We start from the raw sequence: 61,277 nt of genomic DNA, 5'->3' as shown, positions 1-61,277 counted from the left end.
TCAGCGGTTTAGGCGTCAGTGATTTGAAATTGGAGTTGTGGACCAGTGTTTGGCTCATCAACAGCCATTATAAAGAAATTGGAGGAAATTCAGCAGACAATGTCAAAAGACTGGTTCCAGAACATGTTCCAGGACTGACAGACATGGTGGGCCAAGTGCATAAAATGCGATGGAGACTGGTTTAAAACAGACCATATTAACTTGGACCCTGTCTAATATATTTCATAAATAATAAATTCATTCTCATTAATTTTTCACTTATTCTTGTATAATGCTTAATTCATTACACCATAAATTGGCTAATTAAATGTATAAAGCAATTTAGATTGAAGGTATGTGATTAAATGAGCTGTTGATTTTGAAAGTGGGACAAGTCCATTTTGTGTAAAAAAATAGTTAATGCTAATTCTTATTAGAAATTTACATAAATTTTATTTTTTTGATCAATTCACAATAAATATCTTATAATATCAGTATAAATTTGTTACTATTAATTTATATCATCAACAATATTTATTGAGAGTTGATTTTGAAAGTGAGGCAAGTTCATTGGCACCTACCAAATCATGATTTTTTTTCACCTAACATGAATAATCATTATTGCCTATTAAATTTACATGAAATGAGACCAAAAAATCATAAAATAAGTCTATTACTGCTTACGAATATTTATAAATCCATTCAAATACAAACCATTAAATATCTAGCAACAACATGAAATGTACTTGACCCACTTTCAAGATCAACCGCTCAAATATTGAATTTAATAATTAGAATTAAATTAATTAATTTAGAATATTCTGGAAGAAATAATGAGTGTGACTTAAACCTACACTTCTGCTTACTGTATGGATTGATTGCCAATTGTACTTCATCCAATTATTTCTTCCAGACCAAGTGGGAGTTGTGGGTTCAAATTCTGCCATGGTTTGATTCTTTTTCTCCCTTCCAGAATATTCTAAATTATTAATTGTATTAAAATTTAATAATTAGAATTAAAAATGGCAACTTAATCACTTAGAGGAAAAGGTGGTATTATGGAACCCCTCCATTTCAAACTGATAATAAAGGCGGATTGTGGCTGAACTGCAATAGGCAGACATCCGTAGCAAGAGGAAAACCCATTTCATTTCAGTTAAACGGTTGTCCGTAATGAATCAGCATATTTGTGTTTTTCTAAATTCGCAAGTTTTGAATGGTAAGTGATTTAATTATTTCTAAAATATAAATCGTGTAGTTGCAGGTTTACTGGTGCATGTATTCCACTCCAGAGACTTAGGGATACATATTAATCTGTGTGACATGTCATGTTTTTTAAAGTTTGGTCTTGACAGACATTAGTTAATTCAAGATGGCAATGCGTGAAATACGGACCCCATTGGTGCTTTTAATATGGAACCCAACTCCTCCGAACTCTCTCTTTGCAAGCAGACATTCGTCCAGAGCAATTTCTGAAAAAGACATTAGGTAGAAAGCCAATTCTTCCTAAGAATATGGAAAAAGAGCTGCTGGAATACATATTGTTAATGGAGGTCATATTTTTCTATTATAAAAGCATTTTTTTGATAAAATACATTGGAGTAAATGATTTTGTAATTACTTATCATTCTTTGTACTTTCCTATTTGTTTTTGGATACATTAAAGCATTTTTTGAAAATATACAGTAAGATTCCATAATACCACCCAGTTTTCCCTAAGCCTACTTTCTGACTTTTTGTACAGAAGCCTTCAAAAATCATACTTATAGTTATCTAGTGAAAAATCCAATTAGGAACATTTAGTTTAATAGTTACCAGTACTTTTTGCACAAAAAATGTGGGTGTAGTTATGATACCTTGTTTACAATTCACTATAATGAAAATGGGGTTCCATAATACCACCTTCTCCTCTATCATTAGTCCAAATGATTATAAATTTATAGCCATATTAATTATGAGAAATAATAGCATTTTTGTCTTTATCAATATTGCATTTTAAAAATAAATATTTTAATGAATTTTAATTCTGATCAGTTTGATCTTATCTTGCTAAAATAATTTCAGTATCCACATCTGTTTTCTTTTGGTAAGTTTAAAGAAGGGGGTCCTTCAAGACAAGAGGTAATGAATTTGATTTAATATATTATTTTTATTTGCAACGGCTTTCTAAATATCCTCTTATTGTATCAGATTAAGGAAGCATCCTTCACTACTGTGTTTTGGGCCGAAGGGTGGAAGGATAAACTGGATGCTGACAAACAACATACAGAACCACCCAATAAGAATATGAAAGTAATTTTAACTGCACCCGGTTAGTGTTTACTTTTGTTCCTTTGAAATTTAATGTTGAATTTCAATTAAATGGTTGTGTTTTTATAGATCCAGTATACATTACTACATCACTCTGTTTAGTCAATGCTGGTGTTGTGTGTTTGAAAGAAAATGAGAAAATGCCCGGAAGGTAAGAAGAAAATAAAATTTAAATTTACTTTGTATTTTTTTATGGATTAATCTAATTTCTACAATTTTATTTTCAGTGGTGGTGTCTTAACTCCGGCAGCTGCTTTTGAAGATACTTCGCTATTGGAACGGTTACAAAAATCGGGAATGGAGTTTAATATTATAGAGAAGTAATGACAGTCTGTTCCACTGTGCTATTCCAATTCAACAGAAAATATTAACAATTTACATATATCAAACTTTTGTCGATGGGAACAATATTTTTATGTTTGGTGTTTTGCCATTTGTACTAAGAAATCTATTAAGTCTTGATTTGTTACCATATGTTAAATCTAGAATTGCTTTTCAGTCAAGCAATATTAATTATTGATTTATGCACATAAGTAAAAATTACCTGTGGTGAAATAAAATGGTTTAATATTTTCATGAATGTTCTCTGATATATACATATATAGCATTTGTCAATTGTAAGAAATTTAAAGCGCAAGATATAAACTTAAGTTATGCAAATTAGTGAAAATCAGTTTTTGTATTTGCATAAAAAGTTGTGCCTTATTTTTGAGAGGTGCATGAGTGTTTCAGAGGGGGCAAACGGCACTTGCTCCCCTGGAACGGAATAAAAATTTCCACAATTTATAATCGTAAAAATGGTTGAGATGTGTAATCTTATATCCTTGACCATAGGACACTTTGTCTCACCTTTTGTATTGATGTAATACTGTATTCCAAGGGTGTCAAACTGGCGGTCCCCAATGTGATTTTACGTGGCCCACAGCTACAATGCTCTGAAATTAAATAAAACGGCTTGCAGATAAAGACTAACATAAACATATATCTGCCATAATGAAGATTGGATTCAAAGACTGAGAACAAACAAATATTGGAAAACGAGGAGGAAGAAGATAGTGCTGGCAAGTTTCTGGTGTAAACAATTGATTTTAGTTTTATAAATATGTACATTAAATAAAATAAATGTTTAAAATAAAAGTAATAGTATAGCAATTATATATTGTTGAGTTGCATTCACTGAACTACATAATGTTTAATTGCCCTCCTATCTATATTCTTGCATTCTCACTTTAAATTATAACTAAGAAAATTTGTTAATATGATGTGGCCCACATGAATCTTACCAGTCACATTAATGGCCAGTTGTTTAAATGAGTTTGACATAACTGCTGTATTCTATAATCTGAAAAAAACTCAAAATTTATTCATGCAATTTGTTTCAAAGCTTTGGAAAATTTTATGTGGATGATCATGCTCATGAACCATGGTTATTATGAGAGCAAATTATACAGTTTTGCAAAGAAAGGTATACTTATAGTTTTATGGTTACTTAAATCTTTCAGGAGTAGTGATATGTCTGTTGAACAGAGAAATTCTGTTACAGATTACAAAAGTAGTTCTAAATACTTTGCAATGTAGTGGCACGGTAGAGCTTATGGGGCCCAGGCAAATTCATTCATCCGAATTAGTATGTGCCATAGGGTCTGTAATCCAGATGAATTAATTCAGACATTTTTCTTTGCAGAAATTGTTTGGGTGACTCTTTTCTTTTAAAAAATTGGTTCCAGCCCCTATTGATGGAAGTCTCAGGCAATTGCCCTTTTTGCCCATAGAATAACGTGGCACTGTTGCAATGTTTAAGGTCAGAGAAAAAAAATTCTAGTTATATATTAATTTAATGAACATTGGAATGATAGCCTCAAAGTTAACATCCGGTGGTGTTACTAACAGATAAAACTTGGTTGACCAGTAAGCAGTAGCGGGGGTGGGATTTTCCACTCTGGGAAGAAGGAAGCAAGGATTTTCGCTAGATCTAGGGAATTTCAATTGCAGAAGAGAAAAAAGACACTTCCATAAATTATTGACAATTCTACAAGAATTTTACTGATACAGTTTTAGGCGACTTCTGTTAAAATATTTTACTGATCATGAGTTAATTTTGGTTTACTTAATGTGGATACACCATTATTAACACTAAAACTCCGTTAATTATTGCATTGCATACTTATGCTGCATTAATATCGAATACAATAATAACTGTTTTTCTTTCATATACAGTAGTAATAAAAAAATAAGCAACGAGTTACGAAACTTTCCTGGCAAAAAAGTTAATATTGTGTGTGGCGCCATCTGTTACGAGATTCTATTTTAAATTTTTATTATATCAATAAAATGTCAATAAGCTTACTTTTGAAGGTAGAAGTGAGTTTTATAAATAATGTTAAACTGCTTAAGAAGCTTATAGCACAATGTTAAATCTTCTAACTGCTCATAAAAGTAGAAGGAATTTAATCCATCCATCTAAAGAGTGTATATTTCATGTTTCTAAATGATGTGAATCCATGTTCAGAGTCGTAATACATAAAAAATGGTGGAGAAAAGTTGAGACAGAAATTTAGAATACCTGTTATCAGTTAATGATTACTAGATGCTTCATTTTTACTTTTCCAGCTTTTATACACAACAGATGGAAAGTATGCCGATGGGTTAGATAGTGACTCCCCAAGATTTTTACATTTTTGGACTTAGGTCACCTTGAAACGTCGAGAAATACATAAAACCCCCCCCCAGAATTTTTTTTGCATGTATAGATGTTAGCGTGTATGGGGGGGCACGATTTTGTTCATCCTGTCTGAAGCTTAACTCCTGTGTTTTTTTGTCGAAATGTCTTGAAACTTTGCAAGGAGGTTTGTGTATTAGGGCAAATGATGCTATTAAACTATGGTGATTAAAGGTCGAGGGAGTGGAGAGATAAAGGGGATCGTGCCATATCTCCAGTAGGGTCGGATTTAATGACGATTTTATTCGTTATTAGCATTTACAATTTTTTTTAAGAATAAAACCCATTCCTACCCTCAAAATTAAGTCTTGTTTTACCATTTTACAATACTGTAATTAAATATAAAAAGTTTTTTTAATAAAATATCGTAACAGATGGCGTCACTAAATGTTGCCGGGCAATTTAAGCAACTCATTGCTGGATTTTTATTTTGATAAACACAAAATTTTACATAAATGTCTTTTATATCTAGTAATAAAAATATTCTTTTTTTTTAGTCACTAATTAAAATGATAGATTTACGATAGACCCTTTTTATATAACTGAAAAAAAAATTTAAGGATTGGTGAGCTACGTGAATAGTTGAAACATGTGTTTTATAGCACTTTCCTATGGTCTCCACAATGTTTTGGATGTCACAATATGGCGGCTCGGATCAGATGTCACTGCACAGCAGCGCCAGTATTAAATGCAATTGCCATACCTGTCAAAGTTCGGAAGAGTATCCCACGTTCTTTCCTGGTCCCTGTCGTCAATGCCGATTTACCATTAAGCTAAATAAGCTAAAGCTTGGGGCCTCTAAATTTTAAGACAAAAGCTGAACAGAAAACAAATTATGCTATCCTGTAAAACAGCGATTGAAATTAACCTCTGACGATCAAGGTTTTGGTTTGGTTTGTTTGAGTTATGGAAACGCAACATTTGGGCGATCTGCCTAGGGGGATGTCTTTTAAGGGAAACTGGCCCCTATTTAGGCGTTACAGACGTGGAGAAAACTCGGAAGGCCCCACCAGTGGGCGAGTGGTCTCCGTTGCCGCTCATAGCGATGACAAGACCTAAACACTGGGAAGTTCGGTCGTGGGTTCGCGCCGCGATCGGACAGGCTGGCTGCTTGGAGTTTTCCGGGTTTTCTCCTTGCCAATAACGACTGAATAGGAGGCCAGTTCCTCATAAAAGTCCTCCCGGAAGGCATTATTTCCCGCGCGCGCGTATAGGCCGTTCGGATACGGCTGGCTCTTCGGTCGCATAGCGATCATAACTACATGTCTGTCGGAGAAAGAGCCTATATGAGCTAAAATCTCCATATCAACATCTGAGAAGAAAGAAGAAGAAAACCCGGAAAATTCCACGTGGCCAGCCCCTCCGAACGAGGCGCGAACCCACGACCGAACTCTCAGTGTTCAGGGTACGAAGACCGCTTGGCCACTGGTGGGTCCCTGGCGATCAAGGTGTGAGATTAGCTGATTGGGGTGAGGAGTTTTCCGACAGCCGAGCAATCAACTCCGTCGTGTGGGGAGTGTTAGGATTCACTGAGACAGGTTTCCATGGTAAACCGTTTACTAAACATAGAAATTTCCTAACAAATTCCTTGATTGACGAGGTAGTACCACAAAACGCGCGGATAAAGTTCGAAAAGTTCTGGCTTCGTTACTGGTAAATGGACACTGAAGGTGAAATACTCCGTAGGCCCCGGGGCATTTATCACGGCTTTCGGCGGATTCTCGTTGGACGAACTGACGAACCTGTAGATCGCTAGGAGGCACCCAGAGAACGATGTTTCCACAAGTTCCGAAATGTTCTTTTGTTTTCCAAAGATCTGGAGCACGCACGTCCAGTAGAAGAAACCAAGAACCAAGAACTTTTTATGTCCTTGAAAACGCAGTTTTATAGATTTCTTAACCTCAGTCGCCTCTCCATTGGTCTCTCCTTGTCACCTGGTGAACATTCGAAACCTAATGGAGGGCGCCGGGAAGGTCAACGTTGCGACTGAATATGATTCCTCTCTCTCGTCGAGTTTTCCTCGACTTTATTCCGCTTCCATTGTTTAACTAATTTACAAAAAAAAAAAAAAAAAAAGTGCATTGTTCAATTGAGACACTTAATCCTTTCCATTAGTGTCTGAAAAGGAGCTCTTTATTTTAAATCGACACCCCTCATTCGGACCTCTTAGTCGACCCCTGTTCGGGTCCTCACGAAGATTTCCGGTTTTCATAGCCTATTTACTTTTTTAATTGTTTGAAAGCGATAAGGAAATTTTTATCATTTACTAACGAGAGTATCTATGATTTTAATCGCTATTAGACGATTACTACGACGCCATGATTATCTTGAGTATTTGGATCGCTTTCAGTGGCGTAGCGTGGGTGTCAGCCGCCCCCTTATTTAGGTATCTCAATTTAAAACACTAAATTTCAGTTTCGTCACTGAAGAAGTAATGAAAAATTCCGTGCTCATTTCAATCGGTCCGAATCGTAGCTGCGACAAAAATATGAAATGGTTCAAATTTTTACAATATATTATTATTATTTATTGTGAAATTTTGCCGCCCCTGTCACCCCCACTACGCTACGCCACTGGGCGGTAAATTATTTAAGTTGACACGTAACAATCGAATAATTTTTCCTTGGATGACGTCGTGTACACGTGTTATAATTTATATTAATATAAATTATAACATACAATATACAATAGTAAAACACTATAAATTAGAAATATAGTATATTGTATAATAGTAGAATTTTGTTTACCTTATACTGTACACATCTTAAAAGTTAAATAAAGACTTTGCTATGTATTAATAATCTGTGTAAATTGACGTATGTACCTTTTTTATACAATTAATGTAAGATATTTTCTCGCAGTAAAATGTAGCCTACGTCCATGTCCAACATGTAAGCTATCTCTGTGCCAAATTTTATTAAAATCTGTTCAGCGGTTTAGGCGTGAAAAGATAACAGACAGACAGAATTACCTTCAAATTTATAATATTGGTACAGAATATAGATTAATATAAATTTCTGCTATAAGGGGTACGCGAGTTTGAACTCTTTCTTGAAGTGGTACGCGGGAAAAACTAATTGGGAACCACTGGACTATTACGATAAAATCGGGCCGTACAAAAACTGTACTTCGTAGTGTCTACACTAAAAAGTAGAGTTCGTAATTAAGAATGGAAAACAATAAAATATAGGAAAACATACCAACAGAACATCTGTTCAGGCTAATGCCGATTACAAATAAATTATCATTATTTGTAATCGGGTTATAAAAGAAGCTTAACACCTGAAAGAGATTATAAAACAGGTTATAAAAGAAGCTTAACAATTGAAAGAGAATAGTTCTCGACCGCATTGTTCATATTAACTAGTTTAACTTTCGGCGAATTACCTGTAAAACTTGGAAATAATGTAACTAGTAGCTTTGATGCCATATTGTCAACGAACGTAACTGAAGGAACTAGAATAGAACTTGCTGCTAAATTTCGGTTTATCCCCTATAGCACCTATAGTTGTTCGCACGAACCTAGCTTATGGTATGTATTTTCTATTATTTAAATTATATCGAAATGAAAAAAGTAAATATATGTAATTTTTTGTTTTTAGTTTCGATGTATGTAAACTGGTGAAAGAAAACTCTATTGTTTGTTCGATTGACGGTCAACCTTGCAAGCAATGTCCTATTGGTCTTGGATTCTTACGGATTCGAAACTTAGTAACTCAGACTAAAAAAATAGTGAATACATTTTTTGCTTTGTTTTTTTTAATTGTACCGTATTGTTTATAAATTGAATTTAAAACATAAGTAAATAAGTCTAAATAGATGATTTATTTGTTTTTAGAAATGGTTTAGTAGTAGAATACACGTTGGCTGTCCGGATAAGACGTTGGTCTGTCGCTCTGGGGTACCCCAAAGCGGCAAGACCAATGCCTTATCTCGCAGGAATCGAATCCCGACCTGTCCAAAAATACCAGGAATATCTTTTGTGTGGTCTGTTCTTGATATCGTGTCCGTCGTTCCCGTTCGGTCTCATCATCTTAGGACTGACCCAAACCCACAAATTTATTTTTAAACTTAAAAGTTGTTTATTTTACAAACAATTTGACGATATTCTTTAATTCGTGATAAATCTGTTATTGGCAAAATATAAAATATCACAAAATCATTTTGGACTTATGGGTTTTCAATACAACGAAATGCAAGCATTTGAATTCTTAGAACGTTCGGAGTGTTCGGGAATTCGAGATCATCATTGCGACTACACAGAACTCTGATTTGTAAACGTTCTGACAGAAAACATTCGTTCTGTCTATTGTTAAATAACGATTTTTAATTAAAGGTTGTTATTTTTGTTACAGTTCTGTTTATTGGTATATAAAACGTCTTTGCCAAAATAAATTCTTTTATCTTAAACTGTTACATTTTATTATAAAGATTTCTCTGCATATTTATGTGTAATGTGCGTAGTATTATATTCTTTTGTTATTTGGCTGTCGATTTTCAATATTTCTCGTTTCGTTTAAACTACGAATTTGTAGTAAGAGTTAAATTGTAACACGAGTTTTCGTTTAATTTAGTTTCTCTTTAGTGTATGTCTTTAATCCTAATTTTTGTATTGATCTCTACATATAACTTCAATACAATTATTTATTCTGATGTTAGTTAAATTTTATTTTATTTTATTTCAGAACCTTCGTGGAAGTCTATCACTGACCTTTAGAATCTATGATGCACAGAGAAGTTTATTAGGATGCTATGAAACAGTCGTCGAGATACAGTAATAAAATATTTGTCCAAAACACTGAATTTTGTGAAATAAAATAAATAAAGTGAAATAAATAAATAAATAATTACTCACGTCGACGGTTCTTTTGTCCCCTTTTCGATCCTAAATATTTTTCCTCTGACTTCGTAGATTCGTTGGCGTTCGTTGTGGGTCTTTTCTCCCCCGTTGGGTCGATTCTGCCGCTCTTTTAGAGGTTGTCGTTTCGCTATTCCCCGTATTCGATTCGATTCTCGGCTTTTCCTTTTCGTCGCATTTCTCTTTCTGTTTTCCTTCTTTTTCGTATTCGTCACTGGCGCCGACGGAACGGTTTCCGGTTCGAGCCATTTCGGTTTTTTTCCCCCCGTTCCGATCCTTTCCGAATAAATGACAAAATACAACCCCAAGAAACGTGGCCGAATTTACTTTTAAAAAAGTTCCTTCGTAAGCAGAATACTTCGTTCCGCATCTACTACGTCTTAAGAAACGGCATTTTCTATCGTTTTTATAATACAATCTGAATTTAGAATCGCACGAATTGCAAACGGACTCGGTTTGGCAAGATTCTAGGACAAATGTAGCAAATTTTCGTCCCCCCAAATTGTAGAGGCCCCCTGTGCGAGCATAAAAGTCAAAAGGACCATGCCCGTACGGGCGACCCTTCGCGAGATATAGCCCTCCAAAGATGCGCCTACGTCATATCCGGTCACGTGACTCCGCGCCCAAAAGGGTCGGCGTCACGTGGCCGAAAATTTTTTTTTTTCGGTTTTTCCCCATCTGTGTCGAAAAAAGCGCGCTTCCTTTACTTAGCCCCAGTCGCGTCTCCCCATCCTGTCCACGTCGCCGTCGCCCCCTTCGCACGCGGCCGGCGGCCCCAGTCTCCCGCCTGCAGCCTTCCGGAGTCGCCATCTGTTGCCTGTAAATACTAACATCTATTATTTTATTACACCTCTTACCTCAGCCTATGCTCGAGCCCCGGTCCCGGCCGGCGCCGATCCACTTCTCTCCACACCGGCCCGCTAGGTCGCTCCTCTGCCAGAAACACTTCGGAACTCATACTTGAGCCATGCTAGGCCGAGGAGCGCACTGCGCATGACGGGCCTCCAGGCGGCCCCCTCGGCCGCACAGATGCAGCGGGCCTGTCGCACGGCCAATGGCCGATCGGGCGCGGGTCACGTGACCTCCTTTCATAAGCCTTCGGGCATTTTCGGCCGGTGTTTGTTACCGCAATAGTTAGGAGTACAACTCAGTAAATATTCAACAGTTGTGATATTCCAGTAAATATTCAATATTTGTGATATTTGAGGCAACGGAAGCGAACGCAACAGGTAATTTTCGAAATCCGAAAAGACTTCATTCACTTTACTTCTTCCCAATGGTAAAGTGTTTCTATAACGTACAGTAAAAGGTGTAGTGTGGAGAAAGTAAACGAATTGGACAATTGTCACGAAACAATGCCGAATGAAGAGATNAGTACCAATATAGAGAAGATCGGAGACTCCCAAGTTTACCCGGGTACCCCCACAAAATCTGTCCTTTATACTTATCTCTTCTCTTCATATCTCTTAATTTCTTTACCCTTCTTCCTTAGCATATAAGCTAGATTAAGGTAGATTTAAGTAGTCGTAGTATCTTAAACCATAATCTTTTTATTGTCGCGAGCACGTGTTCTATTTGTGAAAATATAGAATTTTGTCGGACGGATTCGAACTTGTGCACGTACTATAGTTTGGGATCAAGTGTGTTTAGTGTAAACGAACCAGGTGTACGAAGGACTAAGTAGCTGTAGTTGAATAAATATCCTGTTTAATTTTATGGTTACTTCTTTGTCATCCTTTCTTTGTCCTCCACACCACTTCCTCGCATCTCACTTGGTTTCTCACCCATTTCTAGGAGACATTAGAAACTAGGGTTTCTCAAACAGGATTCCGGGTTTTTTTTAACTCGAGAAATCCGCAAATTTCTTAAAATTCACGTTTTTCTTATTTTGTGTTAAGATTATACTTTCTATTTGCAAAATTTTTTCAATTAACTCAAACTGTCAGAATACATTTGTATTTATTAATTTTAAACCTACTGATTAGTTTTTTAAATTTTTGCTTGTTATGGCATGTCACAAATAATCAATAAGCAGCTTATTTCTCGCAGGACTCTGAAAATTCTTTACTTGTCAGAACCTGTAATATCTCAAATAATTGTACTTACACTGTCTTAATTTTTAACCATGCCCAGTAGCTTCAATAACTACATAACGCCAGGTTGCGCAAATTGGGCAAGGATACAAACGAGTACGAAGTCTGCGAGTATGAAGTTTTTCGTCATAAACCTGATTATTAAAGACAAACGAACTGCCAAATTATCGGTCTATAAGCTTGATGTTTCTATTAAAGCAGTCGCAGTAGACAAATCAAGAATACTAGAGAGCAAAAGAAGTATTACAATCTTGAAAATGAACTAGAAATCTTCCAGGCTACGGGTGAAAAAACACATAACATCCGTCTTCTCTTAAATGCATTAAAGACAATTCCACCCACATTAATTGAATTGGAAAGGGCATTATTGGTAGCAGGACTTTTCATTAGTTAAATAAGAACCAGATTGAGTGATTGGAGTATTGACCATCTTTGCTTTTTAAAATCTTACTAAAAAATTTACAATAATAATTTGTATTATGTTTTATTTTAACAAAAAACGAAAATTACCCTTTTAGTTAGAAGTTTGATCTAAGTTCATTTTTTTTTAATTAATTTGAATTTTCAACTCAATTCAAAGCATTTGTTGTTGTTGTATGCAGTTTCCAGCAAACTTTAATAAATTTTTTCTATTTCTGTTCTGTGAAAATTTCTACATAATTTAAAGGTAACTTTTAATATATATTTTACACAGCATTATTAATATGATTTTGAAAGTTGCAGAACCAGAATGTATTAAATTACTTTAAAAAATGAAAAATAATTATATCATTTGATTTGGGAATCCTGGGACAAGCAAAAAACCAGAAAATGAGAAAAGAAACCATATTAGAAAAAACTGATGTTGACAATCAATTTGATGCCAAATTCCATCCCAATTAGAGATATCTGTTGATTTTACAACACTCATTGTCTATATGGGTATATTTCTCCTCAGTTATTGTCATAAAGTTCAAAGACCCAAATAAAATTTTGTTTTACAATCCTTTGTAAAATTTTATTCATAGAAAGGTGCTAAAATGATTGTGAAGACACTCCACAGCACCAAGTTCAGTTACACCGTTCATCATACAACCCCACATAACTTTTAATTCACTTCCCAGGATTTACATAAGCATAGTAAATTGCAAATTCATATATTTATTGGCAGACAAATTGAATTTATGTGTAAATAACTGAATGCAGGTACAATTAAATATATCAATAGATGAGTTTAGGTTAGGATTCTTCTAAATTTTGTTATGTTATCCAAAAATTTAACTATTACAAAAGATTTAAACACATAACAAGATACTGTATATATAAATAAACTGCATATATAACTGTATATATAAATAAATGATTACAGTTGACATATGTCGGATGTGCGAAGAGTTTTCTTCGATTTGGTAGTATTAATAAATTGTACTACTTACAGAAAGATAGCTGACAATGGTATTTAACACCTATCCTGCTAGCCTCACAAAGAAAGAATTATGTGGATACACAGACCTTTCCTGTGTGCCAACTGATTTTCACTATTTTACTGAGCGTTAAAAAGAATTGACTAAAGCTAAACAAACAGTGAAAACACTTTCTGATTTCTAGGACATTAAGCAGTATTTCTGTCAGTTTTGAGAACTGTGCGCTTCAATTTGTATGGATTTTGTTTAATCTTATATGCATGTTTTACAGAGAGGATATAAAATGAAAAATATTGATTATCACTATCATCGTCACTGCATATGTTCAACTCTTTCAATATGTTTCACAATTTTTATTCATTATAATTTACGTGACACATCTGTAAGTTTACTCGCATATACTGCATAAATATGCTCAGAATCATCATGCAGAATACAGCTGCGAAACTCAAAATTGAATGCATCACATGGTTCTAAACAATTCATTGGACTTCAAATTTCTGATGACACAATTTGTTTATATCATGCAACAAATGTAATGTTATATTTTAAACCTAAGAATATTTTTATATATCGAGAAATGTAATAATACAGTTGCTTTAGGTTAAGTGTTAATCCCTTCTATTGTTACAGATTAATCTGTTAAATAAAAGCCAAATTTATGCAAACTCAAATTTTTGGCAGAAATATTTTATTCACATTTAAATTACAAAATCTGATAGAATCGTCTACATTTTTCCACAGGCAATACATCGGACATATCACAAGATAAGTATTCAGTATTATAGAATAGTGCATTATTTGTAACTTGCGCGGAACAAAATGTTGAAAATATACAAAAACAAATAACTATAACACAATTACTGAATTTAATGCTCACTTAACTACAACATTTGCAAATCTTTAACTAGTTCAACAGCTAATACTAATATTTTATTATATTAATAGAGAAAAACATTATATATATATATATTTTTATATACAAAAACTGCTTTGTATAAAAATATAACAAGCTTTCTTGTACTTGAAATTCTTTATACTTTTATATATATATAAAACAGCATATTTTTTATATTATCCACAATAATAAAACTTAATATATGCATAATGTAAATTTGTGCAAATTGCATACATTTGATTTTAATTGAGGTATAATTCTCATCACTGACTTTCAATGCTGTAAAAAGCACACTTGAACATCACTGATGTAATAAATTATCAGATGCAATTACTTATGCTATGATCCTCGAATTTTTATATTGATTACATTAGCTTTCAGTTACGTTACTTATGTCGCATTATAATATCAAGAAATAAAAATTTATTAATTATGATTGTTATAGTATGTAATTCTATAATTTATACTGATCTTAGATCATCATAGAAAATTATACTTTTGGAATAAATATCTGGTAAAACAGCAAACAGAAAACTTTTATATTTAACTTAACTCAAACATCACTTATAAATTAGTATTCTATTTTTATTAAATAAACATCTGGTCTTAAAATACTTTCAGTATATTTAAACAAATGCAATATTGCCATTCATAATTAAAATAAAATGCAGGCATTATGATTATGACATTTGCATTAAGTATAGGCTGACCGTATATACAATTTCCAATGGGACGGTCACGTTGTTTTAATAAAATTTTCATATTTGTCTAATTTTTTGAAAATCAAAAAATTCAGCTCTCCAGTTTGTAAATTAAATACATTTGTATATCATATTTCATGTTAATAATTAATAAATTTGAATGGATATTACTGAGGAAGGAATGACACAAAATATAGCTTACTGAATAGTTCTGACAAATTTGATGAATATATTACATGAAGAGAAACATGAAATTATATGATTTGATCAAGACAGTAATAAATAAGTACTTGAACAAAGCAAATTTATATGTATTGTATTATACAAAATGCAATGACAACAACATAAAATTTTTTGATTTTTATATTGCACCAATTTCTCTATGTAGCAAAGGACCCGCAAAAAGTTTTATCATCATTCACAGTTAGTTTACAATAGTATTCCTTTAATTGAGGAATAAATATTGGTATAGAGACTGTATAAAATGACTAGATTCTATGCTTCACAGCAGGAACCATTGAGATACATCAACTAGTAATTAATTAGAAAATATCACAGTATGGTACACATCACAATAAGCTCTTTAAGTATTCTTGACAAATAGTGAATAACAACAGGTTAAATAGGAATCTTATTATATAGTACTGGTCATATATGCAACAATAAAATTCTTTAGATATATATTTTTATTTGAGATCAAGTTCTATCTAGTCTAGTACAGTATAAGTAATTTTACTTAAACAATCATTTATGTTTCAAAATATAGGATTAGTTTTTTGCTACTTTCTATCAAAACTCACTCTTCACATATCTGGGAGTTCATTTATATGAAAATTCTTTTAATTAGCACAACTACCACAAAGAATTTGTTTTCTCTAATTTATACTCCTTTATGTAATGGGTCTGATTATTTACAGTAGATATAACTTTTAAGATAACACAATTGCCTTCTTTTTTTTCTTTCTAATTCTTTATACAAGGCAAAGGTCATTTAGATTGACAGTAAATGATTTTTTATGTAAAATATTTTAAAAAATCACTACTTATGGTATTGTCTTTATTGCTCTTATACATGCATTTCGATCTAAAGATCATCTTCAGTATAATATATTGATAGTTTAGAAAATATGGAAATGTTAATCAATAAATTAAGTAAAATATCAATAATGCCTCAATTTGAATTCATAGCACTAGACATAACTTCTATGTATCCTTCAATAATGAGAAAGATGATTTATGAAGCACTGAAACAAAATTGGAAAATGAACCTAGTAAAGTTGGTCTTAGAAAGTAATTATTTTCAAGATGGTTAGGGTAATTTCTAAATCCAAACAGATGGAATTAACATGGGCAGTATGATAGGATCAAAATTGGCAGAGATAGTTACGAAAGAGATTGATGAAGAAATAAATAAAATTAAAGGTGGTATCCATTGCTCCCACTACCTAGATGATGAAATAATACCGTACAATACTAAATTAAAGAGGTAAGTAAATAACCATATTAAATTTGAACTTGAAAAAGAAAAAGATGTTTCAATAAATTATTTGGGTATTAACATAAAAAGACAAGATTATAATTTAATATTTAAAGCATATAAAAAAGATTACAATACAGAAGAAACTACAAATTATTATTCATATTTTCCAAAATATGTTTAAATCAAGATATTGTACATTCTTTTTATCTTTTACTATAAGTATTTACTTAGTGATTATCCTAAAATTATTCTTAAAAAAAGGCACAAGGAATATGAAAGACAAAAAGAATAGTTTAAATGGGTAAGACTCTAGTACCAATATTAACTAATAAATTAAAATTTACAGCTAATAAAAAAGAAAAAGTAAAGAAGAAATGAATTTGATAGTAGTAATATGTAACAATAATAATAGATTTTACATAGGAGAAATGGGTCAACAACTGAAAACCAGAGTAAAGGAACATGTGACAGCATTAAAATTATAACATCAATAGTCACCATGGTTACGTCAACAAGAACATAACTGTGAAATATAATAAAAATTTAATATTATCCTTTTCAAAGAAAGAGATGATAAAAAAAACAAAAATAAGTTCTTTATAGTAAAATGTTTAATAATAATGTAAAATTTGGTTAATGTAAAAGTTTATCTTTGGAATGGTATTTGATTGTAGATGGAAGTGTTTGTGAAAGAGAAAGTAAGAAACTTTGAATGTGTAAAACTTTAGGCTGATAATTGTAAGTTTACTGTACATTGTTGGATTTTAATCTTAACTTACAAAAATAAAAACAATATTACTGTATTTTTTTTTAGAAAAATTGTTCTATTAAATGTGTTATGTGCATTTCAATCTCTTCAGTATAATAAGAGTAATAAAGACAATACTATAAATAATGATGTTTTTATATATTTTTTAAAACTTTACTGTTGATCTAAATAAGCTTAGCCTCAGGTAAAGAGTCAAAAAGCAAAAAAAAATAGATGATAATTGTTTTATCTTAAAAGTTATATGTAGTATTTATTTATATAAAGTGACTTGTATGTGACTAAATTTAGATTCCTTAATTAATTACTACATAATTAATTAATTGTGGTTATGATAAACGGAACAAAGATTATGGTTTAAACTATAAAAAGGTTTTATAATTAAACTTACTTATGAAGACAGGCTCTGATTTGCAAAAGGGATAAGTTTCATCAAAATATAAAACTAAAAATAAAAATATTTACTGCAAGTTTTATTACTTTTCAAACAATTACGTCAAGTTGGAGCCTTTATCAATCCAGTTTGATGGCAGTCGACCATCTACTAAGAGAAATATATGAGAGAGAAATGCATTTTTAGAATTTTGTTTTTGCAAACCACGGATGCCCATATAGGGTTGAAATATTATCTTAAGACTTCATAAGAATATTGCACTCATTTTAAAAAGAGCATTTCAATATTTCTGTTTGGTTCAAAATAAAAGTTTATTATTAGATTTTGGTTAATTTTTTGTTTCTATTCTGAATATCTGATGAAAAGCTCATTTTCAATATTACAGTTTGAAATATCAAAAAATACTGGTATAAATAACATGGTACAAATTGATAATTTGTCCGATTAAATTTACGTGAAAATATTTTTTACTGGTTTCGATCAATGACAATAAATTTAAAGTATAAAATTCTATTTTACAAAAAAAAAAAAAAAAAAAAATAATATATGTAACTTCATAAATAAATCTATCAAACTATTGTTTAATAGAGATAAATTATGGTAGATTCCCATTTTTTGTGGCCATGAAAGTAAATTTTTAATCGTTATATATTTTTCTATTGGTCATTTCTTATTTTTTTACTTAAACATAGCATTTCATGCAATTCTATAAAATTGAAACCAGTCATAATTTTGAGATTGTGAAATAAGTGGAAGTGTGAGAATCTACCATATAACGGAAAACTTTTTCCCAAAAGTTTTAATTGTAATATAAAAATATTTTGATTATACGAGAACATTCATTTTTTCCCGTGAAAAAATATGAAAATAAATTGGACAATTTTTCAAATTTATCATATGTTAAAATATAAAGTGATAGTAAAACTTTACAGTAGTGTCTCTGTAATCTGACATATATCAGATTACTGGATTTTGTATGTTTATACATACCGTGCAGTAAAAAAATGCACTTAGTTCATTGGATAGTTTATTGTATTAATCATGATTGTGACTGTTTTGCCAACTGGAGGTGCAATAAACAACTAGCAGCTGGCAGTATATGCATACATCAGTCTCTTTCTGTCACACACATCTACAAGGAGTGACACAAAAATGTCATGTGCACCGCCCTGCAGAGTGTTGGACCAGAGAGAGACTACTGTATTTTGAATGTAGTCTTTTTTTTTTTTTTTTTTTTCTGTTCTTTATATGCAATGTTGCTAATCCAAATGATCATATACAGTAATTAGTTTAGATTAGAAAGATTGCATCATATTTTAGCACCTTTAAACACTAACAATTTTGTTTTTATATATTGTGTGTGTAATTTTGCCAATACACAATTTTTTTTTTCTAAATATCACTTTTGGTAGCTGTTATTATGATCTATGTATGTATGTATGTCTCTTTAATCTGAAATGGGGCCAAAACTTGCTGAATTAGTTATGAAAAATATTTATGAAAAAATACAAAATATCCCTGGTGTTAAAATGGTGATGAGATATGTAGATGACTACTTATTAATCTATAATAATAAAATAACGAATGATACAATAATATTAAATACTATAAATAATATAAATGAAGATATAAAATTTGATATTGAATTAGAAAAATGCAACCAAATAAATTTTTTAGATATAACAATAATTAATGAAATAGACAAATTTTCTTTTAAAACATTTAAAAAAACCATGTAACGTCAATAAAACCATCAATTATCAATCCTGCATCCCTGAAACTATAAAAAAGAACACCTACATAATGGGTCTAAAAAATATATATACAAGAACTACTAATAATATAAATCGTAAAATTGAATTAAAAGAATTAGAGAATACGTTTATTTTGAATAATTACCCCAGTTACAAATTAAAAATGTGGCACAACCAGTATTATAAAAACAGATTTAATATCAAATATAAAAAAGATATGAATTATAAAGCTTTTCCTTATATCAATGATGTTTATAATAATTGTAGTAAGATTTTAAAAAAAGAAAATATTGTTTTGGCCCCCATCTTCGACCAATAAAATTTCACGTAATATTTACAATAATAATAATAAATATAAAATGAAAGTTGATAATTTAAAAAAAATCAGGAGTTGTATATAAAATTAATTGTAATTGCCAAAAACCAAAAAATTAGATAGGTGAAACTAGTAGAACGTTAGAATTAAGAATTAAAAGAACACGAAGCAGCAATTAGATTAAAATACAATAATTCTCTGTGGTTCAACCATATAAATAGTAATTGTCAAAGAGATAGAAATAACATAAAAATAATTCATTCAGAAAAAGATATGTATAAATGTAAATTTAAAGAACATATTGAGATTATAAAATGTAAAGATGATAATTTAATAAATATTTCAAATGATATGCAAATAGATCAAATGTGGTATAATATAATAGATGGCGCTAATAGATAAAATTGATTGTAATATATTGTGACATAAAATAATAAGTGAAATATATTGTAAAAGTGTATATGTATTCTCTTGAAAATGTTTTAATATTAATATACTTTGTATTATTAATCTGTAAAAAGATTATAATTGCTGCGACATTATATTGTAGAACANAATGTAAATTTAAAGAACATATTGAGATTATAAAATTTAATGATGATAATTTAATCAATATATCGAATGGTATGCAAATAGATCAACAGTGGTACAATATAATAGGTGGAGCTAATGGAAAAAAGTGATTGTAATATATTTATCATACAGTGTTGTGTCAGAAAATAATTGGAAATATATTGTGAAATTGTGTATGTATCCTCTTGAAAATGTTTGTAAAAATGTTTTTAATATTACTATGCTACATATAATTAACCTGTAAAATGATTATAATTACAGTTACTGCAACGTTATATTGTAGAATATATATAAGTACAACTTTTAAAGAATATGTAAGATTTTATGAGCACATGTTAAAAGTGAGTATTTTTATTAGAATATGTGATGTTATAAAGTAAAAAATTATAAAATTATTAATATATTAGGTTTTCCGTATTAATGTTTGGCAAATGTATTTGTGGTGTTTTTAATGGTGTTTTTCTGTATTAATTTTCTGTTTAATTTGTGGTGTTTTTCTGTGTTAAAAAATCTTTCCAATGTTACCTGTTATACACCATAGTTTTAGAATACAGAACCATAGGTATCGTATAAGTGTGACAATTTTTAAGTATGATAGTTTTATGTCAGTAAATATGACCTACACGTGAGGAATTTTGTCGTGTTACTAATTGTGGTTTTTTAATAATTTGTAGTATTGCACTAAAGAGGGACTTAGCATTTATATAAGTTCGAAATGCATATGTGGAAACAATAAAAGAAGTGTCTAACCTTAAAGCTGTAATGATAGTCTACCGAACTTAATTTCGGATTAAAGAGACATACATACATAGAACACAAAATTTTGTTCCAAAATATTCAAATATACAAATAAAATTATTGATAGTATAGTAGTTAAATTTAAGATAACAAACACTATAAATTACTGGCATTTTTAGCAAGTGCTAATCTTAAAATAAAAAATGATATTAATATTTATCAACTTATTGGAAGTTATTTAAAATGGATGAAAATTTTAATAATATAATAATTTTTGTTATAACTGGAAAAATCTATTTAATGATATTCTTAATTCATTTTTTAGGTCGCAAGTTTTTATAATTTCTTTATTAATGTATTTGCGTAATATAAATATTTTGTATATTATTATTAAACTTATTTTTGGAACATTGTATAATGTGGGAAAAGAAGTAATCATTAAGCAGTTTTGCAAGTTTTTTACGATATATTAATTGGAAAATCATTAACTTATAGGAAATTAATGTACAACAAGCAATTATTTATTGTGATGTCATCACAATGCCGGGCTGCAATTTTTAATCGTCTTTTAATTTAAAAAAAAAATCACTTGGCTTCCAGTCTGGACTGGAAGTTTACATATAGTTAATTGGGGGGTCTGGCTCCTAAGCTTTCCATGTCTGGTCTTGAGATTAACAAAGGACAGATAGTCAGACAGATGGATGACAGTGAGAATGTATTGATAAAGTCTGCAGTTTCAAAATTGCAGCCCAACAATTCAAAAATAATCCTTAATTTTGTGTTTTTGGCAATTAGAAAGTGACATAATATTATCTCATTTATTAATTAATTAATAATAGCCTATATAAACAGTAGATTCAAATTTTGACTTATGAATCTTCAACTTTTTGAATTAGTTTGTTAAAACTGATAACAATATTATTATTCATTAAGGCTTTTTATATATAAGAATTTGCATCAGATATATCTAATTTACATGGCAATGATATAAGGCGATAAAAATAATTATGTTGACAGAAAAATATGTGAGTATACTCTTACCGAGTCAATTGTTTGATAGATTGTCAATACCGATTCACTAGATTTAATATTTTTAATTACAAGGAATTTTTGAAAGTATAAAACCAAAGCTATGTACTTTATGTATATGATTTCAATATATTAATATTTAAAAATTACTTTTTGATCCCTTTTTTAATTTATTCGGTCATGTTCTGTGTTTCCATTTGCGTTCTTGCAAATGCCAAAAAGATCTGCTCTAATGTTGTATCACTAATAAGATAATCTTCGACTGGTAACGTTTGTTTTGCTTCTTCCATCTTAAAAAACATTTTGCTCCATTTGACGGATGTATCAGTTATGTGATAATGCAAAATTTCCTGAAAACATTAATGAGTTTGATGTGAATGATTTCCAATTAAATTTAAAAAAATGAAAAAACAATAATGTTTACCTGATGGGAATCTTTCAGTGAAGAACTGGGAAAAGTATTCTCAACAAAGCTCTTCACTTCCTGAATTTCATTACCTTCTGCCCTTTTGACTTTGATGATGAGGGTATATCCCTGACCGAATTTAGTTTTGAGATGTTGCATGTCACCCAAACAATGAAACTGCCCATTTACCATAATAACTATTCTCTTGCATAAGGCTTCACACTCGTCCATTCTAAAAATATTAGAAAATTTTTATAAATGATAGTTTGATTTCCTTAATTTTTATGCATGTCTTTATTTATTTACCCATGTGAAGTTAATACGAATGACACTCCCAATAACTGTCTCATTGTAATCAGAGTTTCCCACATCTTCCTCCGAGATACGGGATCGACTCCGGCCGTTGGTTCATCCAGAAGAACTAACGACGGCGATCCGATGAGAGCTAATCCAAGTGACAATTTACGTTTTGTTCCTCCGCTACATTAAATAATGTAATTATTAATAATGTAAAATGTAACATTTTGTTAATTGTTTTGTTTATACCAGAAGCAAATTTTATGATAGAAATTTCCAAAATGCTTTTCAGAAATGTTACCTGTAAGTTTCAGTTTTTTTATCAGCATGTTTAACGAGATCGCACATTTCGATCAATCTGTTGACGACATAATTGATATCTAACTTGGGAATACCTCTCAAATTGGCAAATATTGTCAGCATTTCTCTACCTGTCACTCCGTCGATTAAGGCGTCAAACTGGGGACAATAACCAATGGCTCTTTGGAACTGAAATATAGAATTGAATTTTCCTTAAAATTTAATATTTTATTCAATAAAGATTAATTATTAAACACTACAAAAACCATGCAACACATGGAGTCATTTTTATAATGTATGGTCCAACTTTATAAAATTTGAGTTCATATTCATCTCTTAGTATTTAATTTAAAAAAAATAGTTTAAATCATTATTTTGTCAAGCTAGATGCTGCAATAAATTTTTTATTACTCTTATACAATGTATTTTGTAATTAGTCATTTAAAAATTGAATGAATTCAAAATAATTCATTAAAAACACTAAATTTCTATCCTGTCCACTGATGTACCCAGAAAGTTTTTGATGGAGTTTTGCTTAATTAAGTCACATCTGGATGCTAAAAGTGTATTATGAAAACCTGATGAGGGGGGATCAGCAAGTAACCCAACTCTAAATAAAATGTATGCATCGTGGATGAGGGGGGTTAGAAGTTGACCCGAAGCTGAAATATTTTTTTATTAATATATTTGTTTCTATAACTTTGGAGTTTTTAAAATAACTCAACTTTTAGAAGTTAATTTTATAATAATTTTCAACAATAAAAATTGTTTTAAGTTAATTGCACTCAGTACAAGTTCTAACAATACAGCATACCTCTTTTGATGTTTGTCTAGGGCAAATGTATTTCATGCACTTTGTACAAGATTTCATATATTTTCCATCTTCTGATCTTGGACATAGAAAGCATCTCCCTTTTTAGGAATACTTTAAGTTGCATGCCTTGTTGCTCTTCGTTTTAGTTTCATTTGAACTGTCCCTCTTGAAATTGCTCCTGCTTGATTGAATTCAAAGCCAAATCTTTAGTGCTAATACTGAACTGCTATGTAAACCTTGGGAATGTTCAAATCTGTATTTCATGTTGATCTGGCATAATAATTCACTTAGACTCTTCAAAAAACTTTTTGACGTGATTCATGTTTTGGATATTTCTTGGCCCATGTTTCGTTTGTCTCGCAATAAAGCACATATGAATTATAAGCGAGATGAATAAAATTAAAAAAAACAGCCATTGGCCATCTTCTTGTCCACTCTGACAGCTATACTGTATGTTCTAATACATTTGTCAATGAAATTCTTACAAAAGTTGCTTTTAGCCCTTGGTATAATTAAATTAATTAAAATATCTACAAATGTGAGGCAGATAATAATAAGGGCTTATTGCACTAATTATAATGGGCACAAATGCTCAGGAATCAAAGTAAAAACATTTAATAAAAACAAAAAAGAGGTGAACAATAAAAATGACTACATAAGTATTAAATGAAAAACCCAAAATGCATTTTGGACTATTTTCTAATAGAAAACCTCATCAGTTGGTATTAACTAAAGGTTTTAATATACTTAAAAATTATACAAAGTAAAGATAAACTTAAAACTATGTCTAAAGCTATAAAGATGAAAACATTGCTATGTCTAACAATATACAGATGAAAACATTGCTATAACTGTATGATCAGTAAGCATTATCAATGTAGACAAGTGTAATAAATCTTCATAATGTTCATGGTGGCGTGATGTAGAGTGCTGATACAAATCGGTTATAAGTTAGTATCCTTTAGCCAATTTGATCGGTATTTAATTATTTACTAGCCTTAAAATAGCCTGATGAATAAAGTCGTGCCAGAAAGCCACTCTCTTCTTGGTAATCCTGGCCATTTTTCTTTGATAGCTGCTTTCAAATTATCAAGTTGAGACAGTACTTCTCAATATTAATGGTCTGATTTTGAGATAATAGTTTTTAGTAGATAATTCCCTGCCAGTCTCACCATAAGCTTGGCATAACCTTTTCTTTTTTGGACCAACTTTTGACTGTGTTGCAGATAGGTTGATCACCTTTCTACACATTAATGTAAAAAATCCATTTTTCATCATAAGAAATTAGTTGCTTTAAAAAGGGGTCCATTTGATTACATTTCAGTAGCTTGCAATTTCCCCAGTGGCCTAATATGGGTTCTCTTATATTAATGTACTGATTTGACGAATAAACTGTTTGATCAATCTAGTATATAACCTCATTTTTATTTTTATTTTTTATAAATTATCATAGTTACAATTTAATAGTCTTTTCTGTTATATAATTATTAAAATAACTTGAAAAATTGCAAATTGTTAGTTAATGACTAAAAATAATTAATGAATTTCGTCCTAAATATGCAATATAATGCAAACAGGAGAAAATTTTATTCCCTAACAAGAAAAATTAGAAAGAAAAATTTGAAATACCATTTCTGTCTGATTCTGAACATCATAATCTCCAATAAAAGCATTTCCTTCCGAAGGAATCAGATCCCCGGTCAGCATTCTGAAGGTCGTTGTTTTTCCGGCACCGTTTATTCCGAGTAAACCGAAACATTCTTCCTTGTGCACGGAGAACGTCAAATTATTTACAGCACGGAAGGAACCAAAGTATTTAGTTAAGTTTTTCACTATCAAAGCTTCGTCGTTTCTTTCAGGTTGGTTAAAAATATTTTCTATTCTGTTCCGTTCTTGTGTGACGTCGCTGTCTTCATCAGGATAGATACTATTGTTTTTTACCATCCAAGATTTATTTTTTCGTCTGATCTTTGTCATGATTTTGTACCATAATTTGGGCAAGATTGTTTCGAACATAACTAAAAGTGTAAAATAAAGTAATCCGTCGAAAGATAAAAATGCAAGACCTCTTCCAGACGAAAATTCCCAAGATAGATAATTTTCTTTCTCAAAACATTCGTCTTGACAGATTTCTCCTGAAAGTATTGAAATATCATGTCATAAATTTGTGGATTAAATTAATTTTCATATTTTGTAACATCTATAGATATGAAAATTATCATTTAAATTTTTTATATACAAAAGTTGTTATTAAAACAACATTAAATATTACGTAATAAATTTATCATAATTATTCATAAATTCATTTTTTGATGAAAATTATTAAAGAATAAAACTGCTGAAACTGAAATTTTAGTAATTTCCATTATTCAATAAGTTTCTTCAAAGAAATTTTAATGAAAATTAATAATAGTATTTACAAAGACTTTCTTTTTCAACCTATGATGGTCCATAAAATGAAGACAAATGTAAATAACAAAATTAATTTATTACCAAAAGTTAGATACAAACGTGGTTACTTTTCGACATAATCACCACGAAGATTGGGACATTTGTCATGTCTGTGGATAAGCTTTTCCATCCCCTCTTCATAAAATGTTGCCACCAGTGAATTGAGATGGCCTTAACGATGTACTTTTGAAAATCATTATTAGTCTCAAACCTCTGCCCTCCTAGCCACGTTTTCAGTTCAGGAAAGAGGTGGAAGTCTTACATGTCTTTCCTGAACCGAACTGAACACACATTAAAAAGTTCCAAGCTGGGTGGAAGTCTTCACACCTTTAAACACCCAGCGTATAGCCCCGATTTAGTGCCAAGCAATTTCTGCCTCTTTCCTGAACTGAAAACGTGGCTAGGAGGGCAGAGGTTCAAGACTAATGACAATCTCCAAAACAATGTTAGGGCCCATCTTGAGTCATTGGTGGCAACATTTTATGAAGAGTGGATTTCAAAGCTCATTCACAGATATGACAAATGTCCCAATCTTCACGGTGATTACGTTAAAAAGTAACCATGTTTGTACCTAACTTTTAGTGATAAATTCATTTTGTTATTTACATTTGTCTTTGTTTTAAGGACCGTCGGAGGTTGAAAAGAAACAGCCCTCATATACAGGGTGTTTCACAGCCTCTCCACAAAGTTTTTTTTTTTTGAATAACTGTTTTTGAATTTTCAAAATTTTTAATGAAATTTACAGCAAAGATAGAAGATGGAAAAGGAAATTAATGCAAGATATTTTCAAAATGTCTGCCTTCTGTCAAGATGCAGTAGTGCAGTCTCTCTTGGAAATTAGCAATCACATTACTACAGGTTTGATCTGAGATGCCCTTCATGATGCTCTTGATGCTTTCTCTCATCTGACTGAGGGTGGTAAGGTTATTCCTGAACACCTGATCCTTTGTGTATTCCCCAAGGAAAGAAGTCTAGTGGATTCAAATCAGGGCTATAAGGTGGCTAGGCGAGGCCATATTTGAATGTCTTTGGATAGCTTTGAGCAATAATACGATCATAATGGGAATTAAGGAGCTCCAGGTTCTCATAAGTCACATGGAGTGGGGCTCCATCCTGCTGGAACCGCAATCATAAATCCAATTGAGTTCTTGAGCTCTTGGAATGAAAACATCAGAAATTAAATCATGATACTGTTCAGAGTTGACAGTTGATTCCGTAAAGTATGGCCATGCTGCCCAGACTGAGCATTTTAGGGTGCAAAGGTCTCACAACTGTGATTTCTGACTTTGGCTTCCCCAGAAGCAATAATTTTGCTGATTCACATGTCCATTCAGCCAAAAATGTGCCTCGTCACTGAAGATGATGATATTCAGATTGATGCTTTTGTCACTGATAAGTGAATCGAGCTGACAGGCAAACACATATCTCTTGGTCATAGCAGTTTTGGAAAGAGGCTGACCACACCTTATAAGGAAAAAATGTTCAAGTCTTTCTGTGCAATATGCCAAGCTGTAGACTTGCTTACTGACAACTGTTGGCCAAGTTGCTCTAATGAGGTTGAAGGGTGGTCTTCCAGAATGTTCTTTGTGGCCTGTACATTGTCTGGAGTTCTTGCTGTGAATTGTTTCGTCTTGAGAGCTTCTTTGTCATCAATCACTATTCCTTTTTCCGTGAATTTCTTCACCAAAGCCATGACTGTGTTTCTATCAGGAGTTGAAGAGTTTTTAAAGGTACTAGACCACTTCCGACAGAACAAAGTTGGGTTTTCTCCCGACTGGTACCAAAATTTTATCATACTCACATGATCTTTGATTGAATAGCAGGCGGGACATTTTGCCAAAAATTACAGAAAAATCAAATGTTTTGAAGCAACGTGCTTTTGTGATAGAAACAATTCCTTTTTACTCAAAGTGCCACCTACAAAGAATTGAGGCTGAAAACCACACGGTTAAAAAGTTATTCAAAGAAAACTTTGTGGAGAGGCTGTTTTTCACAGCATCTCCACAAAGTTTTCTTTGAATAACTTTAATATATATATATAGCTTACCATGCTACATTTTGTAAACTCAGCAGAGAACATATGTATTGTTCACTCTCTTTTCAACAATTGATGTTACAAAGAAGCAATTACTAGAAAAAAAATGTATAACCAGAGAATGCATATATTGTTTTTGATAAAAGCACAGGGTATGTGGCATATGCTTCCACATACCCTACACTGCAGCTTTGTATATATTGTTAACTCTTGGTAACTTAAAGCAGACGAGACAGAGAAAAAATTTTTGAGTTTTACAGAAATTCAATGTGATATTTACAATTTAGTTAGACTTTAAACACAGTGCATTGCTTTTCAGATACTGCACAAGTGCAAAATATACTATTAATAAAAGAAACCTGTTATGTAGGTTTGATACTGATGCCTCTTTGCTTCACATGTGTTATGACCCCAGAAAATCTCACAAAACTTTAATAACTTTGTAGTCGACATTGTGAGATCTCAGACAGGTCCAGTCACTAAATTTGCAAAAATTTAGTTGATTTAGAGAAAAATTATTTGTTTTAAATGACAAGAAAAGGAAATGTTTGTAGTCAGACACAATTTTGTTTATATTAGATTGTGATGCAGAGTCATAAATTTTAGATGGAATGTAGTCCTATGATTGACCATCTCCAGTTTGAGATCAAAGTCAGCTTCGAGTTGACCTCTTCTGTGCTCATAGTTGAGATCTTGTTATACTTAGTAATGAGGGACCAACCACTTGGAAAGTGCAAATGAGGGAAATCAACCAATTGGAATGGCTGATTGAAAGATGGAGATTAATATAATTCCCAGTTTTGAAGGACATAGTCACTCTTCAAAAACAGTGCACTTGCATTTAGTCAGTCAAGTGTCAACATGCTCAGAGGCAGTCTCTTCCCTTTTGTAATCTAAATATCTTCATTGTGTGTTGCCAATGGAACCATCCTTACCTGCTCTGTCTTCTAGTGCAAAGACCAGTGGCAAATTCATCACATCATCTCCCCTGCCCAGCAAACAACTCTTCTCACCTGCCCTAGATCTGTGATCGTTCAGAAGAAACACACCACAGGAAGACCAGACTTACAAATTCTCTCAACCTGTTGACTCTGGGAAGACAACTATGTTAGAAAATCTCTATCAGAACATGCAAGATATTTTCTATATAATAAATGGTTTTTGTAAAGGTACACGTGTTCTCTGCATCCAATGCCACCACCCACATATATGAAGCCCTTAGACCAGTGTTTTTCAACCTTTTTGAATACGCGACCCCTTTACAAGTTAAAAAATTCTGGCGACCCCCCTAGGGCCATATTAAAACTATATCAGTGATTTAAAAAGTTATGTATTTAATTTTCTTTGTGTTGAGAGAAATTACTGTTGATGACTAAAATGTGAGACCTGAAAGGCCCCTGGGTCTAAATTAATAATTTTATTAATTTTGTTAAATAATGTCACCAAATATTACTTCATTTTTGGTGAGAAAAATACTGTTTTAACGTGGGAAAAGGCAGATAACAGATGTTACTTCCTTTCACTGGAGTTAGAACATCCTCTGACTTTCCCTTATCTGGTTAAAATCCTGCTCAGATGGGAAATGTTTACCCCTCATTCATTCCCCTTTCATCCGTTCTCATGAAAGAGTTACTGGCCGATGATTGGTCGAAAATCAGCAGATATAGAGGGAATTTGTCAGGATTCGGCGAGTTCAGCGACAGATCTGGAAGCGTCCAAACTCCACATACATTTTCCTCCGGATGACCAACGTCCTTAGACAAGTCACATACAGAATAATTCCAGAGTTAGCACTTAGAAACCGTATTTGGATTTTGTGCACATATTGATCTCCCATACGAAGAAGTAAATGAACTTTATCTCCAAAGTGTCCCTTGCCTACAGAGAAGAAGGCGAACGACAACTAAAACAGGTCGTATGTTTTATAACGATTTTGTGAGCTCTCTCTCTCGATCGCGCTTTGGGTATAATATAAGTATAGCTATCTCTCGATTTGTATATTATTTGTAGTAGTTCTGTCTCTCGTTCATCCACATTTTTGTATGAGTTTATTTTCTTGTTTTATTAAATTTATTATTTCGTTTTTAATTAAAATGTCTCCTAATTGTGTGACCAAATCAGATCGCATATGCGTGTTTGTCCGCGGATCGATAAATTGACAAACTGGTGTCGTGACTCTGACATAGGAAGAAGGTGAATTCGCCCCCACCAACTTCCGCTCTAAATTATAATTTATCAGTAAAGCCCTCCACACTCGTTTCCCTACGTTTGGGAAAGGCCGTTCTTTGGACGACCGAGGACTGGTCTTACCAACTAGTGCCCGTAAGTGGCGTAAACTAAGATCTACATCCCTGGCTATCTCACACTAAAATGAGAATTTAAGGAGAATCGACAATAACTTAAGACACGTATAGTATGTTACTTCCTTCTTATAATAACAATGAGTTCGGGGTGCTGTTGACCTTTTTTTTTTTTTTTAGGATGAGGGTTTTTCACTTCTACTTCTCTACTTATTACTTCTTTTTACAAGTCAGCTCAACACTTTTTCAGCAATCATTTTCTGGGGTGGGCCATACCCACCCAGGCCCCTCCCAGGCAACACCCATCATTCGGATCTAAATGTCAATCAAAAAACCAACTGTACTGTATAATTCTCACTGAAATTGTAGTTTTTTTAATGTAGTGTAGGACCTACAAACACTTGTCTTTTTCTTTTACCCGCGACCCCCCTGGAGGTCACAACCCACAGGTTGAAAAACACTGCCTTAGACCATCCTGATGTGGAAGTAACGTTATCCCCCAGTAAGTTGGCATTCTCACAACACGAGTATCCTAAATGTAAGGGTAACAGATGACTTGTTGTTGACAAGATTGTCAATACACCAAGGAAGAATAAATCAGAACACTATTAGTAGCAACAGCGCCCACTCAAGCATTTATGTTGTCCCAGACAAAAAGACAAATTGTCACCCCTTAAATTTATTTAGAGAGAAACATGTAATACAGTAAAAATTAAAATATACCTGTACCTATTTACAAATTGTTAACTAGATGCATTTTTAATGATATTACAAAAATGTATTATTGTACAATCAAATAAAAAACTTATATCATATAAAAACTGAACAAAAGTACATCAACTATACTAAAATCAAAAGGAACCTGTTTCTCACTTTTAGTTCTGCAACCTTTTTTATTAACTCTTAAGTTTACTTGATTGACCGTTTCATGCGCAATTGCCAAAATGGCCAAACTATTAAGATGATTTTGCGTGGTAGTTGAACGTAAAAAGTTTTTAATTAATTTTTATTTAGAGAAACTGAAAGGAGTTTCTCTAAAAACTGTAGCTAGTGGGGAAAAGGCCCCACTAGCTACAGTTATTGATATGATCAGCAGTATTCTTAAGGTGACACTAAGGTATGGGACAAAATATAACATTGTTGCTTATGCTTTCCTGTTTGCCCAAAAGCCCTCTTTTATGGTTGGTTTTTTTTTCACAATTAAGGAATGCAAATATTTTCTTAGCTTTTAGGCAAAAATAATAAATATGAAATGTAAATTGCATAGTAATTTTAGCCACAGAAAAAATCAACAAATATAAATTTCGATTAATTAAGTATTTAACTTATAAATATTTTGTCACATTCACAACCAAAATGTGACCCTTTAGATTTGCTGCTACAGACAAATGTCCGGGTTGTCCGCCCCTAGAGGGGGCCCTGGTAGCAACTACTACACAATAATAGTTAGAAAGCTGAAATAGTATAGGAATGAGTTTATCTCCAAAAGATCTGGGTTTAAAATCTAGCCAGAGCTGCAAATTTTCATGGGCAGTCTAGCCCAAATACATCAGATCCTGGTTCTCATCAGTTGTCCAATTGCAGGCCTGGCCAAACCATTGATAGGTCTGCTAAAAAAGCCCTCTTAATTCAGAAAGAATTTTAAAAAATATTATACTGTACAAACTGTACAAGTAATGTCAAAAAATATCAATCATTAATTTTTCTTGTAGAAACAAAGCTTAAGGCATATCTGCCAGCACAGAGGTATAGGGATCTTCATGTGCATTCAGGAAATTTTTCCATCAGCAGATATTGGCAATCAAAGTGTGATTCAGTGAATGTAGTACAGGCCCATCATATAATGCTGTGATGATGAAACCATTCAGAAAATTCAGCAGGTTTTTAGTGATGATGCAATGAGTCCATACAAATTAGTGTAGGTACTTTTGTTTCAAAGATGGCACACATTGGTAGAGAGTGAACCATGCTCTAGTAGGCCCACAACAAGCCAAAATGAGGAGATCATTGAGCAAGTGCAGACTTTGGTCACGAAGGACCATTGCATTTGGTGCCTGTGCCAGGTAATTTTGTCCCCTAGGCAAAGTTTACAAGTGCGCTCTTTATTTCACAAGTTGTATATTTTTTAAATAAAATTTTAAATATAAAAAAATAATAATTATTTTAGCATGCTTTATTAGTAATATACAAACTAATATACAATATGTAATCCATCTAAAAACAGAGCCTTTTATTTTCTTTTTAAATAATTATAATTTGTTATAATTAATTTACAAAAAAAAGTTATAAATACCAAAATTTAATATTTTAAAATGTTAACATTTTGACCTTAACTGAATTTTAAATAGCAGTAAGTTCAAATCATTTAGGTAAGGACTAAAAAAGAACCAAGAGTTAAATAATAAAATAGTGTGGTGCATGTGAGGGATAAGGAAAAAGAATCAGTACCTAAATCATATATCACTATTTAATTTAATGTTTTAATGAAGTATGAGTAAAGCATAGCACCCTTTCATGGCCTATGTCCTAGATGGTTGCCTAGTTTGCCTAAATGTAGAGCTGGCCTTGATTGTGTCATCATCTGAGAACTTGCAGACAAGGTGGAGATAAGCAGTGGTTCAGTCAGTCGGACAGATGGCCAAGTGACCTGGGGGACCTGTGATCAAATCTGGATGGGTCAAAAAAATCCCCAGGAATTTTTTGGGGTGATCCATTCTGATATATCAGACCCCGTCACCACCCAGCAATGCCCAATTATGGGCATTGCTGAACCCATAATTGGGCTTGCTAAAAGTTCTTAGTTTCCACAGGGCAGAAAGTTAAAAAAAAAAAGCAGTGATTCAGTAGATGCCCTTTTGAAAGAATTTGCTCATGCAGAGAGTGTCCTCCAAATTTGTGTGAAGCTGCTAACAATGGAAGCAATGGAACAGAGCAACTCCAACTGGAAATCTTTCAAGACATGCTTGGCTATGCAAATGGCAACCTCCACTTCCTGGACTCAGGATAACGTCATTGGTAATGAGTTATGGGTTTATGGGTATGACAAAGAAACTAAGATGTAGTCATCACAGTAGAGACATTCATCATCATCTCCCAGACCAAAACTAACATGGCAGGTGCACATCAATATCAAAATCATGTTGACCATCTTTGACAACCATAGTGTGTGGTGCATCACAAGTATATACCACAGGACCAAACCATTTCCAAAGAGTGTTATCTGATTGTACTCCATTACCTTCACAATAATGTATGATGCAAATGACCAGATCTTGCAGCAGGAATTTGAAAACTTCATCACAACAATGCATCTACTTATTCTTTGCATCTGAATCAAATTTTCTTTGTTAAGCAGAACATTCCTCTGCTTTGTCAAGTGCATTACTCTTCCAATCTGGTTCTATGTGATTTTTGACTATGCCCCAAGCTGAAGATGCCACTGAAAGGAATCCAGTTTGAGTCACAAGAAGACATTATGAGAATGCAATGGTGCAGCTGAACACTATTCTTAAAGAGGCCTTCCTTATGTGCACTGTTCCAGCAGTTCCTCAACAGTGCATTGTTGGAAGAATTGCTGGAAAAAGCCCAAGGAGACTACTTTAAAGAGGATTAGAGTTTCTGATCTGCAGGTGGATAACTGTATATTTCCTGGTTGAATGATCAATACTTTTTGAATATTCCTTGTATGTACTACTATATACATTAAAACAGTATTTTTCCTACTTAATACTCTCATACTTTAGATTTTCTTCAATTCATCCTCTTATCAAACACACCATCAAAGAGCAATCAGTTATGATCAGACATAAAATGGCACACTATCAAAATTTCTCACTGTCTACTATCATATGTCTAGTACAGGGTTGGCAGTTTGTCAAGTGAGAAGAGCCAAACTGTCATAAAAAGAGGATAACAAAAGTACCAGAGAGCCTCATATTAATTTAAATGTGCGAAATACGACACACGACGGCGCGTCTAGTGAACGTTTTTGGCATAACGTTACACGGATGGACGGACACGCGTTCAATGCGTTATATATATAGATATGCTTCAAATGCTACCACTCTTAGGCGATTCATATTGAACAATGCGAGTGTGGTCATATGCGGACGGCGTACGAGTCAAAGTTTGTTCAGCGGCTCTATCTCATAAACACATAAGTTATAAGGCTGCAGTGAAATGAGGTGAGGTGAAATTGGAGTTTATGTCCGAAGAGCCGCAAACGTCTATGCAAAGAGCCGCATGCGGCTCGCGAGCCGCTAATTCTGATCCCTGGTCTAGTAGAAACAACTTTTGTGAAACTTTCAATATTTGCTCTCAAATCAAATACTGGGAGTGGATTTCTGGTTTTTTTTTTCCTGGAAACTTTCAAGATTGCTTTAAGGACACCAAATTGAGCTACAATTCACATAAATATTATTGCATTATAAAATGCATTCTATACTGTGTACCTTTTCCCCTCGTAAAATCAGCATGAAAAAATGTGGTGTGTCCAATACAATAGTACTTCTTATAAGGTAAAAAAATATATTTACAATACAGTAATACCCTGAACTTACGCGATAGATGGGACCGAGCAATGTCCGTGTAAGTCAAATTCGCGTAAGTCGGGGTATAATTTTGCAATTTGTGTAAAATCCAAGTGGAATGTATGTAAGCTAATAAATGTTCTCGTTAATCTTATCTCGTCTTTTGATTCGTTCACGGTTACAAGAATTCACCACATAGAGTCTCTCAAGTCTCCGTAGATATAACAAACACAGAAATAAATAACACAAAATAAATTGTAGCTATGTGTCGATTCCATGCGACACGTCCGAACATGTAAGCTGAACAATAGTATGAGGGGAGTGAGTAATCAAGGGTTGCATGGCACGCAAACAAAAGACAAATCGACGAGATTTGAAAATCGCGTAACTCCGGGTTCGCGTAAGTCGAGGTACTGTTAAAACTGCGAGCAGGATAAAAACGCACAATCCAGATTAGTTAAATGAAACACAATTAATTTTTATTTACTCGCTTTTTAGGATACAGGTTCTCAGGATACCACTATGCTAACCCCACGGATACTCCACATAATTCATTAACCCGACAAAGATTGCACGCGCGTCGTTCCTTACCGATCACTTAAAACTATCTTAATTAATACTATATTTCTACTACTACTTAAACTTATTTTATATAGCCGGCTTACTCGAAGATTTAGAAGATGAAAGTAAAGAATAAGGAAAGAGGGTACCCAAAACTTGACGGATGCGGTTCCTCGTTGATCGGGGGGCTGGTTAGCTCTGTTCCTTGTTTCACGTAGAGAAGTTAATCCAAAGGGATGATCCTTCTGGCTCCCTTCGGTTGAGTTCCTTTTTCTTCTACGTTCCACAGATCTCCTTTTCACACTACGATGCAAAACCTTCCGGGGAGACGTACTTTCGCTCTTCACGTTCCAAAGTTCTCTTTCTCACCCTCACACGCTATACTTGCCGGGGAGACTTTTCTTTTAGCTCCTCTTCCTTCTCTTCCTTTCTACCCCTCTGAGTCTCCCGATCGCTCCCTCCCCTCCGAGCTACATTTCTTTCGTTGCTTCTCCGGTTAGCCCACCCGCATACCCACGCCAGGGAAAAGAAAAACGAGAACATTCCAGGAAGGGTAAACAAATAGGACAGACAGATGTGAAGCGGGAAGTATACAAGATAAAATGACACAATTATATACGAAATATATGATAAAATATGGAATGTAGCCACAGTACTACTGTATCTACAAACTTGTGCAGTACTGTAACACTGCTCTCTTCTTCTATATCTTTTTGGAATGCATGCCAAAAAGCTTTATTTTTCACATACCACAAACAATACTATCAAGCAAAGCATATAAAATTAGACGTGGACCAGACACATTCCTCTAACGCTCATTTTGAGTTAGAGGAATGTTTCTTCCAAAGAATTAAATTTAAGAGAGACAAAAAGAACTCACAAGGGCTGTGCCAGAAAAAACAAAATTTGACTAACAAAGAACGTAATTCAAGTGTCATTCTCTCAATTTGATGATTCTCCTGTTACCAAACATTGCAAAAGGTATCTTACTCTCAGTTTTTATTTGTAGAAAAATATTTTCAGGGGTGAAATCAGGCCTCAAGCTTGGGCATTATTGTTAAACTATTTCTAGCTGCTGGAAAAGCAAGTAAGATGTGAATTCTGTTTGTATTACTTGTTCCAATTTGGATCTCTTAGTTATTATTATTGTTAAATATTGGATCTGCATAAACAAAATTTTATAAACATGAAATAATGAAATTTTTTATGAACTAGTATATTGAAAGACTTAATTGTCATATTCATAATCAATATGCATTTTTAAAGATATGGATGAAGGAATAGTTTACCACTCTAGGAAGTGTTGATAGCTATCAACATATATTTATCATTAAAAAACAAAAAAAATGGAACAGTTGCAAAGATTACTTCAATATTGCTGCATGCCTGATAGCATTGTAAGAATTATTATCTTATATAAGTTATAGAACATCAAAAACTAAGAATCATCAAAACTGTCAGTGGGAGACTGGTGATGTTCCTTGCTAACAAGAGGTTTGACATTTCTAAACAAATTTAACTTATCGAGTTAACTGCATATGTGTATACACCACTTAATGTAATTAATTTAATGTGTAAAAATACAGAATATTAAAAATTATTGAAAGATATTCAATTAGCATACTACCATATAAAAATATACTATAAAAATACCATAACTATATTAAAATTTTAGTTACATACGTGGACAGCATTTAAATAGCTCGTGACTTGCTCTGCTTTCACATATAGAATCTATGACACTTTTATCAAACTGGTCACACATAGTATTGTATAAACTAGTATTATGAATGTTACTAATTGCCCAACCAGCAGCAAAAACGGGTGACAACTGTAAGATTGCTAATGTTAGATCCATATCTTCTTTATCCATAACATTTGATTTATTCAAAGAAAAAACAATTACTCCTGCAATCAGGCCTTTAAAAATAATAATAATATGTTTAGAATCATTAAAGTTTTTAAATTCACAAGATATAAAATTTATTATAAATATTTTTTATATCTAAAGCTGGATTATTCACGAGTATTAATAATTAGAATAATTATGGTTTGGTTTGATGAATATGGCAACACAATGCCTCATGGGAGGACTTTCTGAGAGAAACTGTCTCCTATTTACATTAGACGCATGAAGAAAATTCACAAAACTTCACATGGCCTGCTCATTCATGAGGCACGAATCCACAACCAGTGTTTGGTGGTTTTATCCATTCAGAAACTGTTGGGCAATATACTCTGACTAATCCAAGTTTAGATCTTTGGATAATTGATTATTAAGTTATAATTTATATTCCTATATTATCAGAAGAATTAAATAAATAAAAATATCCTTAAACTGAAGAATCTGAATTAAGATAAAAATGATAAATTGTAATTTTTTATTTCAAGATTAATGATTATTTTTTTTTAATTAAAACAAAAACTTTTTAAAATTAATAAATTTTTTGCATTAAATATACAATTAATATGTAAATAATTAAAAATCAAATAAAGCTTTGTGCATTTATTTATTATTGGACTACATTTTGGCTAATTATACATACAGATGCTACATAATTTTGGCTAAAAGTTGGCCCTTTATCCAAAATTGGGCTGTGTTAATTAATTTATAATATTCTGGAAGAAAGCTCAACCCAGAGTAGGACTTGAACTTATAAAAACAATTTATGCTTCTGACACAATATAGTGCTATAAATTAAGACACTTGGCGGATTTTCTCATCTTTATTTAGTTGATACAACGTATCTATATAAAACTATACATAAGTTTTATAGTATCTATAAAACTATATTTAATTAAGGCATACCTTGAGTACGGCTGTTATTAAGGTTGTACTGTACAAAATTGATTATACCTTTTTGTACAGTACAACCTTAATAACAGCCGTACTCAAGGTATGCCTTAATTAAATATAGTTTTATAGATACTATAAAACTTATGTATAGTTTTATATAGATACGTTGTATACTCTCCTAATATTATAGTAGGCTACAAGAAAAAATACTGTGAATAAGCTGATGTTGCTGAAAAAATATCGAAAGTAAACTGCTACTTTAATTTATAAAACCTGTATGGATAGGTATGTTTTATTTTTTAAAAATTTTACAAAACTTTTGTATTCCTTTTTATGTGTATGTTATATCCTTTTTAAATGTTTTAGTTGACTGAAGAGGGGCTTAAGAGCTCGAAACGTGTAATTTTTTCCACACGTATCAACTAAATAAAGATGAGAAAATCCGCCAAGTGTCTTAATTTATAGCACTATATTGTGTCAGAAGCATAAACAAATAGCAAAGCACGGTTTCATATCATCATTATAAAAACAATGTTGCCAGATTGGCTTGTTTGATGCCAAATTTGCAAAATTTGGCTTTTTTCAGTTTGATTGGCATAAAAAAAATTTGATTTAATTGGTGTTCTTTTAGTCATATTTCTACTTTCCTTTTTGTTTCTCCTACGTAGTTTTTCACAGGTGCATGGTATTGAGTAGACTACATTTGTTGTGCTATATGTACCTTCTATCTTATTGCTCAGTTCAGGCTTGATTTTTAATTTGTAATAAGTAATTTAAACAAGATGTATACCAGTTAACACCACCTTACAAGATATCCTGGAAGTAATGGTATATTATAACCTATTATAATATAAAACAATTTGTATGAGAAATTCATGTTTATGTTTTATTATGTAGCCGACAGAAAAGGGGCTTATGCCCGAATAGTGTCTTGGCCCACAGGATATTGCTGAATAATGATTGATGTCAGAAATGCCCAGTGTCTGACTATGCACAGTAAAAACAGATAAAAGGTTAGACATGGTTTCAGAATACACAATTGCTATAAGGTTATTTTCTTGCTACTATTAATAATGAAATTTTAAGTAATTTGGTATTAGAGGTAGACATTAGGTGCCATAGAGATGACAGAGTCCATATGGTTGTAGGGATATCTGAAAGATTGTGTCTATAGAAGAGGCATACAAACTCTGCCCGAATTGAAAGCAAGCATAACATGCCATATTGCTGCAATTTCTCAAGAAACCTATCGGGCTACTGTTGAACACACTGTAAGGCACTTTGAACATGTGATTGACACAAATGGATTGCACATTGAACAAATGTCATGAATAAAAACCTTTTGCGTGTTTCCATTTTGTGTTTCTTGTTTTTCATGTAACATTTTTTTTGCCTAGTGGTAGAAATTTGAACTAATTATTGTTTTTTGCATTTTCCTTTTTTCCCATGGTTCCCATATGATGTATATACCAAGTTTCATCAAAATACGTCAACAAGAACTGACTCTAGACAGGCAACTTTAATTAGAACCATCCTGTATATTAAATTGTATAAAATCTTGAATTTTTTACAGTGTATGTATGCTATTAAAAAATTAGTTTCTTATACATAATTGTAGAAATGATGATGCATCCAAAATTAAATGAATGTATGTTAAATGGCATGACAATGCCTGTTGTTGTCTGTGAAAATTGTATCTATTTATTAAATTTGAATAAATTTTAATTTGAGTTTATAATAATTGTTTTTTTTTCTACTTCATTATTTCAAGTGATTTAAGATAGTGTAATCAATTTTAATTAAATGGTTGGAAATATACATTAAAACTTCTTATAATTTATAATAAAAATTTACATTAAATGAAAATATTTTGAAAAATTATTACAATACCTGTTGTAATACCAACAATTGTGAATAAAGAGAAACCAGTTGAAGATTTATTTGGTATAAACGACATAAGATATATCAGAGGAAGAGATGCCCAACCGTATATTATGAGTACAAAAAACATTGCACCTGAAATAATGTATATATTTTATATAATTATGTGTTTATTGTATCAAATAGTAATTACATTTAAATTTAATACAATGAATAACATATCTAAACTAAAATATTGATTAAATTATTGCCTGACAAATTAAAAATATTTCTGAATTACAAAGGTTTCAACTTTTTAATAATGATTGTAAACATTTTAAAGTTCCTGAAAATATTCATGGCCAAAACATTCAAACTTCTTAAGTTTATACATATATATGTCTCATTAATCCGAAAAATCACAAGAATTCTGGTAGACTATCTTACAGCCTTTAGGTTAGGAACATCCTTTATTGAAGGTACAGGTTACAATGTAACCTGTATCTTTAATAAAGGATGTTTCTAACCTAAAGGCTGTAAGATAGTCTACCGGAGTTCTTGTAATTTTTCGGATTAAAGAGATATGGTAACTGTTTATTCGTTCATACATATATAACAGATATTCTTAAGTTTATCCTTACCTTCTCTATCTTACAGACCATGCTAACAAATAATAAACCTTAAATATTGTTTGATTAGCTTAAAAAAAAAAAAGCAGTCTAGCATTTTTAACTTCAAAACGATTATGTACCAATTAAAGACATTTGTCTTTTACTTTGCTTGATTAACAATTAGAAGTTATACTTTATTTTATAGAAGTTTGTATGTGTTGATCAAAAACTTCTGAAATAAAATATAAAAAGTGACAAAATTATACATACCTATAGCACATCCTTCCAAAGTACTGTTGATAGAACTGTAGATAAAGAATGGAATAAGTAATAAAAAGCTACAAAAAACGTGAATTAAAAAATCCCACAGTAAATGAATAAACCAAAATACAATTGCATTAATTCCACACATTCTCTGTAATAATTTACACTTGGTAACTCTTTCGTGAATTGGGAATAAGATAAAGCTTGAAGTTAAGAAGGTTAATGCCAAAGCTACAAAAACAATATAAATAAAATGACTTGCCACTTCCACTAGAGCTCGATGTGAAAAAGACAATGTACTAGGAAGTGGATGATTAGTAATTTGTATATCTGATTCATTGTTTTTACTAAGATATTTCAAAAGAGACGTTGTCATCAAATTTAATGATATTGCATCTAAATGATAAGGCACAGCATTAAACCAGGATATGATGGTGAGATTTCCATCTTCTTCAAAAATACTGGCTCCTACCAAGTCTGTTTCAATGTACCTTTTGAGGTTGTCACTTCTCTCTAACTGATATTCAGTAGTATCATTTGTATTAAAAATCATTGCATCTTCCTCTTTCAATTTATCTTTATAGTAATTTAGGAAAGGAGTTTCTTTTTCATTCATCATATTGTAAAATGCATTCGTTGAACTGTAAAGCTTTTTCAGATTTAAGTCTAGCGGTTTCACTTCAGTAGTTCTATTGAATTTATTAACTATCCACATTAGATTACTTATTACAAGTATGGGAATAATTAATTGAAAAATTAATATGACGTAATCACGTTTGGCATAATGGAATCTTTTCAAGAAAAGACCTTTCATTTGTTGTACTACTAACTGTGATCCAGTTGCTCTTGATGAGTTAGCAAGTTTTGAATCTAAAAAGAAATAATAAAGAACTAATTAAAAAAACATAAAAAATAAAGTGCCTTCTATATCAGATTAATATTATGTAAGATGAATATTTGATTTTGATTTAATTCATTCCATTATATAAGGAGATTCATAAAATTTTACCACACTTGTAGACAATTCCTGGGGACAATTTGAAAAAAAATTATCAATCAAATACTGTAACACATAACTGCAAACTTAGTTTGTATCTTGACCCAGCAAGCACTTTCTCAGCATATATAGCCATGTCAGGCTGTGTATGTTATTGTTGTGAATGTTGCTGCATTGATCAGGGATTGCTATAGTAAAATCAGAAACACAAATGCATGCAGTTCAGACATGCCAAAAGACTTTTTAAAGTGAAAGGCAAGATCTTTGAAAAATCTCCTCTAAACATTTGTGGTTTTATCAATAAATAACTTTCAAGCATTTGATCAGCATTTTTCATTGATTCCCTTTCATCCTCTTTCAAAACTACTACTCCATCTTAGTATATAGTCCATAATGTTAATTGTATAAATGCATTTATTATATTGACTAAATCTTAAGATTTTATTATTAATCATAATTTGTAAAAATATTTACCATTGTTATCATAGGAATTAATCAATATTTCTGTTTCACAATCATTTGCTGGCTCTTCCAAATTATTTTCACTCATCTTTCCAACTCTAAAATGTTAAAAATTTTTATATTAATAAAATAATTTGTATTTATAATAAGATATAGTGTANATTGTTTTAAAATGTATATAATTATTTTAGTAATCAAAATTCACTTTATAGCAATAAAAAGATAGTTTATAACTTTACAATTATTGAGTGATGTCTCTTAATGAAGGCTGACTAAGTGCTCATAAAAAATTACTCTGAAAACTTTGTATTTCATTCGACAACTACAAACAAATAATAATAACAACAATAAATGTTACATCGACAACATTAAAATTATTTTCTGTTTAAAACAAATTAAACAGAAAATAATTTTAATGTTGTTGTTATCCATTGACACAGGTTTGAAAGTCAATTGCTCAGCTTCTAAACAGTTTTCTGAGAGTTATTATATAGACATGGGGAAGTGTTTGCTTTTAAGATACAAATTCTAGTAGAAGTGTCTAATAATATCAATTAAATCATGGCTAGCACAGAAAATGAGTGGGAGAGAACTAAAGGTGAGGCATGTCATTTGTATTGGGATGAGTGTCTGGCATGTAAAGAATTTTACATGTTTTCTAAAGATACTTTTGATGACTTTAAATAAAAGAAAATGTGTTTGGAAGAGTTTCTAATTGCAAGTTAAAATCAGCAGATAATTAGTGCCATTGCATAATTTGCATCTGTTTCCAAATGTATTTTTACACATGAATTTATGATAATTGACATCATTTTAACATGAATTTTATTGAACTTTTTATAATAAAGCTTCTGTAATGATTGTTATTTTTGCAGCACAGTTGTTCTCTATTTGCTAATTGTAATTTTGAATTTTGCTTTGAAAGTTTTCATTTTATTGAATTTCTTAATTAGAATTGACAAATGGTAAAAGAACACTGTAGTGTAAAGAATAGCTTATGGTACTATTCTTAATAAAATTAATAATAATAGAATAAAAATGTTTAATTTTAAACTAAATCTTTAAAATAAGTTTTAAAATTATAATATAATTTTAGTTAATTTCAGTATTTATATTGTTCATATGCATAAATTATATTCAATGAATTAGTTTGGAAGGATTTTAACTCTAAAATATTTTTGAAGTGTAATATTATACTTTAATTAGAGTACATTTAACTTTTTAAAATAAAAATATAAATTCTAAAATCTTATAATTGTTATATTTAAAATACATAAAAGTTTATGTCTTAAATATTAATTTGAAGGTGAAGAAGATATGATGAATGGAATTCCATTGTGTGCTTCAAAAACAGCATTGATAATAAAGCTAAAAGGTGATATACATATTATGATTTCACCTTTAATGCTAGAAAGTTTAAAAAGGTTTGTGTTGTCTTAATTATACCTTTCTATGCTATATATTTTAGAGTTTTAAATTTTATAATTAAAAATAATCCTTAAGTTTTAGAATGTTTGTGTAAAATTATTTTATAGTTTTATTGATGTAATAACTCCAACATTGGCTGGACTTCATCCACTTACAATAATTAATCATCTACATGTTATGTGTTCTCATAATGTCCAACAGCAAAATCAATTAAAAAAAGAAAAAGTACTTCAATTAGCACAATTAAGAGCACAATTATTAGAAAAGTTTGGATGGAAAAAAGATATTAATGACAATGAAAAATGCCTAGGAAGTGCAGATAATATTATCTCTGGAAGCAACTATGAAGAAACGAGAGTAAATCATTTACGTTCTTTAATTCACATATCAAAGGTGAGATTTTTTATCCAATTTTATATACCTTATTTACTTGCACATAAGATGAGATTTTTATTTACTTTTTACTGTTTCAAAAACCTAGGGAGTCCTATATGAGCGAGCAAAGGATTCTTTGCGTTTTTGCAATAATTTTTCTGAACCGTGTATTAGCATTTTTACTGGATATTCACTCTTTGGTGTTTGAAAACAAAAGTATTTTATCTGGGTCATTTGAATTGTTCTTGTGTATTGTCATGAGTAAAGATGAATAGCAATAGGTAGAGCAAATCTTTTGAATTGAATTCCAAATTGAAATTTTAAAATCACACGAGAGCCTGATATATGTTTTAATCTATTCCCATGGAAAAACAGGCGATTATTCAAAAATCAGAATTTGGAGAAACTCATAAGTGTAATCAATGGAGAGTGGATTTGTCTGTTAAGAATGGGCAAAAAAAGTTCACTATTGTCCAGCTTTACATGAACAAATGATGATGTCTATTTTACAAGATTTTTCCTTAAAGTTTAAAATGACAGTAATTTTTGCAGGACAATGTGTGCATTTATGTGCATTTGATATTTTATTTATGATTAAAAGAAATAAAATTAGAATTGTATTAATAAATCTAATTTTCTTTATTTTGATCTTTAAAGTCACACCTCATCCTATATGCGAGATTGTCTTATGTGCAAGTAAAAGTAAATATAGTATCTAATACTTTCTGAGTCAGATTTTATTTGTATGCAATAACATGTATTAGTCAAACTTTTATCACTTAAATGAATTTTCTAGAAATATAGTTACAGTTTATAAAAAGTTTATTAATATAAGGTAATCTCAAAAGTTTATTGTAATTCAAATTTCAATAGACTTTTATATAATCATATTATTTTAATATTAAATGTTGTAAACCTATGACTAGTTGTTATTAATATCAAACTTAACTATTGTAAAACTTTACTAGATTGTTTAATTATCGTATGATATGGATATAAGTTCAATATTATTAATAAATTTAATATTTTAATTTTCTAAATTAAATGTTTTGGAATATAATTTAATTTTCTGCCTGATAAGAAAACTTGTTACCATTTACACTACTTACCTCTAAGATAATATCTTAGGTGTATTCATTTTTATTGATATAATAATAATAAACTTTATTATATTTATTTTGTACAAGAGGAACTTTAAATGTATGTACAAATTAGTTTAAGCTGTTTATAAACTTTTACAAAGAAATAAAAAATTTTACAAACTCCCATATAACTAATAACTGGAGACTCTAAATAGTTTACAATAATTCCATAACTGCCAAATATTTTCTACAGAAAAGCTCCAGAACTCTACAAGATACAAAAAAAATTTTTACCATTCTAACACAGGAATAACATCACAAAAGGTGCATGGTTTAGTAATATCTAAATTAATATATTTACAAAGAAGTAATAAATGGTATTTGTTATATTTTAGTTGTAAAATTAATGATTTAGCATGATAATTCGCTTCATGTAAGAGTCATGATGATGGAGACCAGGATAAAGACAAATCACAGTTTAACAAGGTACTAAACGTTAACCTTTCCTGCTGCAATTTTATAATAATATAAGTCTGTATAATATCTGCTGAACAACTCTGAACCAAATCAGTGAACTGAGCATCAAACACATGAAAAAGCCATCCAGAAATTTTTTAAAAGAAATAAGTCAAGTATAGTCTTTTCTTTTGGATATCTCTGCAAGTTGAAAATTGTAAACTTTTCATTGTAAGTTGTCCTCATGTAGTCTCAACAAATAAAGCCAGAAATTTAATAGTGATTAGTGTTTCAGTCAATGAGTGGCAATTACACCCATTGCTATAAAAATTAGTGCACCAAGAAGGAGTTGTTGTATTGCTGCAAAACCTAGCATGTAGATAAGACTCAAGCGGATATGGAAATGATTAGGTATAGCATGATGGCTTGTTGCGTAATGCCAGCAGAGGGCATTAAAGTGCATCCTCCTTGGTCTATGAAAAAAAGCACACACAGATCTTGTCTATAAGTTAGCTGTTACAGAGGAACGTTGTATCACTAGAGATGACTTTACATTGCAAACGAAGACCATATGAACAACTAATTGAGTTTGAGTTGAGAGGAGAAGGATCATTGGGTTGAGAGAAGCCAGATGGTCATCTTGCCAAACAGATTGCCACCTAGGTCAGGCATGGCCAACATACAGCCCGTGGGCTGGAATTGGCCCGTTTAATGGATTTATGTGGCCCGCGATTAATCTTTCAATATTAGCTACTCAAGTCAGAATAGATTGGTGAAAAATTCTGACGCTAAAAAAAAAAAACTCTCTGTCCAGTTAGAGTTAACCCTCTATTACAAATCTCTTAAGTAGTGTAGAATGTTGATAAAGCATGATAATGTGAAAAATGTATCTGTAATCTCTATGTACAATTTAGTCTCTACGGAGTGACACCACAATGAGATCTCTCACCACCTCAAAATCTTCCTAGGGCAGGCTCTGGTTCAGCCCGTGAAAAAGTTCTCTTTTCAATTTGGCCCGGGGACAAAAACTGTTGGCTGCTCCTGACCCAGATTGTTCTAACAACACTGAGGTGGTGTTGGGACCAGTGGAGGAGAGAGAGAACTTGGACACATGGTGCCAGACTCAGGACATCCTTGGCAGATCACTAGCTAAGAAGACTGCTTGGTCCTCCAACAATCATGCACACAGCCGACCATATTATTGTCTACCAACAATACAGGACCGTGTCTGTCCATACCATTTCAAGGCACCTGGGTGATGAACATTTGGTATTCAGAATGGAACCACTCCATTGGAGTGGTTCCATTTTTGCAGTTCCATTCTGTTGAGCTCCAACAAGATTGGGCCACAATAGAATGGAACTGGGTCATCTACAGCAATAAATCCAGATTCGGTTTGGGCACTGATGATGGCTGTGTTCATGTCTGGAGGCCTCATGGTGAACACCTCAATCATGTCTATGCTTTGGAGAAGCACACTGCCCGCACAGCTGGTGTGATGGTCTGCGATGCCATCACACAACTCTAATAGTGATCCAAGGGACCATGACAGCCCAGTAGTATGTTAGTGACATCCTGCAGCCACACATGTTGCCTCTCATGGCAGGGCTCCCAAGACCCATTTTCCAACAGGAGAATGCTCGACCACACACAGCAAGGGTGTCACAGGACTGCCTCCATCACATTGCCACACTTCCCTGGCCTGTCCAGTCCCCTGATTTGTCACCAATCGAACATGTCTGGGATCACCTGAGATGCCAAGTTAGACAGCCTAGGAATTTGGCCAAACTCTTCCTAGGACCGCTTGCAACAAATATGGACTGAGATACCACAGGACACTATACAGCATCTGTACACCTCCATGCCCACCTGTATCACATCATGTGTTCACACTAGAGGTGGCCCAACAGGGTACTAGAACCTCCTTTTATTTGTAGTTTGTCTGCAATAAATGATCCTTTTGCTTTCATTTTGTAATCACTTACTTATACTACTGTTACACTCACACATACAATTTTGTTTGATTCCAACAACTTCTTAGTGCACTAATTTTTATTTCAATGAGTGTATAACAATCCAAATACAAATGATAGATTGGCAATTCCAATGGAAGTATATCAGTAGAAAAGATAAAAGTTTCAATTGCAATTGTTTACAACTAAGGATAGTTAGAGAATTAGTTTGTTACATAAATTCATTTATTAGTTTGTCACGTTTAGATATGTTTTAGGGCTGCAATTTTCAAAAATTGTAGACCTATAAATTCCCACGGCATCCATTTGACTCGGTCCATCCTTCCTTAATAATCTTGAGAACAGAGTTAGATAGATAAAAGTTGAGACTGGATATAGAAAGCCTAGGAGCAGGATGCTCCAATTTACTATATAAGAATTTAAATACATGATTCCAGTTTGAACCAGAAATCATGTTATTTCAATTAAAAAATTTTCTTCTGAATAGAGTTAGATAGATGATTGGCATCACTCCATGTTAACAGCAGAAGTATGATGTACAGGGGCAAGACATTACTAAAATTGAGAGCAGTGAGAGGAAGAATTGCAGCCAGGCATTGTGACGATGTTACAATAAATAACTGCTCATTAAAATATATGTTTTGTTAAAATATTTTTAAAAAATTGTCATAGCATTAAATTCTAATCAATTATATTCAGTTTCTCAATAAGATACATCATCAATTTCATTAAACATGTTTAAAAGATTCATGGTTGAAGATGTTCATTATTATGATAATATAAATTGCCTACTTCTGTATGATTTAAACATCAATAATTTGATCATTGAGTATTTTATATTTACAGTAGTCTTTTGTGTTTGTTGTTTTTCCATGCTGTAACTAACAAGGGATCTGTGGGGGGCAGGAGGGTTATTCTTTTGCTTTACTTCTTTCCTGTTTTTGAATAACCTATTTTATAAAGTAAAGACATTTTGTAAAAAGTAAATTTATTCTAATAATTGTTCACTAAAGTAACTACAATATGTATGCAATGAGATGACTCTTCTGGTTTTCCATAAAGCCATGTATGCAGGTTTTATGCTGTTTAAAAGATTCCGCATTTTACAATTATTGCTTGTTTTTACATGTATTTATTATTCACACTCTCTCATGAAGATAGTAAAAATAAATTTAAATAAATTATCTGATTAAGTGAATCCTGATTTTGGTGAATCAACTGGTTAGTTAAGACCATTTATCCTTATATATGAAAGAATGCTACCATTTTACATTGCTGTAATTATATTAATTATTATCCAAGAAGTATGCAACCTACACCAATTGATAGAGTAATTTTGCAAGTTTCATCTCCTATCTGCATTCAAATTTCTTGTTGTACACTATCTTTAGGAATTGACATAAATAAAAATGGCGACTTACCATAGAAAAGGCATTTTGTGATCTGTTCTGCAGTTCACAAAATTAGAATCACTCATCATTGTGTAACACAAGTAATCTATAGGAGCTGTAGAATTGTGGCTGCTTTGGGAAGAGTGACAACAGATATGCTGTAGCAACCATAGGAAGAATTTGAATATCAATTGGATGTGTGCCATGACACAAGGTGCACATATTGAGAGATTGTAATAGAAAAATGTGAAACTTGGACAATTTTTTAATATACATTACAATGTTCTCAGATAATAATTAACATAATTACAATAATTTAAAATGATAAAATTCTTTTTAGAAGACTCTATACTGCTTTTCTCTGAAACAAGTTCTGTGTGCTCCCTGGATAGCTAATTATTATGTAACATTGATGTTCTACATTAATATATAAATCAGCTAATATTCTTAATGTTTCAATAGCATGGATTTCTGTAATTATCTCTCTAATGAAGTCTCTAATGTTAAATGTGTTTAATGTTTATGATCTCTATTTATATTTGTAAGATCTGGCCTGATATTCTCAGTGCACATGTTCACTTGCATGAGCCATATAACATTTTATTTAGCAAAATGATACGTTCTGTAATATATTGAGAAGGTAATGTACAAACAGAATAATATTTAATTTCTATCAAATTCATTTATTCTAAGAGAAATAAATATCTTAAAATTATTTTTAAAAAATTAAATTACTTTAGAAATACATCTTCCATAGTTGTGACACTAATTCCACAAGAAACGATTCCTAGTTCAGAATATGAATTTTCCATAGATTCAAATAGCGTACCAAAAGACTGTGATACTGAAGAAAGTGAATATACCAGTTGTTGATTTATATTGCTAACTATTTTAGCTTCTGGTATAAGTCTGTTAATTCTCCGTGTTATTTCATCAACCTTACAGCCATCACCTTTTGCAATATGAAGATGATAACCAGTACCTTTTGAAAATATAATCACAGTTAATTTGCCAATTTATATTGTAAAATACATAGCTGTAAACTTATATTTTAAAACTACAATACCAAATTTTCCTTTCAAAAATATAGAAGATCCACAACATTTGACAGATCCCTCTGCCATGATTGCTATACGATCGCCGAGCGCATCAGCTTCTTCCATGTAATGAGTAGTCAAAAGTACAGTTCGATCTCCACGCAATTCTAGTAATGCATCCCAAATTACGCGTCTTGCTTCTGGATCCATCCCCGAAGTTGGTTCATCTAATATTAAAATCTTAAAATAATAAAATAAATGTCGTCATTACTACACTATAGATTGAGTTACACAGATGATATATAATGTGAACTTATATAATAGCAATAAAGAATGGAACAATGCTCCTAACAATTAATCACTCTGTACCATTTAGCATGAATTTTAGTTAAAAGTATTTGTGGTTGGAGTGTAACACTCAACCACAAATTCTTTTAACTAAAACTCACATTCAATGAATTTATCTAATTTCTAAATTTAAAAAATAGTAATAATAATATATGGCTAATATAAATTTAAAAAAGTATTTGAAACTATTATAAAGAAATTTGTTCATTGTAGAGATATAAATACTGAAATATTGTTATATTTTGAACATTAAATACATCTTAAATAAAATCTAAAAAATTATTACATTCATTATTAAATTCATTATTCCTGTTCCTTACAAACTTAAATTAATATTAATAGTTAAGTAATTTATTTTATTTATATATAATAGGAGTATTATGATACAAATAAGAAATCACATGAATAAATACGTTCAGAAAAAAAATGTTTTTTTCCTGAAAGTATTCTTTTATATAAAGCATTAAAATTTTAACTTCTATGATTATTAATGGTTAATTTATAATATAAAAATCAAATGAGTAGGTAGCTGTCATCAAAAATGTTAACATACTTTTGAACCCCCGATGATTGCGATTCCTAATGACAATTTACGTTTCATTCCTCCCGACAGATCTTTCGACAAAGCATTTTGCTTGTCTGAAAGTTGAAGAAGAGCTAATATTTTTGCTATTTCTTTTTCCATTTCTGACCAAGGTAGATTCTTAAGCTGAAATTAACAAAATATATCTAAATTAATTTGATGTAATTAATGATTAAAAATAGTGAACATTAGTTTCATCAATGACTGATTTTATCTAAAATAACAAACAGAAATATAATATTTTTTAATATAAAATAACATTTAAAAATTTGTATAATTGTAGAACTAAAAATAATATAATTTTGCACATTGTTAGAAACATTTTAAGAAATTTTATTCAAATTTTATAAGTTTACTCTTATGTAAATGTGATTATGCTTGTATGGTGGCAGTTCCACCATAGAGAAGTGGCCGTAAAGAAAATTAAAAACTTCAGATTTCGATAGTAGTCTAAAGAGAAGATACGTTGGAGTTATGTCTACTTTGTCATTTTAAGCAACTTTATCAAAATGGTAGACTTACAATTTTACAATTTTACACAATTAAAAAAATGCCTGTTTTACAATTTTTAATTATTTACTATTTAATTACTTTTTATATTTAAATAAAACCAAAATTCAGTCATTTACAAACACTGCACAAATTTTCAGTACAGATATAGCAATGGAATTTGGCATTGAAAAATGTGCTATAATAGCAATAAGTCAAGATAAAATCATCAACAATAAGGAAATTGTGATTCAAAATGGCTAAACCACCAGGAGCTTACATAAAGAGGTCTATAATTACCTGGAATTTTTACAACTGGATAACACCAGGCATGTACAAGTCAATAATGTGATTAGCAAAGAATATATTCAAGAAGTGAGAAAAATACTTAGGACAAAATTGAATAGTGCAAATACCATTAAAACCATCAATACACTGCTGGAATTATGGAAACAAGCTAATCTGCATAACCTAGACTTTAAAATAACAAAACTCATGACTATTCAAATATGCATCACATTTCTGGAATGATATCAATAGATCATACCTCGCAGAACTGGAAGTCAAACAAACTGTTGAAGAAGAAATTTTAAAAATGTCTAAATTATAAATTAATTATTTATAATTATTAAATTTAATATGAGATGGCAGCATAACTGCCTACCTCTAGTCAAATTAATTAATTTCCAATATTTAATTATAGCCTTTGCATAACCCAAGAATTTGGTATATCGTTTGGTGTGTTTATCAGACATATTATCTGTAATTTTTTTTTCCTGCAAATCAAATTCGCATTCCAGTGTGGTTCATTCCACACTAGAAGAAATGATGATGATTCATGCTCCTTAACAATGTATATTGTACAATTTTCTTTGAATAAACATTATATGTAAAATATTTGAGTATCTTTTTCAGCATGGAACGCATTATCATATTTTACATTAATTTATATGGAAAAAAATTGTTTCGCATAACAAGCGTTTTGCATTACAAGGAACAAATTATGCTCGTTAAGCAAGGTTCCACTGTACTTGGATGCAGTGCTCTTTAAGTAACATTGCATTTTCTGTTTTTTTAATTGGCACCGAGTATGATTGTATGTGAACATCAAATCCAATGTCAATTAACTTAGTTTACTAAACTAAGCTAAAACTAAAACTGATATGCAGGAATGCAACTAAAATAGAATTTTCAAACTGTCCACCATGCTCTCTGTTACTTACATATCTTGCTATTTTTCTCTGCCTGATTATTTTGTTTGGATTGTTTGACCTAACTATTTCTGTCAGAGAAAAATAGCAAGATATGTAAGCAACAGAGAGCATGCTTACATATCTTTGTAAGCATGTGGAAAGTATCTTTGTAAGCAAAGGAAAGTTTGGAAGCAGTGGAATGATTTGAAACTCAAATGAAGACAATTATGTCAGAGTTGATTTTTGATTTTGTTATTAAAACAGCATAAGTGTTGATTCAGAAGAACCTAACATGGCAAGTGAAAAGGTTTTCAATTTCAATACCGCAGAGGACAAAGATATATAACTTACTTTACATGCAATAAATACTGAACATTTCTATTGACAACTTGAAAAAAATATAAATTTGTCTCAAATATTAAATAAGTTTAATTATATGAAACTAATTTAGTTTCTATTGAAGAATCTATATGAAAATAATGCATCAATATTTAATGTAATCACAATTGGTTTGCATTCTATTGAATAAAAACTGAAATAAATTCTTCTTCAACAGGTATTTTGTAATTTAAAAAATACTTTACCAATTTAAATTATTTAAAATTTTTTAAATTTTGCATTATGCTTTAATAGTAATTAAAATATTTTAATATTTTATGGAATACTTACACCACCAAAAAATTTTAAATGTTCTTTTACAGTAAGATTATCATAAAGAACATTATGTTGAGGACAAAGTCCAAGAGACTTTCGAGCACTAGTCGTTTCAGTTAAGATATTATAGCCATTGACTATAACTGTTCCTGAAGTGGGAGGAAACATTCCTGAAAATGAAAACATTTAAATTTTTTTTCTTGTGTAATTGTCTGTAGTATTGTTGTCATATAAATTAATTAAAATTGTACTGTAATCATGTTACTGAATATTTATGTAGTATTAAAACACAATTTATTGTTTAAAAATACAAATAGTTTGATGTTATGAGTGAACTTACCAACCATTTTAGTCAACTTAAAGTTTAAAAAGAAAAAGTAAATGTGAGGTTAGCCAATTAGGTGGAAAGTGTCACGACAATCCAGCAGTCAAAACAGTCATGTGGGCGTGGACTCACGGAGACAGGTTTACCATTTAAAACCATTTAATAGATATATAAATTTTCTTACAACTATTCTTATAATGAGGCATAATGCCTATCCAAAGGAGGGAAACAAGTCTGTTCAAAAAGTCCAAATGTTCTGATGATCATTTCGTTTCTTCCGGCGAAGGTGATGTGGAGAGCGACGACCCTGGAGCGCACAGCATGACTTGCAGAGATGACTTCTGATGACTAGGTGTACCTGGGTGAATCTCAACGGGACGGGATAACAAAAATGAATCTTGGGACGTCGAACAAGCCTTTGTTGTTCAAGAACAGGAGCACTATGAACCAAGAACTTCCTATCCTTTAAACGCATAGTTTTATAAGTTTTTCCTTTAAAGCTGCCTTTTCATTGGTCCCGACTTGTCACTTGGTGACAGTTCAAAACCGATTGGAGGGCATGGGAGAGGTCAGTTTCGCAACTAAATACGATTCCTCTCCAGCCGTGTTTCCCTCAACTTTAGTCTTTTCTATTGTTTAAATAATTTACAAAAAAAAAACCTTCTTTGTTTAATCAAGATCTTTAATTTCTCCCTTTCGAGTTGTAAAAGATTTTAATTTCTCGATTGATAGTCTCCATTCGGACCTCTACATTGACTTCCTTCCGGGTCCTCACATAAATATATTTGACCAATGTAAAAGGAAGGTCAAGAGACAGCTTGATGTAAAATATGATGGTTTCGATTTTGTGGTATATTAGACTTAAAAAAGAAGACAAAGAATAAACCAAAATGAAAACACCATAAAGAACAAAATATCAGACAACAGTGTATGTGAGGTAGAATTAACTTTTAAATTTGGTTACAGTGTTTGGTAATTTAATATCAATTTTTATGATTGTCTTTTGTAATTATTTTTCTAATGTGGTACATAATTGCTTATATAGTGATATAAATGTTGGTCTATCTGTATATTGTATTCTCATTTATTAGATTCTTTTATATATATTTTAATTATAATATCATTGTCCAAATGTATATGTAACCTGGCTGAAGAGGGCTGTTATTAAAAAAGCCAAAATGCCATCTAGGATATCATGCATTAATGAATACAAATCGAAAAGGTGTGTGATGAGTCTGGAATTATAAAAATGAGTCCAATGGACTTGTAGTTATTTACTCCTAATTAATATTTTTATAATTCATATAAAAAATATTTTGAATTAAATAAATATGTTCAATAAATAAGAACTTTTATAATTTGCATAAAATAATGACTTGTCTGAAATACCTGTAAGAATACTCATTGTAGTTGTTTTTCCAGCACCATTATGTCCTAATAATACAGTGATTTGGCCCGGATATAAATTTAAAGTGACATCATTTACTGCAAACTTGTCAACATTTCCAACTTTAAATTTCTGAAATTATAAACAAATAATTATATTTATGATTTTATTATTTAAATGTCTACTAAGACAGATCGTACTACTAGGACTTATTATGCCGGTGTCCAAGTCCTGCAAAATGAGGAAACATATCCAGAGAAAAAAGAAAACTTTATTGTTGGCCTGATTTACCTGTACACAATTAACACACTTTGTATTTTGGACCATTTGGTCCCTCATCAGTGGGTTTACCACTACCATGTGCTAAAAATGAGATTTAAAAAGGGGTTACAATAATGCTACAATAATTTACTGTACAATAATACTATTAAAATGACTTACATTATTTTGGTCTCTAATAACTTTGAAATATGAAAATAACAACATAAAAATCCATATTGAAAGTCATTTCAATAGTATTATTGTACGGTAAATTATTGTAACATTATTGTAACCCCTTTTTAAATCTCGTTTTTAGCACACGGTGGTGGTAAATCTGCTTATGAGGGACTAAATGGTCCAAAACACAGTGTGTTAATTATGTACAAGTAAATCAGGCCAACAATAAAGTTTTTTTTTCCTCTGGATAAGTTTCCTCATTTTGCAGGACTTTGACACTAGTATAATAAGTCCTAGTAGACATTTAAATAATAAAATTGTATAATAAGGACACAAAAGCTTAGGAATAAATTATATTTATGGTAACAAACACTTCAAAATGAGTTATGAGCTATTATAAAGTCCAAAAATATATATTTTTTACAAATGAATTGTTTTTCTTTATTAAAATGATATTTTTGGCTATTTTAGATAACTAACCCCAGATTAACAACAGAAAAATAAGGCATTCTAACATTACATTAAAAATTTTTGTTTTATATAAATACTATAAAATTGCAAGAAAATATACAATACACTAAATTATAGTACACTATAATATATAGGAAAGTTATTAAACAACAGAAGTTTTAATCTAAAATTTGTGAAGACGTGCAGTGTGGAAAATCTTATTGCGGGAAACAAAATAACTTTTTAGCAATATGTACAGTATATACTTATGTACATGTACTGTACATACAGTGTCTCAAAACTGTTATCACACACAAAGGTAAAACAAACAATATCAAGCACAAAATGTAAGACAGCTATCATTTACACTCATGTTAAATGGGCACCTTCAGACTAACTGACCACTGCAGCTGTTAAATCAACAGAGATTGCCATACATGTATTAAGAGGGTGATGTAAGAGAAAGGGAGGAGGAGATTGGTGTAAGATTACAGTTTCGACTTCCAAGCCAGAGGAAGGATTCTATATCTTAAACGTTTATAGTGGCTTTTTTTCTGGTGACATTTTATATCTCTAACTGCTCTATATACCCAAGCTGTTTCTTGTGTATGGTACTATATATGAGGCACACATGGTCAAACTGTACATTAATATTGAGATTTGAAGCAAAGGTGGCCAATGTGGCATTGGTCAACCCTTTCATGATAGAATTCCAACGTTCTTTGAGGCGAGTGTTTAAAGGGTGCAATGTAGCACCTATGTGTTCCAAGTTGCAGTTGGTTCTGTGATCTGTAATGCGGATAGTGTATATGCCAAATTGAAGGTACATATCTGTAAAATCTTTACAAGCTGTCACCTTACACCCTCTCTCCTTCCTTTTCTCTTTCTTACATCACCCCTCTTAGCATTTGTACAGCAATATTTGTTGTTTTAACAGCTGTAGTGATCTGTTAGCCTGAAGATGTCCATTTATCACATGCTAAAAATGTTAGCTGTCTTACATTTTTGTGATGGATATTGGTTTGTTTTGCTTATTTATTAAGTGTAACCAGTTTTGTGTGGTTATTATTATGATACAGTTGGGTTAAATCATTTAAAAGAATCAAATTATAAAATAAAAATGTTATTAAAAAAATGCTATTTATATTAAGAAAACTATTTTTCTGAAATGTCATAGTTCTCTAATAATAATGTATATCATAACTGAAATATGCAGGCAGATACTTTATAGAAAGTATGCAAAACAACATAGTCAATTTTTTACTAAGTGCACTCCAGTAATTAATAAGTTCTAATAAATTAATACAACCTTTATTAGATGAGATATTGCTACTGATGGTGTGGAAGTTATTGGTTCTTCTTCAAAGTAAGATGAAGGACAAGTCTTTATAATGGGAAAATCTGCTTCCTCGTGATAATTTGACCAATAAGATTTCTGTAAGGAAAAACAAAATTGACTATCCTAAGAATAAATTAAATATTTAATAATATCAAAGTAATAAAAATTAGTTAGAAATCTTTTAATTTTAAATTACTAAATAAAAAATGTAAAAGTCATGACATTTTAGATCTTAAGTCAAATATTAAGTCAAAATGTCTAAATATATAAAATTACTTGTCCTGACTGACTGACCCATCATCGCCCATAGCAAACCGATGAACCTATACAGGTGAAATTTTGTACACAGTTAAGATATGTCATGAAAATGCACACTAAGAAGGGATTTTTCGAAATTCCCCCACAGGGGGAGAGGGAGAGGATTAAGGCTTAACCTGAAGAACGGCTTCTACTGTACTATTTTAAATGCAATTTTTTGTTTTCAACAACGTTTAGTCTTCATTGAGTACAGTTGTCCCTTGATAATCCGACAGGTATGGGACCAAAGGTGTGTCAGATTACCAAAAGTGTCCGGATTACCGAAAATAATTACATATTTCGCATTGTTTTGCTAGCAGTAACTTACAATATTCTCTACTCCAACTGTTCGAACAGAACTGCTCACATAAAACACACAAAAGTTTCCGGATTACCGAAAATAATTACATATTTCGCATTGTTTTGCTAGCAGTAACTTACAATATTCTCTACTCCAACTGTTCGAACAGAACTGCTCATATAAAACACACGAAATGTGTGTCATCGTGTAAAAATTGGATGGGGAGATTCACATCACAACATGCTTCTGTGCAAGCAGACACGTAATGGGGACGAGTAAGAATTGGATGGAGAGATTCACATCGCAACATGCTTCTGTGCAAGCAGACACGTAATGGGGACGGGTACCTTGACGGGAGGTGCGTCGGACTACTGAGCATGTCAGATTAAAAAACGTCGGACTATAGAGGGACAACTGTACTTAGGTATATTAAATTGATAACATTTCAGACATTGTTATAAATATTTTTATACATTTCAATTTTTTAACCAAATGTTCAAAGTGTTTTAAATTCAAATTTGTTATTGCATATTGGTTCAATTATAGAATGATTGTAAACGTTCCAGAAAATTGATCAAATTGAAAATAGTTTGTTTGATTCTCAGCAATTCTAATCATTCTCAGTGGTAGGTGTTATATAACAATTACTATGGTTGTTGAAATACTAAATATAAATGGGGTTTGCTTGCAAAACCCCCGCAGGCAAAGTCGCAGGTAACAGCTAGTATAGTATATGAGAACCCCAATTTCAGGAATAAGTATTATCTTTTCATGAGTATAACCTGAAGAAAATTGTTAAAACAAAACTAAAACTTGCATAATCCACCCGATAATATACCCTACACCTAGGCAGCAATGTAATTACAATTAAAAATCATTACAATTTGTAATTACAATTAAAAAACAGTGCATAACCCACAACTTTTTCAAATTATCTTTTAAACATAGAAAACCTGTGGGTTATAAAAACAAAAATATGGTAATTTATTGCATTTAAAATTTTTAAGCACTTGTGCCTCAGAGCATATGGATTAAGCTTAAAATTTTACAAACTTATCTCTTTAGCAGAAATGAATATTCCTAGTGCTTTAATGCATCTGTATTCACAGGTAATCAGAAACCAACTAACATAGTCATAAATTACATTATTTAAAAACAGAGAATATAAAATACAGTATTAAAAACAGCAAGGATATGAAGTATTAAAAAATTTACTATGTGAATGAATTATAAAAAAAAAGAAAACAAATAAATATAAATTAATTGCATAATTTGTAATTACTCTATGATTAAAACATAGTTCAACAAATTAACAAGTTTCAGGATTTTATTTAAAGAAAAATTAATATATCATTTTAAAACTCATTATAAAAGATTAATATAAAAATTCATGCTTAGAAGTTAAATTAATAATACTACTTAATTTAAAGAGAAAAAAAAAATTGTCAATAATAAAGTTCATCTCGAGATGAGTAGAAGTAATTTTTTGATGGAGACTCTCACTGATAAGAAAATAAAAGTTTAACAAATGCTAATGAATGTCATTTATCCCATTTTTCTCTCTAGTTCATATTAAAGATTTAATAGTATCCAATCTCCATCTTATTCAAGGCTATTAAACCTTTACTATTCATCATTCTTTCAAACATTTTAATGTAACTTATTTAAAACAGTTTTTTTTTAATAAGTTTAATTCAATGCCTATTGGTTTTTCCTTATTTTGTTTCAAAAACAAATTTTGACTTTCTCTTTCATCTTAATTTGTCTTTACCAACCGCAATTTATCAACCTGATACAAGAATATTTGCTCTTTCCAGTTCATTTTTCTTCATTGGTTACAATCAACTTTCAGAACCACTTTATCACTTTCTACACTTGATCCTTATTTAAAACTTGTTGCAATTCTTTGTTTTTCATTCATTCCTTAATAGATATATCAACTAATGTCATTTGACATTCAAATAATCCAAAGGTATGAATGTATATGAGATGATATGAATGGACTTGTCAATGGAATATTTGAAATCAGTTAACTTGCAGACTTATTGCAATAATTTAATTTTAAATGTTATAAATTTCAGAAATGTTTTCAATGGCTTGATCAACTTTATACAATTAAATCTACATACAAACATTCTAAAACTTGGAAAATACCTATCAGTTATCTAAATAAATAAGGATTAAAATTATAATGATGAACAAATGAAACTAATGCTTTAAGTATTTATGAACGGAGAACTAATTCAGATACAATATCGCTGTTAGAATATTTATCAATTTTATTGAATCATAATCAATAAAATAAAATTCAATTAATTACCAGTAATTATATTAGAATTATGCTGCTGAAAATTTATTCTAACTTTAAACAGCATAATTCTAGTTTACAATCCTTTACTAGGATTGCTTATATTGCAAAATAGTAAAAATTTGATTTGCCAATAGTAATACCTCGACTTACACGAACCCGGAGTTACACGATTTTCAAATCTCGTCGATTCGTCTTTTGTTTGAGTGCCACACAACTCTTGATTACTCGCCCCCCCCACACTATTGTTCAGTTTACATGTTCGGACGTGTCGCGCGGAATTGACACATAGCTACAATTTATTTTGTGTTATTTATTTCTGTGTTTGTTATATCTACGAGACTTCAGAGACTCTATGTGGTGATTTCTTGTAACCGTGAATGAATCAAAAGACGAAATAAGATTAACAAGAACATTTATTAGCTTACATACATCCGACACAAATTACAAAATTATACCCCGACTTACCCGGTAATCGCTTGGTCCCACCTATCATGTAAGTTCGGGGTATTACTGTATGTGTTATGATTGTATTGATGTTACAATTGTGTATCCTTACCCAAGATAATAATGTTAATATGATTACAAAATTTAAACTTTTATTTTTAAATATGTTTAAAAGCTTTCTATATAAGTTAAATACATCAAATATTTTCAATGACATAATCACGGTTGCTTGATATCAAATTATTACACTAGAAAGCATGTTGTGCCTATCTTTCTAATAA

General features: G+C 31.3%; 2 protein-coding genes and 1 long non-coding RNA gene across 3 annotated transcripts in view; 2 read left to right on the top strand and 1 right to left on the bottom strand.

Moving 5' to 3' along the window:
* Positions 1 to 2,865, top strand: part of LOC111625458 (saccharopine dehydrogenase-like oxidoreductase) — a 21,005-nt gene extending 18,140 nt beyond the window's left edge. Inside the window, exons 6-10 of the mRNA XM_023368606.1 lie at positions 5 to 146; positions 2,044 to 2,100; positions 2,170 to 2,290; positions 2,359 to 2,440; positions 2,517 to 2,865. Coding sequence (XP_023224374.1) covers positions 5 to 146; positions 2,044 to 2,100; positions 2,170 to 2,290; positions 2,359 to 2,440; positions 2,517 to 2,613 — 499 coding nt within the window. The 3' untranslated portion in view covers positions 2,614 to 2,865. The remainder of the gene's footprint in view (positions 1 to 4; positions 147 to 2,043; positions 2,101 to 2,169; positions 2,291 to 2,358; positions 2,441 to 2,516) is intronic.
* An 18,735-nt stretch (positions 2,866 to 21,600) lies between these two features.
* LOC111625441 (ATP-binding cassette sub-family A member 3-like) lies at positions 21,601 to 57,748 on the bottom strand. The gene is made up of 15 exons (XM_023368586.1): positions 57,614 to 57,748; positions 55,419 to 55,548; positions 53,720 to 53,874; positions 51,339 to 51,494; positions 50,467 to 50,677; positions 50,136 to 50,382; positions 42,708 to 42,793; positions 41,243 to 42,106; positions 40,392 to 40,517; positions 37,388 to 37,624; positions 25,458 to 25,963; positions 23,016 to 23,203; positions 22,724 to 22,897; positions 22,436 to 22,649; positions 21,601 to 22,361 (listed from the first exon to the last, which is right to left on the bottom strand). Exons 2-15 carry the CDS (start codon positions 55,432 to 55,434, stop codon positions 22,182 to 22,184), a joined length of 3,360 nt encoding a protein of 1,119 aa, XP_023224354.1. The 5' UTR covers positions 55,435 to 55,548; positions 57,614 to 57,748; the 3' UTR covers positions 21,601 to 22,181.
* Positions 43,995 to 44,368, top strand: LOC111625442. Its single transcript, XR_002756729.1, has 2 exons — positions 43,995 to 44,119; positions 44,231 to 44,368. It is a non-coding gene; the product is annotated as an uncharacterized LOC111625442 (long non-coding RNA).
* Positions 57,749 to 61,277: the final 3,529 nt, after the last annotated feature.

The sequence above is a fragment of the Centruroides sculpturatus genome, unplaced genomic scaffold, assembly GCF_000671375.1.
Source record: "Centruroides sculpturatus isolate CEXI.00-Female unplaced genomic scaffold, Cexi_2.0 scaffold379, whole genome shotgun sequence".
NCBI lineage: Eukaryota > Metazoa > Arthropoda > Arachnida > Scorpiones > Buthidae > Centruroides > Centruroides sculpturatus.
The sequence above is the reverse complement of the archived record's forward strand: the minus strand, read 5'-3'. Positions and strand labels throughout refer to the sequence as shown.

Coding starts and splice junctions, on each gene's coding strand:
- LOC111625441 (XM_023368586.1), bottom strand. Junction 50,383..50,466: donor ATTTTTGAAAGGAAAATTTG/GTATTGTAGTTT, acceptor TATTTTCAAAAG/GTACTGGTTATCATCTTCAT. Junction 22,650..22,723: donor TTCGTATTAACTTCACATGG/GTAAATAAATAA, acceptor TAATATTTTTAG/AATGGACGAGTGTGAAGCCT.